At 36.4% G+C, this 60,948-nt stretch overlaps 3 protein-coding genes across 5 annotated transcripts in view; 1 reads left to right on the forward strand and 2 right to left on the reverse strand.

The window, feature by feature from the left end:
* Nucleotides 1–10,407, reverse strand: part of LOC115431214 (four and a half LIM domains protein 2-like) — a 17,258-nt gene extending 6,851 nt beyond the window's left edge. The window contains exons 1-3 of one of the 3 annotated variants that reach the window (XM_030151454.1): nucleotides 10,253–10,404; nucleotides 4,361–4,539; nucleotides 1,381–1,555 (exon numbers count right to left, since the gene is read on the reverse strand). In XM_030151454.1, the coding sequence (XP_030007314.1) occupies nucleotides 1,381–1,555; nucleotides 4,361–4,516 (331 nt within the window). In that variant the 5' untranslated portion in view covers nucleotides 4,517–4,539; nucleotides 10,253–10,404. Of the gene's footprint in view, nucleotides 1–1,380; nucleotides 1,556–4,360; nucleotides 4,542–10,252 lie in introns of all 3 variants that reach the window. The other 2 variants (XM_030151446.1, XM_030151462.1) reach the window with 2 other exon arrangements.
* A 23,931-nt stretch (nucleotides 10,408–34,338) lies between these two features.
* LOC115435600 (PI-PLC X domain-containing protein 1) lies at nucleotides 34,339–43,047 on the forward strand. Its single transcript, XM_030158131.1, has 7 exons — nucleotides 34,339–34,604; nucleotides 35,474–35,610; nucleotides 38,390–38,515; nucleotides 38,601–38,756; nucleotides 39,490–39,602; nucleotides 41,170–41,240; nucleotides 42,333–43,047. The coding sequence occupies exons 1-7, from the start codon at nucleotides 34,499–34,501 to the stop codon at nucleotides 42,563–42,565; spliced, it is 942 nt and encodes a 313-aa protein (XP_030013991.1). The 5' UTR covers nucleotides 34,339–34,498; the 3' UTR covers nucleotides 42,566–43,047.
* A 96-nt stretch (nucleotides 43,048–43,143) lies between these two features.
* On the reverse strand, nucleotides 43,144–59,353 carry LOC115435594 (NACHT, LRR and PYD domains-containing protein 3-like). Its single transcript, XM_030158117.1, has 18 exons — nucleotides 59,337–59,353; nucleotides 59,156–59,203; nucleotides 59,012–59,080; nucleotides 58,822–58,926; nucleotides 58,635–58,736; nucleotides 56,732–56,798; nucleotides 56,432–56,636; nucleotides 53,667–55,461; nucleotides 52,116–52,289; nucleotides 51,855–52,025; nucleotides 51,604–51,774; nucleotides 50,344–50,514; nucleotides 48,888–49,061; nucleotides 47,509–47,682; nucleotides 45,969–46,136; nucleotides 44,623–44,796; nucleotides 44,489–44,535; nucleotides 43,144–43,822 (listed from the first exon to the last, which is right to left on the reverse strand). Exons 3-18 carry the CDS (start codon nucleotides 59,071–59,073, stop codon nucleotides 43,296–43,298), a joined length of 4,287 nt encoding a protein of 1,428 aa, XP_030013977.1. The 5' UTR covers nucleotides 59,074–59,080; nucleotides 59,156–59,203; nucleotides 59,337–59,353; the 3' UTR covers nucleotides 43,144–43,295.
* Nucleotides 59,354–60,948: the final 1,595 nt, after the last annotated feature.

The raw sequence follows: 60,948 nt of genomic DNA on the forward strand, positions 1-60,948 counted from the left end.
TTCTGCCTGTTATTAAATGTTTTGTGTATTTGTTGATCTACTGTGATCTGTAAGTTGTAATTTGCATGTGTAAATGATAACCTGAGACATAATATTGTTAAAATTACACTTAGTTTTCTCAAGAAATTTCAGTTTGTTCATGTTATTCACATTGTTTTAAAGGATAATTGGTGGTTGTAAACATTTTCATTGCATAACTTTACTTTTTTTCGCTCTAAAACATAGAGGAAAGTTTGGAGTTGACCTTATTTCTATATTATTATGTTATTTTACTGGTCTGGCCCACTTCAGATCAAATTTGGCTGAATGTGGCCCCTGAACTAAAATGAGTTTGACAGCCCTGCTGTAGAGAATAAAAGAGGAAGTAATGAAGAACTTGGGGTGGAACATATTGAATGTAAAGGCTGCTATAGGTTATAAACACTGTTTTCTATCTTAGACAATGACTGACTTTGCTCTGAGTTCAACACAGACTCCAACACAAATTTCACCACCTACACAAACATGTACAGATCATACACATTCAACCTTTAAAACTACATTTATATTTCCATTTCTCATTTATGTCTATTTATCTTTTAAACTAATGTTTAGCCATATTTAACACTTCTTTAGACCACTTAGGGATTTAAGGTTTAGCTTACTTCTACTTAACTCTAGGGCAGTGATTCCCAGACTTTCTCTAGAGACACGTATTATCTACATTTATACTGGAATATTCAGTCTTTCACATGTTGTTATATCTCTTACATGGTCTTTGACATCATTTGTTTTTATGTTGTTGCATCTTTTAATTTTGTTTAGGGTCTTTTGTTAAGTTCATGAGCATTTGTGTAATACTGTGTTGTTGTGCAATATTGTTTTCAAACCTATGATAAACAGATTTTCTGATGCATTTTTAGAGTTTTGGTACACGTTCTTCTGTGTAAACACTTGTGCTTGTGTGAAGTCTGTGTTGAAGTCTGTCGATGAAAAGTATTTATTTTTACTAATTCTGGCATATTTACATGGGTGTATTTTTTATAAAGCAATGTTCATGAATACGCATGGTCCCTATTAAATAAACCAATAAAATAGAAAAATAAATAAAGAGTATTGTGCAGGGAACGTGTCATTAGTTGATGTACTGGTGAACTGACAGAACCAGAAGAAACCAAGAGTAAACGTGATGATTTCTTTCTGTAAAAATCAGCGTGTATTTCACATAACACAGACTTCAACACAAACTTCAATTATGTGCAAATCCTGTCTAATCTTTAATTATCTGTGGGTAAACTGAAGTGCAATTTATGGTTTTTCAGTGTGTTGAATTAGCAAGTGACATGTGTATATATGTATGTATGTATGTATGTATTTCCCTGCACTGTTATGCTTCCCCACCTGGCATGATGGTCTTGAGGCATGCATGGCATTTGGCAGAGTACTCATTGCAGTAGCATTCAGTGCACATTAGCATTTCATCCTTGGTGGCAAAGGGCCGATCCACCAGAGACCTCTGACACTTGATACAGAGGAAGCATTCGCTGTGCCAGTGGCGATCCTTGTAAGACAGATCCTGCAGATCCAGTGAAAGAACAGTAAACATAAGCACAATTCCAATCAAAACATAATCACAAACTAACATGAAAAGGCAGAAACTGAATCAGAAATGGAAACATGGATCAGGATTACTGTGGAGAACCTTTGTCAGTCTCTACCAAATGGAGATACATAAAAAAACCAGTTGAAACTTAATAATGTTTATATTCAATGTGCCCAGAAGTATCATGTATGGATTGTGTTCAGTCTGTTTTTTTTGTTGCTTTATTTTTGCATGTTTACTCTTGACTAAAGATGAAAAAGAACCATCCAGACTGTTACCAGCAACAAGTCAAGGTGCCAGGGTCTACTACGGTTGTTGTGATGTCTTTCATCTATTGTTAAAGCTGGAGATTTAGATTGAGATGTCTTGAAACAAAAAATAATACAATGAAGATCCTACAAGGTTACAAAAAGATAAGACTAGGAAAAAATTACACCTAAAACATGTCATCACTCAGCGTCTTCAATCCCTCAACATCTTTAATTGTTTAAGTGTGCAAAGAAAAGTGTTCATTATGAAAAAAATAATTTTGGAACATCAACTAATGTTCTGTTGGACTTTTTTCAATGTAAGATAGGCCAATGAAAATATATTACCAACTGTTTTAATTTTAATTTAACCCTCAAAGACTCATAACTGTTTTTGACACAACTTCCAAAAGATTCTTTGTCTTTCCTGTGTGATTTATCACCATTTATAATAATATTATCCTCTGGATTTTGCATTTTTCGGTAGAAATCAGGTATTTTCCTCTTCTTAATTTAAGAATCATGTAGATGTTCATTTAAGCTCAGAGTAAAGTCAAAGGTTATTATATCAAAACAGAGAAATCTGAAAAAAAGTAAATTTTTCAGTAAATTGTATCATTAACTTAACATACAACAAGTGTCTCCATCCATTGTCATTGATCAAACTCAGTGGGTTTTACTGATGAATCAATGTTGTAGAAGATGACGGTGTTTCCACTGTAACTCGATGTGCCTTTTACACTAAATTTAGAGATGCATTTTTGCTGCTGTACAACTTTTTGGATCATATTTTCTTATATCCGCCTTAAATTACTCGTACACAAATGAACATAAACTTATTTTACATTAATTCAAAAAGAGCAAATTATCAGTTAAATATTAAATGCAAAAATACATATACATATGGGAAGAGAAGGAGAATTTTAGTCCGTTGTTCAGAAAATTGGCTTTGAAGTGACTTTTTCAGCAGATATATCAATAACTTAATGTAAAAACAACTGTCTCCATCCACTGTCATTGATCCAACGCCATGGGTTTTACTGGTGAATCAATGTTGTAGAAGATGACAGTGTTTCCACGGTAACTATGGAGCCTCTGAACGTCCAAATGGATCATATCTGATGACCGTGAAAAGATGATAAACTGGATTTTACACCAATTATTTACACGTATTGATAAAATGACTAGCGACCAAAACCATCTACTGCTATAAGATATTTAACAACTGTTGAAACACTAATTCCACCATTTATTATAATTTTATCCTCTGCATTTAGCATTTTTCAGTGTAAATCAGGTTTTTTCCAATATTTAATTCACTGATCATGTAGATATTCATGAAATCTCAGCATAAATTCCAAGGTTATTATATCAAAAACCTAGAAAACTGAAGAAAAAGCTACTTTTTTTTTTTTTTTTGACAAACTCTATCATTAACTGAACATAAAAACATGTGTCCATCCACTGTCATTGATCCAACTCCATAGGTTTTACTGGTGAAGTAATGTTGTTGAAGATGATGGTGTTTCCATGGTAACTACAGAGCCTCTGAGCGTCCAAATGGGTCATATCTGATGACCATAAAAAGACGAAAAACTGTATTTTACAACACTTATTTACATCGCAGGTGTCAAACATGCAGCCCGGGGGCCAAATCTGGCCCGCCAAAGGATCCAGTCTGGCTCGTAGGATGAATTTGTGAAAAACAAAACTTACACTGAAGAAATTAACAATCGAAGATGTTAAAATCATTTTAATTCAGATTCCACATACAGACCAATTAGATATCATGTGGGTCAGACCAGTAAAATATGATCATATTGAACCTATAAATAATGAAAACAGCAAATTTTATCTTTGTTTTAGTGTAAAAAAGTAAAATTACATAAAATGTTTATATTAAAAAGCTATTATTTTACAAAAAATGTGAAAAACTTGAAATGTCCTAAGATAAATAAAAGCAATTCTACCAATATTCTGCCTGTTTTTAAATGTTTCATGCATTTGTAATTGTAATGTAAGTTGTAATGCACATGTGTAAATGATAAACTGATAATCTGAGGCATAATATTGTTAAAATTGCACTTATTTTTTTAAAGATCATTCCAGTTGTTCATGTTTTTCAGATTTTTGTAGATGTTAACATTATCATAATTTAATTTTGTTTTTTTTCACTGTTATTATTTTACTGGTCCGGCCCATTTGAGATCATATTGGGCTGAATGTGGCCCCTGAACTAAAATGAGTTTGACACCCCTGATTTACATGTATTGATAATATTAGTGGTTCAAAAATGATTCAACATTTGAGATCAGTAGATGCTTTTGGTTGGCGGTGGACGTTTGGGTCTGTATGGGTCAACTTTTTTCTGATTTAGGGATGTAATTAATAATTGATTTAGTAACAATTCCTCTAAATTGCTGTACATTGTTATTCTTTCAGTTGAACAGAACTGAATTGAAAACCAATATGTCTTGTCTGCTGAATGGGGACATATGGAATTGGAAAATGTCCCCAGTCAAAATGATACCTTGCTGGTGCAGCCAATGATCTTCTGGCAGACTTCACAGTTGTTGGAGAACAGTTCTTCATAGCATTTGATGCAGTGCTGCTTGTCCTCTCTTAGGATGTACTTCTGCCCATACAGGGACTCTTTGCAGTGTGTGCAGTCGTAGCGTTCGCCCATTTTCACTCCAATCTCCTCACTGAGCCTTTTGTGGAAGAAAAACTGGTGGTGGTTAACATTCCTTCTGAGTCTTCAAACATGGAACTCAATTTAGATCTTCTTAAACAAGTACTATGACACCATTTCAGGATCACATGGTTTGATGAATTAGCAGTGCTTCCATACCCATGTCAAAGGTACAACCATAACTATAACTCTTCCTGGAATCTTAAATTGAATGCCACATACAACAAATTAGGCAAAGGAATGCTGCAAACAGCCCACAAATGGGCACACACTGTAAACTTAAATGCCTTCTCCTTCATTAATGGGCATGATGTGACTTTTAAATCTGGTTTGCTTCCCCTAAAAGAGTTCAAATCTATGTCTATGGGTCTCTAAATGGGGTCACATTCCTTTAAAATCCCCAACAAAATTAAGAGTATGACCCATTTGGGAAAGCAAATTAGTTTAGACTGAAAGAACAAGATCAAGGAGAGGATGTGGAAAGTGGTTAAACTTAAACGAAAAAAAGAGGAAAATAAAAGCAGTGCAGGATGTTAAAAATGGTAACAGAAAAGAGAGACGAATAACAAGACGTTTTCTAATTTCATCCTCATTTGCAAACTTATTTTAGAGTTTTAACCCTTTAACCTCTGAAACATTATTTCAGGGCTGCTGTGAGTTTATGTCTGTTTCAGTGTCATAAAAGCTGTTATGAGTATGTGTTTGTGTTCTTTTTCTTCAGTGGTTTTGTTTTACTGTGTGTTTAAGGGTCAAAACAGGGTGGAATAACAGAAAAAAACAAACAGACGAATTGAAGTTTTACAGGTTTTTGCTAAATAAGGCACTCAGAATGTACATCAATAAGAGATTTAGGATGTTGAACATGAACTGTGAACTGGAACACACTGAACAACAAGGATGTGAATTTTGGCCTGGTAGTTTTTGTTTTTTCTAAATTAGTCCAGCTGCTTTTTGGCACCAGGTTGAACTCCAAAAAGCAGTTACATGGTCAAAACTCGGTAAAAATACAGTTAAAAAAAAAAAAAAAAAAAAAAAACTGCAAGCAACAGTAAACACAAAAAACAACAAGGAAATTTGTGTAAAAAAAAAAAAAAAAAAAAAAAAAAAAGCCCAAACTGTCTATTTTTATAGCAAGTCGGTCTTACTCACTGCTCTGCGTTTGCCCCCCATTATACAAGTGGTGGGGGGTGCACTGAGCATGCTGAGATGTCTATAAAAAGCAAAAGGTCTATTCTATCATCACGTTTTGAAATTTTTCCTACTGAGCAAACAGTTGATTTTTTTTTTTTTTTTAAATTCTGTTTACTGAGTTTTTTCACATAGTAACAAAAATGTGTTCATGTACCTTCATTGTGCTCAATGCAACAAAAATGAGAACACGCAGTAAAACAAAAAGCACACAAACAACAGTAAACACTGAACATCAAAAACCAAACTGAGGACATCATATATTGCCAATCCTAAGTTGTTTACACATTTGCGTTATTAAAATAATTAATGAAACGTTGCCATGTTAAGTGGAATGCATTTAATGTCCCTTTTAATGAAAATTTAATTTTTTCCAATTCTAAGTGTTTCATTACTTCTCTCATTAAGGCTGAATGGGTGGGGGGAGTTTTTTGTTTCCAATTTAATAGGATTAATCTTCGCACTGGCAACACCACAAAACATATCATATTGTTTTGGTTGTTGGAAAGTTCTACAGCAGCTGGCTTCACACCAAACAAAGCAAAAACTGAATCTGGTTTAAGTTGTTTTTTTAAGATTTCGGATGAAGTCTGAAATATCTTGGTCCAGTATATTTTGACTCAAGGACAGTTCCAAAACATATGTGACAAACAGTTGAATTTTTATGAATATTTAAAATAAATTGTACATTTAGAACGCTCACCACAGACACGTCAGGAGTTAAAGGGTTAAAGCTATTGGACAGGAAACAACATCACCAAGCAATGTTTTTTTTTTTATTTATCAAGCATTTAACTCAAAAAATTTATCTCAGGCATGCACACTTACTTAGTGCCTTAATCAGCCCAATCTGAGTTCTCTAAATATTAGATCTGGAATGCCTAAACATCAACCAAATAAAATTTTCGTCAAACAAAGTCATGCTCTTCATATTTTAGCTCACATTTGATAGTATGAGTCCACATTACAAATCAAGAGCATGATCCACCAATAAAAAAGGAGCCTGCAGCTGTCAGGTAGATAATGAACAGCCATGATTTAATAGTGTCCAAAAGTAGTCACGCTTTGGTAATAATAGTCGGAAAACTTAATAAAGATCATTTGTGAATAGTTGAATAAGGTCTATTAGCTAAAACATAAAGGCTGCTTTTGACTGAAAAGACCAAAACAGACAGAGTTACAGAATTATTACCTTTATCTATCCAAATTAATAGGTAGAAGTCAGTTTTTAGGGTTGGCGTTAGGGTTAGGAACAATCCTTGGTAACCAGTGCAATTCAAGTATACATCTTTACTTTTACATGAACCCTCCGTCTAAACAGTTCCACCTTTTTTCCCCCTTACCCAACATTTCCCTCCTTTGCTTTAAACATGTCTTTGGCTATTCATTTCAGCCACCGCTGTTCTTTTAATACGTCTCCATTCAAACCATATGATGTTTATGGAAGACGACCCAATAGCAAAGAAATATTTTTGGACTACATCCACCTAGAGTTTTCATGTATGCACTTTACTTGAGTATTTATACATTTACCACCTACATGTCCAGACAATTACATACAGTTTTACGCCTCATCTTTCCAAATCAGGGTTTATTCAGTTTTAGTTTATTTGACAGGTATTGAACATCATTTCTCTTTTGCATTATTGCACAACTTCCCAACTCCAATCTATACGGATGGGACTGTAACAAATAAAATCAGTTGTAAGAACATGAAACAAACGTAAAGTTAGATTGGAGGTGTCAAAATGTGGAAATTTCTGCATGTGTGTGTTCATGTACAGTCGCAGAAAAAATTATTAGACCATCAAAAGTCATCAAAAACAATGGTTACGCAATCAAGTACTAACTCCTGTGTGTATCGTGACTAAAACAGACAGAAGAGAAAACATGGAATGTCTAAAAGCACTGTTTTGTCAGTACAATGCCATAGATATTGATGGAAGAACTGAAGAGATTTTGGTCATTATCAAGAAAACATGGAAAATGGATAGATATCAGCTCTGAAATTAAACTCTTTCGAGCTATTTTTGTTGTTATCATTATATTTGTCCAAACAAATTTACCTTTAGTTTTACCAAGCATTAAAATGAACAAGAAATTGAAAAAAAAACAAGGGTGGTCTAATAATTTTTTCCACGACTGCATCCGTAATAAGAGTCTGTACATTGGTTTCTTTCTTTGTTGGAGTGAAAATGCTTCCAAATTCATCAATGTGTCTTTTCTGCTTCTCTACACCATCAAAAGTGTAGCTTCATAAGATGGGCCAGGTATTATGGGATGGCTGTGGTACAGACTATGGCAGCCGGTCATAGTGTCATTTGCCAAAACACTGTGACAAGAGGATTTACTTCTAACTGAGACTCTTTGACATGTAGCTTCCGCTTAGTAATGGCGATTATTGCGGTTAACACAGGGCTTATCCTCACATAGGTCAAGCTTCTCAAATGTAGCATGAAAGTAAATAACACGACATGGAGAACTGAAGTGTAAACTAGATAGAAAGGAACACAAAACAACTTGTGCGTCTTAAATAAGGCTGTAAATCAGAATTGCTTCAGTCAAATCCGATTTAGCTGCTCAGTACGAAGCTGACAATCCATTCTTTTTTTTACTTATTTTTTTGTGAATGTGACTTGGACCACATTAAATCTCACAGTCATGGGAACACATTTTTAACCCATAAAGACCCAGTGTTACTTATGTGTCAGTTCCAAAATATTTTATTCTCTATATTTAACTTTTCTTAGGTGATTTATCACAATTTATTGTGGCATAATCCTGTGTATTTTGTGTTTTTTCAGTGAACATCAGGTATTTTCCTGTATTTAATTTACTGATCATGTAAATGTTTATTAAAGCTCAGGTTAAAATTGATGGTTCTCATAACAGAAACAGAGAAAACTGAAGAAAAAATGATTTTTTTCAGCAAAATATATCATTAATTGGACATGAAAACAAGTGTGTCCATCCACCGTCATTGATCCAACTCCATGGGTTTTACTGGTGAATCAATGTTGTAGAAGATGACGGTGTTTCTATGTTCACTACGGAGCCTCTGAATGTCCTAATGGGTCATATCTGATGACCATGAAAAGATGACAAACTGCATTTTACACCTTTGTTTTTTTTAACATGTATTGATAGGATTAGTGTTTCAGAAGTTATTAAACATTTTAGATCACTAGATGGTTTTGGTCGTCAGTTGGCTGTTTGGGTCTTTATGGGTTAAGCGTTCCAAAATAAGTTAATAAATAATAGAGCTGCATATAATTCTGACAATTTTACCAAAGTTGTATCCCCGACCAATTACCTAGCATTAACAATTAAATAAGGTAAGATATTGTCAGATCTGATATGGATGCTGATGACTCCCCTCATCACTAATCAATGGACTAGAAGCACTCAGAGAGCGCAGACCTCTGCCAAGGCAGATAAGCCCCCCCACCACCACCACCACTAAAATTTAATAATTTTTTCCTTGTGCCAGTATCAACATTTCCTGAAATTTTCATCCAAATCCGTCCATAACTTTTGAGTTACCTTGCACACAGACAGACAGACAGACAAACCAACACCAGCAAAAACATAACCTCCTTGGCAGAGGTAATAAAGTCATTCAAAGTTCAGTTTGTCTCACAAGAATGAAAAGTGGTCCCGTTGCTTATTTTATATGGTTTGTTGGCTGTGAAATTGGCTAATAGTCTGCTACATCGCAATAGTTTTTGGCTATGTTGACTACGTAGGCAATGATGGAGACGTACTTCTATTCCCTGTGGTGTTTTTACAAAATTACACTAACACAAACTCTACTTCAAATTTCATATTAGCAGCTGAACATCGAAAAAATCTTACACATTGTACCTTTAATTTGCATTATATCCTGCAAATTGTTATTTGAAGATAGAATGGTTGAACAGTGTTGATCTTACATTGATTTGATGTGAGGTTCAGGTACCTAATACTTTCATACCTGTATTTTTTCCACTTTTACTTGAGCAAATAGTTTTTCTACAAGTATTTGCACTTTTACTGGAGTAAATCTTGCCACATCTGGTGTAAAATCAGTTTTCACACTCTCTAATCTCTCAAATGCTGCTGTGAAATAAAAGCAAAGAACGTCCAAACAGTAATAATATTGAACCGAATAAGAATTCAAGCAGCACAGATGAAATATTTACTAGACATTTTAATCCGGACAAAAGCATGAGTCAGTAAGGATAAGTGGCTTTTTATCCACTTTACCCTCATGTTCAGGCAGCTTGTATAATCCTATAAACTGCCACAGAAAGTGGATTATTTTAGCTAATGATGTGGAATTTAGAGATACAATGGTTTTTAAGATGCAAACCTTTGACAAGCTGATATAAGAGGCCGAAAAGTAAACATTGATTTTGCACATGTTGACAGATATAACAGGTTTAGAGAATAAAAGCATTAATGACCCCTGAAATGAGAAAAACAGCAGCACTGACAGGAAACACAATCAGGATTGGATTAAAAAAGCAAGAAGAAAGATGAGGCAGTGTTAAAAGTTGAGGTATCTGTACCTGTCTGACAAGGAGGCTCTTCTCAGACCGAGTCCAGAGGAGTCTGTGGACAGCGGTGGTCCATCTGCTTTATAAAATTAGGACAAAGTGTGACCCACGCCGGGACAGGAAGGTGGAGGCAGTGGTGTGACCAGAGTGGGCAGGTCAGGTTATATTCAGACTGCTATATATTCAGAACAAAATCCTGAGCAACATCATCTTGGGAGATGTTCAATATTTATGGTGAGAAATTTCCATCTTTTCATGTACAAAAAACTATCAAACTGAACCCAAGTCACTCCGATTAGATTAGACAGATTAAATTAGATCGTAATAGAACTGGACATATTTTCTAAGTACTTTGGTTTGTTTATTCGTATGAGAATAATATTTGATTTAAAAGCCAAAGCCCTGTGCTGAAGCCCTTGTTATAGTAACTCCTTTTCATCTCCTTTCAATAAAACTAAAAGGTATGACTTCATTCCGAAAATTATTAAACCCAAAACATGTGAGCAGCCTGAGCTATGTAGTCCAGATGTGTGGAGTCAGACTGGTAAAGCCTCTGGAAACTTAGAATAGAATAGACTTTATTTGCTATTTCCACAGGTACATCACAATATAGGTACACTGGAATTCTTGTGCGATTCCCTGAGTCACAGAATCCAAAAAAAAAAAGAAGACATGAACAAAAACATAAACAAAACATAAACACAGCTAAAACATATAAAAACACTTATTGCACAGACAAACACAGATGCACACTTGAAAAATAGAGCACTGTATCAGAAAAAAATAAATAAATAAAAGTACTGGAAGGTAAGAACAAGCTAAAACATTCAGTTAAAATACTGGGAGGTAGAGCAGGTGTGAAATAGTCAAAAGTGCACTATAAATATATTCAATCTGCAGTTTAGATGATCATGTTTTGACTGACTTAGGGCTATGTCGAGATCCAAGGAACTTAAATGTCAATATTCTGGACTGTAGATAGTATTTATAACTTTTTTTTGACTTGTTGGTCACATTTCTATATTTCCGGTTGTGTATCTGTTGCTTGTGCTGACTGAATGCTCTTTTTACTCTAGTGTGTTTTGTTTTGCTCCACTTTCGCTGCTGTGAATTTGGAATTTTCCCTTGTGGGACTAATAAAGGAATATATATCTTCCTTCTTATCTTATCTTATCTTATCTTATCTTATCTTATCTTATCTTATCTTATCTTATCTTATCTTATCTTATCTTATCTTATCTTCAAAATCTGGAACTTTCACACGCTTTTTAATGTTTTCTACATCTTACAGCCTATATAAGAACCTATATTACCTATGAAGATGGCTGTCATGTCTTGAAGTCTCCAGAGCTTTCTGGTTGTTTTATCAGTTTGATGTTCAGGATTATTATTATTATTATTTTTTTAAATTAAAGGGGTCAGTAATCATGGCTCAAAAATAAAGGTTCGGGTTCGGGTTAGTATGCATACTGCGATTCTACGTCTTACGTAAATATGAATGTAGCCTATAGTGTTTAATTACTTATTACTATTGTTACTATTGTTATTTTTGGACTCTCTCTCTTTCTCTCTTTCTCTCTCTCTCTCTCTCTCTCTCTCTCTCTATCTATCTATCTATCTATCTATCTATCTATCTATCTATCTATCTATCTATCTATCTATCTATCTATCTATCTATCTATCTATCTATCTATCTATCTATCTATCTATCTATCTATCTATCTATCTATCTATCTATCTATCTATCTATCTATCTATCTCTAGCTTTATTATCACTGTAGGGATAATAAATGTAGTGATAATTTTAAAATAAATGTAATAAATACAGGCATCTTACTGATCCTAAACAGACACTGCACATAGCACACACACATTATTGGTAAAACGGTAAATGGACTACTCTTATATAGTGCTTTTCCACACCTTCATGGTGCACAAAGTGCTTTACAAAGCCTCACATTCCCTTTCATGCACACACTCATTCACCACTGGGCAGTTGCTGCCGTGCAAAGCGCTGCCAGGCCCTACTGGGAGCAGTTTAGGTTTCAGGGTCTTGCCCGAGGACACTGCAACATGTGGACAGTCAGAGCCAGGATTCAAACCACCAACCCTTCAGTCATTGGACGACCTGCTCTACCAACAGAAATTCAAAACACGTTTGCACAAGTGCATCATCATGTACACAACAGAGACACAATGGTTACACTGAGTAATCAAATTACTTACTTTGCAGTTTTCCATCACACATCTGAAATAACAACTAAACTAAAAAATTATAATAAATTTAACTCTAGGCATAGAAAATAAATAAAGTAAGTGTGATATCCAAAAGAGTAGACTGCAGTGGCAAAACATTCCAGAGTATTGTTTATATTGTATAAACATGCAAAGAATATGCGCAAATGTTACACATATTTACAGATGCAGAATTGAGATGATAGGCTATATATTTAAATCTTCAAAATTGCAAATGTGCAGGTTAAATTATTGAGAAGCATTAAAACAGATGAATAGTCAATCAATTCTAGCGCCCTCTTGTGGTAAACTGCAGCATATTTAGTGAATGGTTGTCTAATTATGTTGTGGAAAGCAATGATAGACAGAAGGACTGATGGACAAACAAGCACAAAACAGACTCTGATACCAACTTAGCATGAAGGCACCCATGTTTTCCATATTAACCCTTTAAGTTGTAAAGAAGTAGTTAAAGTGTGAAAATTCAGACAAGTGAGTGTTCAATAAGACGGTTGCTATCAGTATTTTACAAATATATGTGATATTTTGGGATAAATTTTGGTGTACTGGTGTATCTGACCCACTCTATATATTGTTGGAATTTTAATCTTCAGCAGTGCATGATATTGTAGAAAATCCTGATGTCCTGTGAGAAGCATTTTTCTCTAAAACATTTTGTGATGATGCATTTTCCAGTGAATTCAGTAAGGGATGTAATGAGTTTACTTCACTTAAGAAGGACATTTTTCAGCTCATCCCACAAAGGAACACTTCATCCTTCAGTTTGTCACAGACATTCAAAAGAAAACATCATATTTGGAGATGTGGTGCATGGTTTTCACTGGACAGAGATGAAAAACTGTACTCTGAAAAGGAACTAAAGCTCTTTAGTCGAATAGAAATGTAAAGCTGCAAAACATTGATTTACATTATGGATGAGGCTAAAAAGTAACAGATGTTCAGAGATGCCTTATGTACTTCATTTGTAAAGTTAGGTTGAATAACAGCCCACAAAAGCAACATTATTCTTCACCTGCACCACATCTCAAGGAAAATATTGTGGTTTTAACTCAACTTAAGGACCTGAAAAACCTAATTTACTGAAGGAAAACTATACCCATGCCAGAACAGTTGTTCATATTTGGTCTCTGCCAAATGTCCAATGAGATGTACATGGGTTGATTTGTTTAATGAGATAGATTAGAACTGGGGGATCCACAGAACAACAGTAGTTATAGTATCCCAGCCAAAACAGTGGTTGAATGTAACTAAGTTGTCAAGGCTTTCCATTTGAATTTCTGCAGCAACAAAGACCCAATCCCAATTCACCCCTTGGTCCTCCCCTTTACCCCTCCCCCTTGGCCCTTGCACTTGGCACTACCTATTGAAATGGATGTGCAGGGGTTTAGGGGTTTTTAAACATTCGCCTATGAAATGAAACAATCCTTCGAGACCTGGTATGTCATCAGCAGTCATCGATGCTGCTATAGACAGATCAAGGTTATTATCGTTAACAAAAACCAACGAAATGACGAAAACTAGAATTGTAAAAACATTTTTGTTAGCTGAAATAAATAAAAACTATAATTAAAAGAAAAAAAATGATAACTAACTAAAACATATAAAAAATTTGGATAAAATCCCCTTCGTTTCGTCTTTGTCAATGTCGGATTGATATGAAATCGATTTATTTCCCTCAAGCAATTTTAGCTGCTGGCACCATGTGATATTTAACGGTCCGTCACTTCTCATCACTTGTCATTTAGAGTCAGCTTTTCGTTCCCACTCTACCTGGAAACATGGAGACTAAAGTTGGGAGAAAGCAGCAGAGTCCTGTCTGGGATTTGCTTGAATTTGATGGCGAAGAAGATAAAAGATATAAAAAAAACTAAAACTAAGCATTAAAAAATTAATGAAAATTTATAAAAACTAGCAAACCTGCTCTAAAAACTAATTAAAACTAACTGAATTGGAGAAAAAAAGAAGTCAAAACTAAATAAAACTAAACTATTATGAAAAATCCAAAACCATTATAACCTTGAGACAGATGTGACAACTTTGTTTCTGAAAGAATTCACCATTCCGTCACCAGTTATAACCGTCTCTGTTATATGGGTTTTGGGCATCTTTTTGCGGTTATCAACCACAAATGCAGTCTATAATACATAAAAACAGCCTTTAATGGTCGATCAAAGGATTAAGTTGTTTACAAAGAAAACATTTGTGTGTTTCTTTCGTCACACTGCTGCACTTTTTGCTGTGGTTACCTCCATCTTGCCGAACAGAATTAAGGGAGATTTCTCATATCCCTTGGTTTATACTGTGGGCCAAACAGCCCTCTCCCTTACCCCTTCCCCTCCGACCCATTAAGAATCAGGACACCCCTACCCCTTCACATGAATGTGCAAAATAGAGGGGTAGGGGTCAGGGGGATGGTCAAGGGACGGAACGGGATTGGGCCTAAATCGCTACAGATAAAGTACTAGTGGCTCAGATCTGTACTGGAGTGCATTCATTTATTAATTCATTCATTTCATTTATTTTGGTCATGGATGTGCATTTCATCAGCAGGCATTCAGTCATCATAAGGTGAACAAACATATACACACCCATGCTCGAAAAGGAGCAGGATGACAAAAATCTTATATGTCCTGCCCCTTTCTAAATAATGTTAGGCTTAATGGTTAGCCATACACAACTAGCTACAAAGTCATAGAAAAACCAGACAAAATACATCTAAAGATAATACAAAATAAACACAAAACCAAGTGCAAAACTACATAGCTAGGAAGTACAAAACAAACAAAACATAGGTAACTAGAAGCACTCGGAGAGCGCAGACCTCCACCAAGGCTGATCAGTGGCCCCCCCCGTGGGCCCCCCCACCCCCGATCACCACCAAAATGTAATAATTTCTTCCTTATCCCATTTCCAACAAACCCTGAAAATTTCATCCAAATCTGTCCATAACTTTTTGAGTTATGTTGCACACTAACGATCAGTGCCCCCCCCCCGTGGGCCCCCCCACCCCCGATCACCACCAAAATTTAATCATTTCTTCCTCATCCCATTTCCAACAAACCCTGAAAATTTCATCCAAATCTGTCCATAACTTTTTGAGTTATGTTGCACACTAACGATCAGTGGCCCCCCCCGTGGACCCCCCCACCCCCGATCACCACCAAAATTTAATCATTTCTTCCTTATCCCATTTCCAACAAACCCTGAAAATGTCATCCAAATCTGTCCATAACTTTTTGAGTTATGTTGCACAGTAACGGACAGACAAACAAACAAACAGACAGACAGACAGACAAACAAACAAACCCTGGCAAAAACATAACCTCCTTGGCGGAGGTAAATATATATCTGACGAAATGATACAAAACAATTATGATACCAGACCAAGATAAGTAAATAAATATGTCACAAGACGCAAAACAAAAAACTTATAACTGTTCATATCATCTCATTGTTCTGTCTTTATACACTTTTTTCAGTCCTTCATCTCATTTTAAAGAGAATTCCAGAGTTTAACACCAACCATTCATATACATATCTGCTTCAAAGTTGTCCGTGCACACTGGTGCTTGAAATGACCTTTCCTTCTGGGCTCTTCATTCTCTGAAGTGAAGACAAACATATGACTGTACCTATGCATAAAAGTACTACTGGTGTTTTACTTGCAAAAACGTTAGGTATCATCATCTTTCTGAAGCTTTTTCTGGTTATAATTAGTCCTTGGTTCTACTGAAAAACAGAGAATTAAATACCCAAGACAGAAAACACCGTCTGCTCAAGGATGAAAACGGCTTTTGTTGCCTGTGACTCAATCTAATTTACTCAAAGACGTCATTACTTATGACAGAAGTAGTCTTTTCCTTTGTTGACTCCAAGTATAAAGCTGCAGAAAATGAAAATACTCACATAAAGTATAAGTACCTCATATGTGCACCAACATACAGTACTTGAGTACTTAGTTACGGTCCACCACTGTTTCCACTGTAACTGTAGATACTGTTTTCCCCTGAATTCACTGGATGTTTATCTCACTTTACAAATCAACCCAATTTATTTCCCATTGCATATTTGGACGAGGCCAAATATGAGCAGTTGTTCTAACATGCGTAATAGTTTTCTCCTGTAAATTAGGTTTTTCAGATTCTTTCGTTGAGTGAAAAGCACAGTATTTGCCTCTGAGACGTGATATAGTTTCAGTATAGAGTTGCTTTTGTTACTTGTTACCAAACCTAACTTAGTCAGTGAAGTTAATTAAGCATCTCAGTGCGTCTGTATATGAAACTCAGACTGGGAACAGTGGTGACGACAGCTGAACTAACCAGCGCCAAGTTCCCCTGATGTACGAGTACCGCCACCACAAAATATTACTTAATAATATACTTTTTACTTTCCGACATTGTCTGACTGTTTTTGTGTTACTTTAAATATTAGAGGAATATGATAATTTGGTCCAGTGTCCAGAAAAGTTAGGCCCTTTAGGAGCAATGATAAGACAAGGTAAGAAAAAATAAAATAAAATAAAATAAAATCATTTCCTGTTATTCACTGAACAACACAGAAAATCATTCCTACCTGTGGCTTTAAGACTATTTAATTCCACCTCACAACTACATAATTATAATTACATACAACAATATATAAAATTTGCACATTTATTTATCAGCATTTCTTTCACTTATCATATTAATAATATTTGTCTAGTAGATATTTTACAAATAGCTGTATAATATGTATATTTGTTATATGCTATATATATTTAGAAGTCTATGTGTGTGTGTATATATTTGGAGCTTTAGTTTGTTAGTTTAGTTTTATTTTGAGCACATAAAATCATCAAATAACAAAGAATAAAATACAACATGGACAAACAATATATACATATATATTAATGTTGTTAAACAATAAAAAAAATTTGAATCAGATTAATCACAGGGTTGCTGTGGATTAATTTCGATTAATCACGATTAAATATTGTTCATTTTTAAACTATATTAATCGCGTTTCATTTTGCATGTGCAAACAGACTCAAAAAAGAAGGGAATATATATGCACTTAATGTGTTTATTAAACACTTTCAACAGTTTCAACTAAACAGCTTGAAACAACTGTTCCATCTTGAGGTTTTTTGTCCTCATATTTCCATCCAGAGGGCCAATGTGCTGTTTATGGTCTTCCATCTTTATGGGTTGGTTCTGCTGCCTGTCACTACTGGATCAACTGCCCATTTGTTCATGCACGATGCTAATTCTATTTGGTCAAACTGCCCAAAATGTGTTGGCAGAGGCGTTCAGAGTCATTCTACGCTTCAGATGGGTTAATTGCGTTAAAATATATTGCTCCATGCATATGTTGCTCCATTAGATCGATGCCAAATTGGGAAATTACAGCGAGGCAGCATCAGCATGACAATAAAAAAATAGAACACAAGAGCAAAGATACACATAATGAAATCAAAGTATAATAACAGTATTAAAAAAAACCTGGATAATTAGACTGTTAAGTGCAAAATAAACAGTAATGTTCAGTAGAAGTGAAGGTACAAAATGACATGTAAAGAGAATTAATGCTGAAAAGTACATTGAAAATTTGATGCATCACATGCTGCCTTCAACATGACAACTTTTCCATCAACATCCATGCAAATGTAAACAAGAACACATTATGCACACACATTCCAAAGGCTCAGCTGAGGAAGAAGAGGGTCCTGGACTGGTCTGATCCAGCCCCCATTTGACCCTGATAAAGAATGTGTTGGACACAAGTGACTATAATTTCTCATACCATTTCTTTTTCTATATTAATTTTGTATATCAGTTGCACTGTTTTTTACTTGGGATTATATTGTACATTGATAAACACTGAACTACTGAAGTATAAAACAGTATAAAAATTCCCAGACATATTTCAGATGTTACGTAAAATGGCGTGCAAATCTGGATACAAATGGTTCTTAATTGTGTAATTTGGCTGGCGGTGCGTGAACTGTTGTCCAACAGTTATGTTTGTTATGTCATTTAATCTTTCATTGTCCAGACCTCTCCCCAAGTTTAAGTCCGTTTGAGATATCAGCCGGATATATCAGTACAATAAAACAATGAAATGACAACAAGCTTTCTAATCAGTTTTAGATGAGAAGGGCATGGAACAGTAAAAAACAAATTAAACTTCCTGAAGCGTTTGATCAAAGTGAAAAGCTCAGAGGAACCAAGGTTTTGGTGTGAATGGCTCCACTGTCCTGGTTCTATGGCCTTCACATGACCTGGAATGCTCAACTTGGTGATCACATGTTAGTTTCTAAACCTGCATTGACAGGACGACTTCTTTAGAAAGTGTTTTTCAGACTGCAGGACAAGCCTTGAAAGGCAATTTGGAACAGATTCTTAGAAACGGAAGATTCAACTATGTGAGTTTACAGTTTCTAGGAATATTTCATTTCCTACAGCACATTTCATTGCCTTGTGATGAAGCAGCTAAAATGAGAAGCCACTGTAAAGAGGCTAAAAACTGCAGTTCTTCAAATATCCACTGGGGGCTGCTTCTGCAAATAAGTCATTCCTAATAGACCCCCGTGTGAATATGTTCTGCTTTACAGAAGAAATAAACTGGTCTAAACATGGTTTTAATATCTGTTGTTTATTTCAATGCTTATAGTGAACAGTAAGGATCATTTCTAAATAACTAACCTGTTAAGTGTTAGTTGGACTTTCAGAGGTAAAACATATTTTTTCATGTCAGACACATTTTGTTAAGTTATGATTGAGAACATGACACCAACAAAAATGTAAGACAGTTCTGTCATCAATATTGCTGGTATTTCATTATTATATCAGGACTGTTAGCATAATAGCTACTGTTAGCTTATGATTAGCTTGCTAACAGTAGCTAATGTTGCTATTAACAACAAGTTATTGAAAGGACATGTATTTAAGGAGAAACTCAATCTCTCTTTATTTTATTTCATTTTTTGGTAATAAAGGTAATCATTACATCAAAAATACTAAAATATAAGGAAGCAGCTATATTTTCAAACAGCTATTGAACAAACCCGAGACAAGTGGTAACAATGCATTTTATATTTCAGAGGGAATCATTTTCACTGATTGAAGTGATCTATATATAATTTTTCTGTGTGACATTAGGTGAAAAGGTGAAATGGAACAATAAAGGCTATTGATTCAATAAAATAACTCCAAAATGTAATCTTAAAACAAAAAGGCTTTATTTACTTTTGATGTGAAAAAGTGTCATTAATATCAGTGAATGTAATAAAATGTTCCTTTCCAGAAAACAACTAGTTCTGATAAAGTGTGAATATGTCTTGTGGATAAAATAAACAGAACATCCTTTTCCATCCAATCTAATCTGACAAACTAAGCCACAAATTGTGTTACATGGATATACTGAGTTATTCATGAAGAAAATCTAATGAAAATTTAGCGTGACATAAAACATGTGCTGCTAGTTATTAAGTTACATAATGAAAAACAGCCCATAATAGCTGAGAATATTATATGAAACATATCATTCTACATGCTCAAGGGACAGTTTATTACCTGGGTTGAACATAAATGAATGCTGTTTGATACACGAAAGAGGTAGTTAATTATTAGTTTGATGTGTAATGTCAAATACAACACTTTGAAAAGGATAAATGTATCATTTCTACTCTAAAATACTCAAAAATGACTGAAAAATATCACTGGATTCTTGCGATAGTGACTGTATTTATTCCAAGGATGGGTCACCGTGGCCACTAGAGGGAGTAGTGAGTGACTCTGCCTTCCCATGATGCAAAACTAACGCCAAGGCCAAGCTGTTTTCACCACCGTACACACCTCCAAAATGAAAGAATGAAATGTGATCAAATTAAAGTCAGCTTTATTGTTACGTTTACCATATACAGAGGACTGAAACTGCATAACTGTAAGGCTCACGGTGAATTAATGCTCAAATCATCTTTAATTATGAGGCTTATGAAGGTATAAAGTTATTATCTGATGTGTTTAATGCGATGTGTGTCAAGGGTTCAGATTAAACTGACACTTCTGACATTGTTTGGACTCAAAATGTTTCTTTTTTTTTTTTTTTTTGTTACAGCTACTGACAAGACAAACCAAATCCTACTGGTGCTGTTTTCTGTCTAAAAACAGAGCTAAGCAAATGGAGTTTTAATGTAAACTATCAGCTGATGCAGCATATGAAGGTTACAAAACAACAGTGCTTGGTTTTTCTTTGAAATCCACAAATTAATTATACTATTGTGTATGAACCATGGGCTTCACAGTTTATTAGAGAAGTGCAGTCTTTCCAATGCTTTTAGTGTTAAAATGTTGATGGTTGCTGATGTTGATGTGACTGCACTTTGGTACAAATAGTATCCAACTCCACCTCATATCAGTACTAGACGTAACTCCTTTAACATCACCTCTAATAGCGTATGAATTATATATTCAGTTCTCTGATTCCCACTCAGTTCTATTGTTAGTGCATTGTATGTTTGTATCAAAAGTTATGAATTTCACTCAAAAAGCAAAGACTGAAGTTCAAAAGTCAGGATTTAGCTGATGTCAACAAATGACTGGGTCTGAACACAAAATAGACTTGAACACAAACTCGTGTGAGATTCACATAAGCATGTGTGGATCTAATGAACCTTATTTTACTTTTTTTTTTTCTAGATTTGGAAAAGGAAATGAGATTTATCCACAAATCAAGGCTTGATAATTGGGTCATGTACAGCCACATGTCTTTGCAGTTTCCACATTAAACAGAAACACACTCTGTGGGACTTTTCCTTGACTAAATATTATTAATACCCAATGAGTTAACACAGGAAATCAAATATAATTTTTTCATACAATAGGTTAATTTCATTTCTTTTTGAAATGTCCCTTTTTGTTTCTCTTTTTTTTTTCACTGCAATGTGATGTTTATTTAAGCTTGGTTTCCAAATTAGTTATTTGATGATCACAAGAAAGTAGTTTGTGAGATTGTGTAAAGCTGTTAATTTAACAATAAAATTTTCTTAAAGCAGCAACTTAATTATCCGAGCTGATTCTATTAGATTCTGGGGAAAGTGAAAAAGGATGACAAAGGAAAATAACAGATGAAGTTTGCGAGTTTAGGTACTGATTCATTACATTTGCCTTTTAGAAGAATTTCTGTTTATCTCATTATTTATTTTTTTTCTGGGCATGAAATGAAATCACAGCCTCTATAGTGATAAAAAGAAAGGATTTTTAGAGTATTTCAGTGTTTCCCAAATAGAAATCACACCAGAAATGAATGAAATAATAACGTAAAACATAAATTTTGTAGTTAGGTGCTCGTTCACAACATGTAAAAAGTTATTTTTTAGCTTAACTCATAAAGACCCAAACCTCCACCAATGACCAAAATCATCTACAGATGTACAATTTTTAATATGTGTAGATCCACTAATCTTATCAATAAATGTAAATAATTGGTGTAAAATAGTTATTCATCTTTTCATGGTGATCAGATATGATCCATTTGGACGTTGAGAAGCTGTGTAGTTACTGCGGAAACACCATCATCTTCTACAACGCTGATTCACAGGTAAAACCCATGGAGTTTGGTAAAAGAGACTGGATGGAGACACTTGGTTTATGATCACTTCATGATATACTTTCTCATGATAAGTTACTTTTTCTTGTTTAAGTCCAGGCTGAAAATGGTTCTGTTCATCTGTGCATAGAACAACTAAAAGGGTTCTATCTGCACTCTTCTCTTTTACTTTGTTTTAATTGATTATTATTTATGTTTTATTGAAGATGTTTTAATTGTAATTGTGTGTTTTTAACCTGTGTCTTTTCCATTTTTGTAAAGCACTGTGAACTGCCCTGTATATGAACTGTGCTATTCAAATAAATCTGCCTTGCCTTCCTCAGTTTTCTCTGTTTCTGATTTTATAACCCTCAACTTTAGTCTGAGTTTTTATAAACATCTACATGATCAGTGAATTAAAAATAGGAAAATACAAGATTTCCACTGAAGAAATACAAAATGAAGAAGATAATATTACAATAAATGGTGATAAAACACTTAAGAAAGGTTAAATACTGCCACAAAAGAAGCACTGGCTCTTTATGGGTTAATATGAAATTGCAGAAGCTACTGATTGTTATGTTCTGACGCACTTCTATTTTTTCCCCTTTGTCTTTTGTGTTTTTTTTGTTATAATTCTTACTTGACACTTTGGGCAAAATATTATGTATTTAGTATGTTTCTTTAATAGATGGCCAATTGGTTTTCCCGCCGGCTGAGATTATAAATTGGACCAGTGCTGGGCTCTCGTTCTCTCTCGCCTCCTGTTCTCTCCACCTCCTCCAGCGATGCCGGCGTCCGGAGCGCGCACGTTGAGGCGCGCATCCGCTCCATTGGTCCACGCAGGTTGCTCCACGCAGGTTGCTCCACGCCAGCGGGGTTTTTTGTTAGCTATTTGTTAGCTTATCCTTTTGTTTGACCAGGTGGATCCGGACGTCCTGTTTTCGTTTTTTCTTTCGTTAGGGCTTATTTTTGAAGTTTGCTTTGTTTGATAGGGTAGCGGTGCGCTGGCAGCTTCTACGGCCCTGTACAGGGTTGGACTGTCCAGCGCACCGTCCTTATGTTTAGTTTGCCGGTCCACTCTGGTCGTTTCTTTTGTTACTTTGGGCACGGGGTTTAAAAGGGGTTATTAGATTCTGCTTCATTGGAACCTTGTTTGGTACAAACGAAGAGGATAGCAGAAGAACAAAAAAAAATCTAACTGCAAATAAACAAAAGTTTTTCTAATTATACTCCTTGACTCCCGGTGTCCTTTGTAAATATGTTTCACCCTTCGGGTTGTAACAGATTTATGGGGGCTCAGTCTAATTAGAACCCTAGGTTTGAGTTATTTTGTAACTCTTTTGATAAGTTATCTTTTGTGTCTTTGATAACTTTGGGTTGTGTCACTTAGTTTTTTTCGTGACTTAATTTGTGTATTTGGTACGTTTTGGGCTGCATGTGTTTCGAGTTGGGGCTTCTGTTTTGGCGTGACTGTGAGCACTTAAGAGGTCCAGCTGTGGTGTGGGTATTGCTTATTTGTGTGTTAGCCTATTGTTTTCGGGCTGCATAGATTCTAGGGTAATCATGTCTTTCAACCTAGATGAGTTTGTAGAAGCACCCACTTTGGAGGCATTTAATGCCTGTTCAAAGGGAAACCTTATAGCTGTTGCTGAGCATTTCAAGGTATCTGTCTCAAAACAAGCAAAAAAGGCAGTTATTAAGGCAGAGCTGTTAGACGCTTTAATTCAACGTGGAGTGTTCCCTACTGGCGTAATGCCTAAAAGTCCTCCACGTTCCCCCTCATCGCTTAATGCAGAGGAGACAATTCGTTTAAAGGAACTCGAATTAGAATTAAAACGGCTTTCTTTGAGGGAAAAGGAGTTGGAATATTCGAGTATTCTGGAACAGAAAAGGTTGGACCAGCAGACTCAAATTCGCCTTCATGAGGTGGACCGTGGTATTGTTCCACGACAGGCTGAATTTGATGTGAGCAGGAATATTCGTTTAGTTCCCCCTTTCAACGAAAAAGATGTGGACAAATATTTTGTCTTGTTTGAAAGGGTCGCCACTTCACTTAAATGGCCAAGGGACGTGTGGGCATTGTTGTTACAGTGTACGCTGGTGGGCAAGGCTCAGGAAGCTTATGCTTCATTGTCAGCAGACGATAGTCTGGATTTTGATAAGGTTAAAGCCGCTATTTTACGGACCTATGAATTGGTGCCAGAGGCTTATCGCCAAAAGTTTCGGAGATTGAGGAAAGATTATAATCAGACGTATGTTGAATTCGTTCGAGAAAAGGGCATTTTGTTTGATAGGTGGTGCTCGTCACAGGGCGTTGGAGATTTTAATAAGCTTCGGCAGCTTATATTATTGGAGGAGTTTAAAAACTGTCTCCCGGAAAAAGTTGTCACGTATTTGAATGAGAAGAAAGTTTATGACGTGAGTAAAGCGGCCGTGCTTGTTGATGAGTATGTTTTAACGCATAAATCGGGTTCTGAGCGTTTCAACAGATTTGATCGGTCTAACAATAATGGCAGAGATTCTGTGAAAAATCTGTCTACACCTGCTGAACCTACCACAATCTCAACAAGTGAAGTTAAAACTGACACAGTTGAATCCAAATCTTATGACAATGTGACATGCCACTACTGTAAGAAAAAGGGGCACATTGTTTCCGGTTGTCCAGTGCTTAAGAAAAAGAACAGCAAGCCTGTCGCTCTGATTAAATCATTGAGCCAGGGTTGCGAGTCTCATTTTAGTGAAAAACCCTGCGAGTATGCTGACTTCAGACCGTTTGTTATGGACGGGTTTGTGTCAATGTCTGGTATGGATGAGAAAGTTCCGGTTAAGATTTTACGGGATACAGCAGCTTCTCAATCCTTCATTCTCCAGGGGGTTTTACCATTAAGTGAGTGCACTGCAGTTGGTTCGGATGTACCTGTACGGGGTTTTAATATGAGTGTTATCGGGGTTCCCCTGCACAGGATTGTGGTTCAGTCCGGCCTGTGGTCCGGTGACGCTGTTGTGGGTGTGCGTCCTGGGTTTCCCATACCGGGAATTTCTATGATAATGGGGAATGATTTGGCAGGAGGCAGAGTGTTAGTTACACCTGAGGTGACACCTGTCCCTGTTGTGAGTGATGGCCCTGATAAACTTGTACAGGAATTCCCTGACGTTTTTACATCCTGCGCTGTAACGCGCGCCGCTGCTAAGCGTGAAAAACGGCAGGACAATGATGATATTGATTTAAGTGACACGTTTTTGTCTGGTGCTTACATTACTGGTGGTGTTTTGGGTAATGATGTAAAAGTTTCGTCTAAGGACGTGCCCAACGCTGAACATCTCACAATGTCACGACAGGACTTAATTAATGAACAAAAGAATGATGTTACTTTGTCCTCATTATTTGAAAAACTGGTGAGTGTTGAAGCTATAAAGTCTATGTCTACTGGTTATTTTTTGAGTGATGGTGTTCTACTGCGTAAATGGCTGCCTAAACATGTGTCTACTGAGGACGAGTGGTGTAATGTAACGCAGATTGTCATTCCAGGGCCATACCGATCACAGGTATTGTCTCTGGCACATGACAGTCCTTTTTCCGGTCATTTGGGGGTTCGGAAGACATATGACCGCATTCTGCGCCATTTCTTCTGGCCGGGTTTAAAGAGAGATGTGTCACGTCACATACAATCATGTCATGTGTGCCAAATGGTGGGAAAACCCAATCAGACCATACCGCCGGCTCCATTGTATCCCATCCCCGTTGTTGGTGAGCCGTTTGAGCGGGTTTTGGTAGATTGTGTGGGTCCTCTTCCTCGTACGAAGTCTGGTAATAAATTCCTCCTGTCAATTATGTGTGCGTCAACCCGTTTTCCAGAGGTGTTTCCCCTGCGCAAAATTACTACTCCAGCCATAGTAAAAGCGCTGACGAAGTTTTTTTCGTTGTTTGGTATGCCAAAAGTGATCCAAACGGACCAGGGTAGTAATTTTATGTCTCGTTGTTTTACCGAAGTGTTAAAGCAGCTAAACATCAAACATGTGTTTTCCAGCGCGTATCATCCCGAGAGCCAGGGTGCACTCGAACGCTTTCACCAGACACTTAAGTCTATGTTGCGTACCTACTGCTTTGAGTGTGCTAAGGATTGGGATGATGGTGTTCCTATGTTGATGTTTGCTGTTAGAGAAGTGACCCAAGAGTCATTAGGCTTTAGTCCATGTGACCTCGTTTTTGCGCACACTGTGCGCGGGCCTTTGAAACTCATTAAAGACCACTGGTTAAATGGAGAGACGACACAAAATGTTCTGGATTTTGTTAGTTCGTTTCGTTCCAGATTGCGTCGCGCGTGTGAGCTTGCTAAAGAAAATCTTGAGAATGCACAAGCAAACATGAAAGGGTGGTTTGACAGACAGGCTAAAAGCAGGGAGTTTGAGCCTGGTGACAAAGTTTTGGTCCTGTTACCGATCCCTGGGTCCTGCTTGCAGGCGCGTTATAGTGGCCCTTATGTGGTGAAAAACAAAGTGGGTGATAGGGACTATGTGATTTTCACCCCAGGCCGACGCCGTGCAACGCGTCTTTGTCACATTAATATGCTTAAACCTTACTTTGAGCGGGAGGGGTCATCTCCTGTCCTGTGCACCGGTAATGTGGGGGAATCCTGTTCAGTTAACGCCGAGGGGCCTGAGTCTGAAGTGTTTGTCCAGGAGCTGTCCAATAGTTGTGGTGCTGAACGCTCTCCGTCAGGTAACAGCTTTGACATTGAGATGCGGGCGCTGTCCACTTCAGCACCACCTGACGATGACAGCGTGTCGGTGGCTTTGACTCAGGGAAAGTTTTCCAACTCGGTGGCGCTGCAGAACTTGCCTGTGTTGCTTGCTCATCTTTCTGAGTCTGAGCAGGCAGACATTGTTAAGATGATCCAGTCTTATAAGTCGCTGTTTGCTGATGTCCCGTCTCAGACGCATGTGCTCAATCACGATATTGACGTAGGTGACTCGAGACCAATTAAACAACATCCATATCGTGTTAATCCTGACAAAAGACGTCGTTTAAAACTTCAGGTAGACTACATGTTACAGCATGACATAGCTGAGAGAAGTTGCAGTGCGTGGAGTTCACCATGCCTGTTGACGATAAAAGCCAATGGTGAGGACCGATTTTGCACAGATTTCAGGAGAGTCAATGGGGTAACTAAGCCTGATTGTTATCCACTGCCAAGGATGGAGGACTGTGTGGATCATGTGGGCGCAGCTAAATATGTCACTAAGTTAGACTTACTTAAAGGATATTGGCAGGTCCCTCTGACAGAGCGCGCCAAAGAAATATCCGCGTTTGTTACACCTGATGACTTCCTTCAATATAAGGTCATGGCTTTTGGCATGTGCAATGCGCCAGCCACTTTTCAGAGGCTTATGCATGTGGTGTTAAGTGGTTTGTCTTTTTGTGAAGCCTATCTTGACGATTTGGTTATTTGTTCCTCGTCTTGGGTAGAGCATTTAGAACATTTGGACATAGTCTTCAAGCGTCTGAGAGAGGCTGGGTTGACAGTGAACCTTTCAAAATGTGAATTTGGCCAAGCCACTGTAACATATCTTGGTAAAAGGGTGGGGGGAGGTCAGGTGCGCCCAGTGGAAGCTAAAGTCGAGGCCATCCTTGCTGTCCCTGCTCCCACCAATCGTACTGAGCTTCGCCGGTATTTAGCAATGGTGGGTTACTACAGGGGCTTTTGTAAAAACTTTTCGTCTGTGGCGGCCCCGTTGACTGACCTCTTGAGCCCTAAAATTGATTTTTGTTGGACTGATGCCTGTCAGTCTGCATTTGACCACACTAAGTCTCTGCTGGTGAATGCTCCTGTACTCGCGGCCCCTTGCTTTACTAGACCGTTTAAATTGGCTGTTGATGCATGTGACGCGGGCGTGGGCGCCGTTCTCCTGCAAGAAGATGCGGACGGGGTAGAGCATCCAGTGTCTTACTTTTCCAGAAAGCTTGACAAACATCAAAAGTGGTATTCTACCATTGAAAAAGAAACGTTAGCTTTGGTTATGTCCCTGGAGCATTTTGAAGTGTATGTTGGCGGCTCCAGTATGCCTGTCCTCGTTTATACAGACCATAACCCTTTAGTTTTTTTAGACCGCATGCGAAATAAAAATCGCAGGCTGATGCATTGGTCTCTTCGACTCCAGCCGTTTAACATCAGTGTTAAACACATCCGTGGTAAGGACAACGTTATTGCTGACGCACTGTCACGCCTGTAAAAGTAAGTAGCAAACGAACAAAGGGGTTGCACTGAAAAGTTTGAGGGGTGGGATCTTTCCCCTTCTTTTTTTTTGGTAGGTTGTATCATCACACTTTTTCAGTGACTCTGGGTGGGGGTGTTATGTTCTGACGCACTTCTATTTTTTCCCCTTTGTCTTTTGTGTTTTTTTTGTTATAATTCTTACTTGACACTTTGGGCAAAATATTATGTATTTAGTATGTTTCTTTAATAGATGGCCAATTGGTTTTCCCGCCGGCTGAGATTATAAATTGGACCAGTGCTGGGCTCTCGTTCTCTCTCGCCTCCTGTTCTCTCCACCTCCTCCAGCGATGCCGGCGTCCGGAGCGCGCACGTTGAGGCGCGCATCCGCTCCATTGGTCCACGCAGGTTGCTCCACGCAGGTTGCTCCACGCCAGCGGGGTTTTTTGTTAGCTATTTGTTAGCTTATCCTTTTGTTTGACCAGGTGGATCCGGACGTCCTGTTTTCGTTTTTTCTTTCGTTAGGGCTTATTTTTGAAGTTTGCTTTGTTTGATAGGGTAGCGGTGCGCTGGCAGCTTCTACGGCCCTGTACAGGGTTGGACTGTCCAGCGCACCGTCCTTATGTTTAGTTTGCCGGTCCACTCTGGTCGTTTCTTTTGTTACTTTGGGCACGGGGTTTAAAAGGGGTTATTAGATTCTGCTTCATTGGAACCTTGTTTGGTACAAACGAAGAGGATAGCAGAAGAACAAAAAAAAATCTAACTGCAAATAAACAAAAGTTTTTCTAATTATACTCCTTGACTCCCGGTGTCCTTTGTAAATATGTTTCACCCTTCGGGTTGTAACACTGATAAAAACACTTCCAGAGTATTTCGGTATTTCTCAGGAAAAAGTTACTGCTGTGACCACAACCTCCATAAAGGGGTCCATGTCATTCCGTTCTAAGTTTTGACTTTATGTAAACTGTAGAAAATACTTTTCAACCAGTTCAGAGGGAAACACTAATCTAATTATGATCAGCTACCTCAGCTAACCCATAACCCGGGTTTTACCCTGACAGCGGAAGCAAGTTACAGCCCTGTATATGTGGGATACATTCTGAAGACATGAATTAAGTTTGTCCGTTGGAGGGTCAGTTTTTCTTCCTCCGTTGTTATTTCTCATTAAATTGTTACTAAGGTCAACCAAACATCCTCTTAAACGCATGGATCCTATACAGAAACACCAGTCAACCACGTGCACTGAATCATACTCAGTTTAATGGGACACAACACTGAAGGCTAGTTTTAAAGATAGAGGGTGACCTGGATAAGTTGGAGGGTCACTTAAGTCCACAGGGAAATTTCTACTTTCCTTCCTATTAGCTGTGGAATACAATTTTTGTTCGTGTCACTGGGAAAATTTCCCAAATACCTTTCAGCTTATAGCAATTTAAATGGTCTGGCAAAAGACAAGATTTCTACCCCCTTCTCACGAACATAGTTTCATGTTGTAGAAAACCTACTCTGAGGCCAGTGAAGGGGTCAGATACCCCATCTACAATAATAACAGGATAAAGATTAACTTTCTTTATTATTACCCTGTGGAAAGTCGATGTCTGCGTATTATTATTATTATTATTATTATTATTATTATTATTATTATTATTATTAGTAGTAGTAGTAGTAGTAGTAGTAGTAGTAGTAGTAGTAGTAGTATTAATAGTATTATTGATATTTTTCTGTCTGTTTGGGCCTGATATCTACATGTAAAACCACATTTTAGGTCATATAAAATCTCCAAATTGAGTATTTATAAAACTTAAGTTGATGGTGTCACAAATTTTGCTCCTGTCTGTTATTATTTTGTGTAATGAAGCTGCACCTGAAACATTTAATCCAGATGCATAAATCCATGTATGACCTGCAGTAGATCGAGGTCAGCATGGATACCTTTCCGGATCGACATTATGGACAAATCCACATCATGTAAAGAATACACGTCCACAACTGCATCCACCACTTAAGATATTTAGTAAGATGAAAACCATGTGGATAGAATTTTTTTAATAACAAGAGGAAGAAAATGTCCATTTCGAACATTGGTGTCAAACTCGTTTTAGTTCAGAGGTCACATACAGCCTAACTTGACCTCGAACATTAAAATAATATATATTAATAATAACCTATAAAAAATGGCAAAACCAGTTTTTTCTCTTTGTTTTAGTGCATGAAAATGTTCATGTTATTACCTATGCTTTCAAAACATTGTGAATAACCTGAATAACCACAAACAACCTAAAATGCCTCAAGAAAAATAAGTGCAATTTTAACCATATTATGTCTCAGTTTATCATTTACACATGTGCAGTACAACTTACAGGTCACAGTGGATCTACAAACACAAAACATTTACTAACAGGCATCTGGAACTGAAAAATACAGCATTTGACTTTATGATCAAAACAACTTGTGAAGACTCAGTGATACTTTTGACTGTTAATGTGCTATTTTTTTCACTTTGGAAATTCATCCATAGGTCGGATTGGACCTTTTGGATCACGGGCCGTATGTTTAACACCCCTGGTTTAGAATTATGTCCATGATGATGTGGCCGGGATAATAATGTGAATTACATTGCATTGAGTTGGATATATTAGGCAGAAAATGAACAGTTTGTCCAACAATTATTTAATAGTTAATTACCACTGGTGCTACAACCTGGCACACTACATCTCTCCTATTTAAGGTTAATATATATTGTGCAATGTCCCTGTCTAGATAAATAAAATTTTTTAAAAAAATTAAAAAAAACAAAACAAGGTGATGTGTTGAAAGCAGAAAAATGTCTTAAATGCTTGATACACTGGATTAAAAATAATTTGAATTTCAGCAAATAGTACATGCTAAGTTTTTTTCTGAACTTGTGACAACATTTAAGTAGGAAGCGTCCCTATGTTATACTGACAACAGGGTTGATGACTGACCTTATAATGTTCATTTTGTTCTTAAAGGAAACTGTTGAATATTAAGATTTCATACTATATTTTTGAATAAAGGTTTTTATTTTGAGAATGAAGTGATGGTGGTTCCAAGGGGCCACTGGATAACGGTGTTTAGGGCGCTGACAGACTAGAATCCCTAAAAAATCTAACACACGTGAGGCATTTTTACACTACAATTTATTTTGTGTGACACCGGAGTAGTCAAGCAAATGATTTACATGAGCAGGATTAGTGAAATGCATCTGCACAACCAGAACACAATCATGACATCTAATATGAGTCATCAGTGAGATGTCTGGAGGACGGTGGTGCATGGAGGTGACAAAATAGAATTACACAATACCACATGACAACACTATAAAATGCACATGATCTCAAAAGTGGATTATTTTGTTGGAAAATTTCATTTATTATCGTTTTTTATTACAAAATAGTGTTCATACTGCACCGGCATTCAAAAATATTTACGAACTTTGCAGAAGCATTGTCAGCAAAGGTTTCAACCAGATTGACTTGCATATGGCACCACACCAAAAAAGAAATTCACCAGCCGCCGCTAGATTTAATCCACTTAAAACTGCAGACGTCAAAGTCACAGGAGAAAAAAATGCCAGAATTAAAGATGTATACTCTTCTTCTGCAGGTCTGTGCTCTCCATCCACAGCTTATATGTAAATATACAGGGTGGGTGAAAAGCAACCAGGCATTAGAAATTGCTTGTAGAAATTTTAGCATCACCGAAGCCATGACGAAAGCATTTTTGAAACAGACAACACTAAAGGGGATTTTTAATTTTCTTATTGACTTATTTCTTCTTCACAGATCCAGGAGGTTCTCAATGGTATCCTGGACGACGCCCTTCAGAAGGTTGTTCATTCCATCTCTGGCCATTTGAGGAAACTGGTTGACGTCACCGATGCTTACACTGACATATGAATATTTACTTTCATTTTCCCATGTAATAAAGAACATGTATCATTTGTTTCAATAAATTTGTAAAAACCGTCTCTGAAGCATTTTGGAAGCAAATATAACAATTTAAACCAAACTAACCAATGCAATGACATTTAACCCAATATAAAACTATATTATGACATTTATCATTATTGTTTTGTTATCAAAGACCCCTGTTAGAAAAGAAACACCTAAATTCAACATGTCCCAATACTTTTGTCCATATAATATACGCGTTGAAAAGGTTCTTTTCGCTCTTCTGTCTTTTGTCCATTGGTCCATCTTGTCTATCAACCATGATTTTTCAGTTTTCATGGCAGTTTTTGTCTTCATTCTGTCTGCACTCACCAGTGTGATCCTGTTTGTATGTAGTTTTGTATCTTTCAGTGGTTCCGCTTAAGAATGAAAAGATTTCATCCCAATGTTTTTATTTGATGAGGATAAATCAAGTTTTTTTTTTTTTTTTTTTTTAAATCACTTTGTCATACAAAACTTGTTGGACCACAAGCCATGTGTCTTTTTGCAGGTATGAAACTATTGCCATCTGTGACACCAGTGAGACTGATTTTTTATTTGTTTTGCTTGTGATTTCATAGAAGTCATATTTTGACACTTGATTTTTGTTGCCTTTTAGTTGTGCATGATAAATCGTTACAATACACAACTTTCCTTTTTTGGGCGTTTGGCATAAACCCACCAACACTCCAAATAATCTAATAACATAACTGTTCGTGTGTGGAGAGGAAATCACGCAGAGGCTGAACTCCTGTTTCCTATTTGTCCCAAACATCTTTAGATCGGAATTTGTAAAATATTATAATAAAGAAATCAAGTTCCACACGTGGCTCTGAACTTACAGAATGAAACAATAGACTGAAAACAAATCCAAAAAATAAACTGCATGGGAAATTTTAGGAAGGTGATGATATTCAGGACTTATAGGGAGTTGTGGTACACATCTGAAAGGTCATGTGAGATACAGAATGTGTCATCATCACCCCTCAGTTGATTGGCCATGCCTATTCTGTGTGTAACTTGGGTCACAAGTGTCAATAATTTAAATTTTACAGGGCTCACAAGCCATGGAAGCCTGAGAGAAGACAGTGGAGCAGCAGATCTGTAAGTCACACAAATAAAGGGTTCCTCTTGGATATACTGTACTTTGGCCAAGCTGTGGATGTAAAACGTAATCACTCTAGTTAACTTACAAGTGCAAGTTCTTATTTTGTTGAAAAAGAGGTTAATGAGATATAGAAGATCAAAATTAGCTAATGACATCAGATGTTTATCAAGGAAGGACAAAAAAAATGTGTCTACATGTCTGATTCTATGTGAAGGCTTATGTTTGTGTATATTTCAGTAGACTCACAGGCCTTTTTGCTGGTGAATGATCACATTTAGAAAAGCAGGACTCTGAGTGGACAGATGATTTGCGGTAATTCCACAGGCTCCAGGATGCCACACTGGTACAACTTGTTTTTGAGTTCACTGGCAGCGTAATGTCGGCATGTTTACAACGTTGCAGTAATTTGCTGAATTACTTGTTCTCGGTTGCTGTCGTCCTCAGTCTGAAACAAATTTATGTAAATAATCTCATTAGCACCACTTGTCCTTTGTGAACAAATGCAATTTAATGTTGCATGAACTGGCAAATTCCTATTTTTCTGCCTAATTTTTCAGATTTGATTTAAGTTTTGCTATTTAAAAATTCTCAATAAATTGGCCAATACAAAAATGTTAAAACAGTATTTTTCAGAAACATACTTTTTACATAACTTTTTGCAACCACTATATCCTTTTGAGGCCCAGAAATGTATTTTTGACATCTGTACCTCTGTAGGGGACAAAAGTTTCACAGCTTTACTCAAAAAACAAAACAGAACACTCTCCACTGAAAAGGACATTACATAATTTTTTTTTTTTTTAATGAATCTGAAAAAACTTTTCCGCTTTATTGTTTCCAATCAAGTCAGTTATTTAATGAAAATAAAACTAAAACTTTGACTTTCCTCGGTCTCAGGAGGATATAGAATAGCTTTTATTTTGAAAATCTTGCTTCTATCCCGTTTTGTTTTGAAAGTTTCCACAGGAACTATAAGTGTAGCATTTATGCTAACTTCCGTTTCACAACCCGGAACAGCGCGTAAATAAATCACAAAACTAACAGGAATAGGAAACAAAAATAAGGAAGAGGAGCGGACCAAACTCGGGAAATGAAAAGATTAAAACGAAAGCAAAGTTGTGAGAATGCGACACATTTAAGAGTGAAGGAATATGGAGGATAAAGGACGGGTACAGGTCGAAGGAGACCCGGCGGAATGGATGTCCCGTCTGCCGGAGGAGCTGCTGGATGTCCCGCTGTGGAACCTGGCCATACCTGGTACAGCACAAATGAACTGTATTTTGGGCTAATTGTGCTAGTTATGTAAATTCTGTGAACATTACATCCAAAAACCGTACATGTACTGTGGTATAACTGCTGTACTGAGCAGAGCTGAGGTCTCCATCCTTCTGTCAGTACATATAATGGTAACACTTTATAATAAGTACACACTATGAAGCATTAGTTAAGCATTAATAAATACTGAACTCATCATTTATAAAGCATATTTCTGACATGAATAGTCATTAATATATGGTTTATAAGCACAGTTATAATGGTTTTACTAATCATTCATAATCATTCATCATTCAGTCATGCATTTTGTTTGATAATCCCATGTGCTGTGTCTTTCTTTTGTTAGAATAACTGTGACTTTTGTGAGTCTTTAGGCATTGCCAACCTTTAAATCTCATTTGTAAATGCTTTAGATGTCATAGATAGTCCACACTTTAGATGAGCTCACACCATTTACTTAATTAATGAGTAGTAAGTGCTTTATAACTACCTGAAATAATGAATTCTTGTATTAATAGCTGTTTATAGTACATCTATTGGAAAATAAATGTGTGAGTTAGAATAATATACACACTAACATATTCACTCACCATTAGTACATGTCTGAATACCAAATGGTTAAATGTTGAATCCATAATTTATAAAGTATGAAAATGCAATCATTAACCACATTGTAGATGAGGTTATTAATGATTTGAGTATATTATAACTGTGCTTATAAACCATATATTAATGAGTATTCATGTCAGAAATATGCTTTATAAATGATGAATTCAGTATTTGTTAATGCTTAACTAATGCTTCATAGTATGTACTTATTATCAAGTGTTACCCATATAATGTGTCTCCAGGGAGCCATGACAGCATGTCCTTCTGCCTGGACGTGTCCTCTCCTGTCCTCAAGTCAGAACCCTGTCTCCTCAGACTGATGGACAGGCTGCTTCCCTGCTTCACTCGTCCATGTATCTACCGTTGGGCCACCACACAGGTACAGGGACACACACCTGTCCAAATGCTGCTGTATTAATCTAACTGGATCACACTGAAAAAACCCCAAACAAAAACATCCACTCACAGCACTTCACTGCATCACCTTTAGTTTTGATTAAAGGACACACAACACGTTCATACCAGGCCACAATAAATGTCACATGTCATTCCCATCCAGACTTGCATTAAAGTTTCCTCCCAGACCTTGTATTGATGATGGAAGAGTCGGACCAATGTGTAAAGTTTTCTCCATCACATCCCACAGATTCTCAGTAGGGTTCAGGTCTGGACTCTGGTGTCCAATCTATGTGTGAAAGTGATGTATCATCCTCCCTGAACAATTCTTTCTCAATTTAATGAATCCTGGTATTGTCCGATCTTTATGCTCCAGAGCAAACTAATAGCTGTTTAAGGAATCAATTGTAGTTAAAAAACTTGTGGCTTAAACATATAAATCACCAAACTGATCTGAAATATCCCCCTGAGACTCAGGGAAGTAGTGGTTTTTGCTTTTTTGCATTAATTGTGGTGATTGTAAACAGCATAATGCATTTTTTTTTCCCCAGATAGATTTAAAAAAAAAAAAAAAAAATGGAATGTTTTTTGCAGTGGACAGCGTTTTTGTGAAACTTATATTGCTGGGTTTCAAGATGATACTGGCTCAGTTAAATCCAGGTGTGCTTTATATATGTTTTTGTTTGTTTGTTTGTTTTGTTTTGTTTCCTTGTAGTTGAGTATTGACATTTCATACTTCTCCATTGCAGTTCAGAGAAAAGTATTGTACTTTTTATTCAGGTGCATTATTTAACACATAGCTACTTATTAATTCTCACATTAAAAATATTATATGATTTATGATAAATTACTGTACTGTACAACTTTGAGAAGTATGCCAAGTATTGTTATTGTACAAACTGCAAAGTAGTAAAAACATAGGTTAAAACTCTATGCTTTCTCCAACAACTACAACATTTTATCCAAAACAAAATCTCAACTGTGTCTAAATCACCCAGAGGTGTGTGAGTGAATAGTTGTGTGTCTGTGTGTGTCAGCCCTGTGATGAAGTGGTGACGTGTCTGGGTGGAATGAATGTAAATTGCAGTTAATTGTTACTACATATATGACATTGCGAAGTGAGTAATTAATAGTTGTGACATAGAGTTATTTCTGTTTTAAACTGTCATTCACTCAGTTAATAGTGGCCTTCATTCACTGTACTCTTTATGTTGCTGCAGTGCTTCTAGAATCTAATTATAATGCATGAGTTTGTGGCTCTTGAAAGGTTACAACTGTTGGTTAAAAAAATTCATACAGTACGGGAAATGAAAACAGTCGCACAGGTTTATCCAGTATATCAAGCAAGAATGTAGAACATTGTATCTAAAATTAGCTACACATTGTCAAACCACAACATTAAAATGCCTCCAGAGTATATGCTTTTTTAAATTGTTATAAACAGAATAATATAAAACTGTTTTATACCATGACATGAGGAGTTGATCCCTTTTGTAAAGAAATCTGAAATGAGAAGCCTGGAAGCAGGATTTGTCCTTGTGGTGTTTCTGATCCTTTCAGCAGAAAGTTTTATTAAATACTACAGACACTTATTCCAAGTTCTATTGGTTCTAAAGAAAGGGGCATTTAAGGTCTGTTTAGGTCCAACATTCCTCATTCACAAACAGGGCTTTCACACAGTGATGAGACTTAAAGCGAGACAAGACACGGTCGTATTTCCCAAGGAAACAGCTGTGGAACATATATCACAAGACATATGTTACACAAGTATGATTTTACTATCATTCATTCATTCATTTTCTGAACTGCTTAATCCCTTTGAGGGTCACGGAGCCTGTCTCAGCTCCCACCAGGACAAAGGCAGGTACATTCTGCATATGAGTGCTTTAACTTCTAATATTCTAAAATACATGTTGCTGATTAAATAGGACTGGAACTACTGATTAACACATGTCCTCAGATGGTCTTGTTCAGAACCTAAAAAAAGAAACCAAAATATATTTAAATTTAAGAAGCAGAATCAGAAAAACTCAGAAAAAAATCTTCAAATTGGTATATTGATTATTATAATAGTTGAGCTGTTTTACCTTAATATTTGAAAACCGAGCATTTTAATTTGTTAATCACAGCAGCTCTACTCATAGTACTCATGTACTTCACCTCAGTAACATGTTGAATGCAGGACTCTCATTTGTAAAGTAGTATTTCCACTCACATCTACTGTAAAATAGTACATTGTTGCTCATAAAGCTGGAATAATTTAATTTTCTGACACATTCCTCTATTTATTCATATGACCAGGTGTAATCATTACATACTGAGTCCCAGTTACACTTTATCTATCAGGAATAAATCACATTGTTACAATCATTTCATGAGAAGAGGTTCAAATATTTTAATCCAACTTTATGGGCAACGGTGTACAATAAAAATCCATGAACTTTCCCCTGTCTTTTACGTAGTTTTCATCTTGTTGCATCTTTTCAGGTAATTGAAAAGATCTTGATATATCTTTTGCAACTAATTTAAAACAACTACCAACTGTCTGGTTTTGTCAAGTTTCACTCAGGATCAGAAATCTGTCTTTACACTAAATAATGATTTTTATGATTAATACTGTTTTTTTTTGTCTCTCTGTATAACAGCATTAACATTATTATATCATTAACATTATGACATTATGTCCAGTTTGATGTGAATTAGACACTGAAAGTCTTTTAATAGCTGTTAATTTTTGACTATATCTGTATTTTTCTTTATAGCAGTCTGTGCTCAGTGATCAGTGTGATCTCGGAATCCGGTTTCTGGACCTGAGACTCGCCCGGAAACCAGCAGGAGGAAGCAAACTGTTCTTTGCTCACGGCATCTACACTGTGATGACTGTAAAGGTACACACACACTCATACACATCAGTCAAATTAAAACACAGACAGAGCTGAGGTAAAGTCTTCCGCTGGGGTTTCACGTCTGCAGGAGGCTCTGGATGAACTGGCGGTGTGGTTGGACGCTCATCCCAGAGAGGTGGTCATCGTTTTCTGCTCGCATTTTGAGTCCCTTACAGACAGCGACCACACTCACCTTGTGGAGTACATCATCGGTCTGTTTGGACAGAAACTCTGCTCTTCACAGGTAAAAAACACAGACACCAAACAAAAATTTCAAAGGAAACTTTTCTTTTATTTATGCCATAAATGCAGTATTATTCACAAGTCTCAGGTCACCTTCAGTTTTGCTCTTTTCAGGGTTTTAATGAGTTTTAATATTTATTTCTCAGTCTTTGCATTAACCCATCAAGACCCAATGCTGCTTTTGTGGCAGCTCCCAAATAAATTTTTCTGTCTGTTTAAACTTTCTTAAGTAATTTATCACCATTTATTATATATTATCCTCTGTATTTGGCATTTTTTCAGCGAAAGTCATATATTTTCCTATATTTAATTTACTGATCATGTAGATGTTTATAAAAGCTCAGATTAAAGTTGAGGGTTATTATTTACAAAACAGAAAAAACTGATGAAAAAGTGACTTTTTTCATGTAGGTTAACAAATGACAGTGGTTGGAGATGCTTGTTTTTATGTTCAATTAATTATATATTTTGCTGTAAAAATCAAGATTTTCTTCAGTTTTCTCTGTTTTGTTATGGTAACCTTTAAATTTACTTTGACCTTTTTATAAACATCTACATGATCAATGAATTAAATGGAGAAAAACAGATTATTTACTTGGAAAAATGCAGAGGATAATATGATAATTGGTGACAAAACACCTAGAGGGATTTGGAGAAAATCCATTTGAAAGTTGACACAAAAGTAGTTTGGGGTCTTTAAGGGTTAAAATGCCTATTTGTGTGTATTTGTGCAGGACAGGCCAACCCTACGGTCCTGTTGGGTCAAAGGTCAGCAGGTGATCCTTTCCTATGATGACCAGCAGATGGTGCTGCAGCACCCTGAACTCTGGCCTGGAATACCGTACTGGTAAACGCACCGCATCTAAACATCTAAAGGGTTTTTATATTGAATTTAATATACTCTGCATTACTTTCCTATTATTTTGATTCAGAATTAACCTGCATTTTTTCCACATTAGTACCGGCATCAAACAGTGCAGTGAGCCTGTTTACATTCAAGTGATCGTGCAAATAGTATAATATGATTAAGAGAAATTCGATTAACATACCTGGATTTGTCCCCAATATTCCGATATCTTTGTGCATGAATACCTGCTAATCTGATTTTTTCCGTCTTTTACATCTGTGCAAAAAAAGAAATCCTAGAAAATGAAAGTGTCATTAGTCAAGCAAGAGCTGAGGACAATGAGCCTGTTTACATGAGCATACAAATCTGATAACTGGGAGTAATCCGATAATTGTAATAACCAGACCTGACACATTTCCATGCATTTCAGAAATATGATTATCGAAAAACCTTGGTTTAAACGTTTAATCCATTATCAGATTTTATCAGATTTTATCGAAGTACCAACATACGTAGTGATGGTAGAATCAAACTTCCTATTATTGTCTTCCACTCACGTTAACTACATCACTTCTGTTTTCTATGATTTTAAATGAACCTGTTTACATTCACACTCATACTCTGATCATTATGCAGTTCCTGGAGTTATCAAATTATTCAAGTGATCATGTAAACAGTATAATCTGATATGTTAGCAGTAATCTGACTATGAGAAATTAGATTACACACCTGGATTTCTCCCCAGTACTGCAGTGTACTGCTGCATGTGTGCAGGTCAATCTGATGTGAAAAATATAAGAAACAAGAAAAGCACTCAGAGAATGCAGACCTCCGCCAAGACAGATCTGCCCCCCCCCCCCTTGTTTGTTTGTTTGTTTGTTTGTTAGCAAGATAACTCAAAAAGTTATGGAGGGACTTTCAGGAAATTTTCAGGAAATGTTGAAACTGGCGCAAGGAATAAATGATTAAATTTTGGTGGTGATCGAGGGGGCACTGATCTGCCTTGGCGGAGGTCTGTGCTCCATGAGTGCTTTTCTAGAAAAGACAGCACAGACCTCTGCCAAGGCAGACCAGTGCCCCCCCCATCACCACCAAAATTTAATCATTTCTTCCTTGGGCCAGTATCAACATTTCCTGAAAATCCATCCATAACTTTTTGAGTTATCTTGCTAACAAACAAACAAACAAACACGCACGCACACAAAGCTAAGTGATCACAGTACCTCCTGGCCGAGGTAATCATGGAAAAAGGGAAGTGGTGTCATTAAACATGAGTGGAAGACACTTCCTGTTATTGTCTTCAGCTCATGTTTGTCTTCATCACTTCTGTTTTCTGCAATTTTGATTGTTTTTACACGTGCAGATGTAACAGAGGTAAATAAATCAGATTAACCTGTATACATGCAGGACGACATCGGAGTACTGGGGAGAAATCCCCACATTCCAGTACATCTAAATGCATCAGATCTGATTGTTACAGTTATCTGATGTTATTTTTACGGTCATGTAAAGGGTTTTAGTGTGAATTAAGCTGTAAATCACATCCAAACCCATTGGTCTTCATCAGGTATGCAGACAGTCCAGACCCTACGAAGGTCATCAAGTACCTGGAGGATCAGAAAAGCAAAGGACGACCAAGTAAGTGTCATTTAATCCAGTTTAATCCTCTCAATGGCAAGCCACCACCCAAACTGACAAAAGTCAAATTTCTCTAATGTATTTAATGAAAAGATGGTGTGTTTTGAACCTGAGATAAAACAGAATATCACAGTATGAAAACACAGAAGACAACTTTAATAACTAGAAGCACTCGGAGAGCGCAGACCTCCGCCAAGGCTGATCAGTGGCCCCCCCTGTGGGCCCCCCCCACGCCAAGGAGGTTATGTTTTTGCCAGGGTTTGTTTGTTTGTTTGTTTGTCTGTCTGTTTGTCTGTCCGTTAGTGTGCAACATAACTCAAAAAGTTATGGACAGATTTTGATGAAATTTTCAGGGTTTGTTGGAAATGGGCCCCCCCATGGGCCCCCCCACCCCCGATCACCACCAAAATTTAATCATTTCTTCCTTATCCCATTTCCAACAAACCCTGAAAATTTCATCAAAATCTGTCCATAACTTTTTGAGTTATGTTGCACACTAATGGACAGACAGACAGACAAACAAACAAACAAACCCTGGCAAAAACATAACCTCCTTGGCGGAGGTAATAAACCAAACTGACCAGCAGGTGGTGATACTAAATATGGAAATATTCCCTTTAACACTAAATTAGGTACATTTTAACAAAAAATCAAAAATGTGCACTCAGTTAAGAATTAAAAGTGCATTCAGTCACTTTTTCAAGAATTAAACACACTTAGGTTTTTGTCCTGAATACATGTAAAACCATATCTGTTGTAGTCATTGTCATACCTGAGTATCAACATGCTTTGAATAGAAACTTTTGGGTCTTTAATGCTGTGAAATGTCTAGTGTTAATCATCATTACAGCACTTTCTCACCACCTACTGGTTGGGAGTGTGAACAGATAGGGTTCTGTTTGATAAAAAATAAAGCACAGGATTGGTTTAATGACGTTATTTTTTTCCCAGACAAAGGCACTGACGACCCACTTTTGGGTTGCGATCCACCAGTTGAGAATCACTGATTTAACTGACTAGTTTCAGTGCTTTTGTTTTTGTGTAAATCTCAGTGAAAACTTCCGTTGCTTCCTTTTTGTTTTTACTTTGTAGCTGGTTTTTACGTGAGCGGTCTGAACCTGACAGAGGACGCCGCTTACGTCGTCCTCCACCCCCTGCAGGACATGAGGAAGATGACGCTGAAGGCCCTGTCACTGCTGCTTGGCTGGGCCGCCGAACAGCGACCGGGGCCCCAGGCGAGCGCCATCAACGTCCTCTGCTGCGACTTTGTGGACGTCAGTCGCTTCTGCTCACTGGTGATCAGCCTCAACTACAAACTGCTGTGACAACACTTTACTGAAGAAAGACGGAATGGTGGAAGTTACCAGGTTTACTGAGTCATCCTGGTGCAACAGTGCCCCCTGGTGTTTATGGAACGCAGACGTCTGACTAAATAAATACAACAAGCACCTTCCCATCAGTAGTTGGGGATTTATATTTATTTTATTTAGTAGTAGTATTTTTAACTCTATGTGCCTTTACACAAATTCAGAGTTGCATTTTTGCTGCTGTATAACTTTTTGGATCATATTTTCTTAGATCTGCCTTAAATTACAAGTACACAAATAAATATAAACTTATTTTACATTAATTCAAAAAGATCAAATTATCAGATAAATATTAAATGCAAAAATACATATACACATGGGAAGAGAAGGAGAATTTTAGCCTGTAGTTCAGAAAACTGTCTTTGAAGTGACTTTTTCAGCAAATATATCAATACCTGAATGTAAAACAACTGTGTCCATCCACTGTCATTGATCCAACTCCATGGGTTTTACTGGTGAATCAATGTTGTAGAAGATGACGGTGTTTCCACTTTCACTACGGAGCCTCTGAATGTCCAAATGGGTCATATCTGATGACCATGAAGATGACGAACCGTATTTTATACCAATTATTTACATGTATTGATAGGATTAGTGGATCAAGAGATATTAAACAGTTTAGATCAGTAGATGCTTTTGGTTCAGATGATCCTTTGACCCAAAAACAGAAGATGAACTCATCCTGTTTTCAGCAAAGAGACACTGATGAATCCAAAGACAGAAACCCAAACCCAGGCAGAAGTGGTTGTGTGAATGTGCATTGGAAGGTGTACAGGTGGGTCCGTGTGTCGGAGACTGCGTAGTAGGACAGTGTCCCTGCAGACCAGTCCAGATAGACCCCCACCCTCCTACAGGGACACGACGGAGCTGGAAAGAGGGCTGTTCTGATGTTATTGTGCCAGGCGTAGTAACCTGTACCCGTAAACTCCACACTCCATGACTTATCATTCCAGCCCAGTCTGCTGCCATCTCGCGCCCCTCTCCGTCTGAGTCCTCTGTACGTCACGCCGATGTCCACCCCCGTTTCCCAGTCCACCTCCCAGTAACAGCGACCAGCCAGACCAGTCGTACACAGCACCTGATAGCACCAGTCGAACCTGTCCGGGTGTTCGGGGTACGGTTGCTTCTCCACCGTCAGAGTTACGTTTCTGTTGTTGTCAGACAGGAGGACGTTTTTGTGTGCGGTGTTTGGGTCCAGTATGAGTTCACACGTATCTAAAGAACACAAAATAAGACACTGAAGCAGGGTTGCAGCTGGATGACCAACTGCATTTTACATCAATTATTTACATGTATTGATAGGATTAGTGCACAGGTGTCAAACATGCAGCCCAAAACCGGCCCACCAAAGGGTCCAGTCTGGTCCTTGGGATGAATTTGTAAAATGCAAAATTTACACACTGCAAAAATCAAAATCTTACCCAGAGTATTTTTCTCATTTCTAGTCAAAACATCTCATCAAACTTAAAATATTTTTTGCTTTATTCAAGCAAAATAATCAATGGAGCAAGTGAAAATTATCTTGGTAAGATTTCTTGAAATTAGATTTTCCAGATCTATTGTCTAAAAATAACCTCTTATGTCTCACTGAAAAGTTACTCTTTAGGTGATTGTCTTATTTTAAGTGTGATGAGATATTTTGACTAGAAATGAGAAAAATACACTTGGTTGTTCAATTAAATTCGGTTGCACTGCTAGATTTTGCTAAATATTACGCATTGAACCTTTAATTTCCAGTCTGGATTGACCTATTTTTAACGTAACTTTAATCCAAACCTTGGATTAAATAATCTTTGCTAATGCTGCCCAGTGTAAATAGAAATATCACTTGAAGTACTTGATATTTGACCTTTTTTTTTCCTTAAAATATGAAATACTTACACTTAGTCAGGCCTGGTGTCAGCCACTGTACATGATTATGGTCCACACTGGAACAGAAACAAAGTCAGACCAGGATGAATACAGTGAAATCAGTTGCTTATGTTCCACTCACTAATATTTTATGTTCTCTATACCTGATGTTCTCCAGTGTGCAGTGTGGATTCTGAAGTCCAGCGCGGAGTATCTTCTCTCCTGAGTGTCCTGGGTGGTTGTAGCTCAGATCCAGCTCCTTCAGGTTGGAAAGGTTTGAGTTCAGAGCAGAAGCCAAAGCCTCACAGCCTTCGTATGTGATTAAACAGCCTGACAACCTATGCACATCAATGCAAATGTGTAGGAAACGTTTTAAAAAATGGATGTTCCACTTGGAAGACATACACAGATCATTAACATTATGACCAGTGATGGGTAAAGTGGTATTAATGTTGATAATCTTTTTCTAAATGGGACCTTTAGGTGGGTGGATATATTAGGCAGCAAGTGAAAATGTAAACCTTGAAGTTAATAGAAGTAAGCAAATGAAATAATTAATTGTGATGAACAAGTCACTGGGTTGGAGCATCTCCAGATTGACGAAACTAACCTACAGATAAATGTAACAAATAAGAAAGAATATGATAAACTGAATCAACAAAATGAACTTAATACTCAACATAATGAACAAAATGGACAGACATTAACAAATACTGACCAAACTTCCAACAAAATGACAAAATGGACAAAAATCAACCAAAAAAATCTAACAAACTGATCAAAATATACAACAAAATTAACTAAAAGTAATTTTAAAAAGAATGATTATCAAAAATAAACCAAAAAAAAAAAAAAAAAACAGGCCAAACTAACCAAAACTGGTTAAAAATGAATGCAAAAGAATACAATAGTCAACAGAATGGACAAAAATTAACAAGTACTGCCCAAAGTAACCAACAAAATGACTTAAAAAGAATGCATGAGAATACAATAGTTAACAAAATGGACAAAAATAAACAAAAACAGACCAAAATTTACAGGAAAATCAACAAAATATCACAAACAAAATAAATGGTTGTCAACAGAATGAACAAAAGTGAAACAAAAACAGACCATAATGGACAAAAATAACAGGTGGGTTCTCCATGGGTTGAATTAATTTGTCCAACACTTCCCACAGATGCTCAATTGTCACCAGAATGAAAAAGAGCAAATACTGACCAAACTACCAAACAATAAGATATAAAAAATACACAAGAATACAAAGTGGACAAAAATTAAACAAAAACTGACCAAAAAATCCAACAAATTCAACAAAAAAGAACATGATTTTTAACAAAAATGACCAAAAACAGGCCAAACTAACCAACAAAATGATTAAAAATTAATGCAAAAGAATAAGATAGTTAACGAAATTAACAAAATGGACAAAAATTATGGACTTAGTGTCTAATATATCCAACCGGTCAGTGACATGATCGCACTAATGACATGACTGACATATTCAGACCTGATAGTTTGGAGGTGACAGCGTGGACCATCTGATCCAACTGAGAGCAGCTTCAGTCCTGAGTCCTGAAGGTCATTGTTGCTGAGGTCCAGTTTTCTCAGCCCAGATGAGATGAGAACCGATGAAAGCTCCTGGCAGCTCTTCTCTGTGAGTCCAGTTTGATTTAAGCTAATAAAAAAACAACAACTTCAGATTTCAGATACTTTGGATTCATACAAATAAATAATAAAGATGCAACTGACGAAACATTTATGAAAACTACATCTGAAAAAAAAACAACAACTGCATTTAACCCTTAAAGACCCACAACTATTTTTGTTGTAGCTTCCAAATGATTTTTATTTGTCTTTCCCAAGTAATTTATCACCATTTATTCTAACATTATCCTTTGCATTTTACATTTTTCAGTTAAAATCAACTTTTTCCCATAATTATCTGTTTTAGAGATACATGATGATGACGACATCCCTCTGACATTTCTCAAAATAAAACAGAGACCAAATTTAAAAGAAATTTAAAGAAATTGAAAACCCCATTAAAAGAAGTTAAGACCAAATTAAAAGTTTAAAACCCAATAAGAAGAACTTTGAAACCCAATTAAAAGAAGTAAAAAACCATCTGAAAGGAAGTTTAAAACTGACCAAAAAGAAATATAAAACTGACTGAAAATAAGTATACAACACAATATAAGGAAGTTAAAACCCATTAAAAAATAAGTACAAACCCAAAAAGTCATTTAAAACCCAAAAAGACTGAGTTAAAAAACAATTTAAAAAGTAAAAAAAATTACTCAAAAGAAGTTAAAACCCAATAAAAATATATGATATTTTTTAAATTCACTGATCAGTTCATTTTTATTCTAAATCTGTATTAAATTAATTTCAGTTGCACCACTAGATGTCACTAAATATTAAACATTGAACCTTTGATGTCCAGTGGGGATTTACCAATTTTTAACCTAACCTTAACTCATTAAAAAACCTGAACAACCAATAGCAACCAAAACCATCTACTAATGTAAAATTTTTAACAACTGTTGAAACACTAATTCCACCATTTATTTTAATTTTATCCTCTGCATTTAGCATTTTTCAGTGTAAATCAGGTATTTTCCAATATTTAATTCACTGATCATGTAGATGTTCATAAAATCTCAGAGTAAATTCAAAAGTTATTATATCAAAAACCTAGAAAACTGAAGAACAAGTGACTTTTTTTTTTTTTTTTTTTGGCAAAATCTATCATTAACTGAACATAAAAGCATGTCTCCATCCACAGTCATTGATCCAACTCCATGGGTTTTAGTGGTGAATCAATGTTGTAGAAGATGACGGTGTTTCCATGGTTACTATGGAGCCTCTGACCATCCGAATGGGTCATATCTGATGACCATGAAAAGATGACAAACTGCATTTTACACCAATTATTTACATGTATTGATAGGATGAGTGGATCATCAGGTATTAAACAGTTTAGATCAGTAGATGGTTTTGGTAGATGGTGGATATTTGGGTCTTTATGGGTTCAGATTCTGGTTTACCTGAGGGTTTTCAGTGTGTAGTGTGGACTCCTCATTCCACCGGTTAGCAGCTTCAGTCCTGAATCCTGCAGGTTATTGTTACTTAGATCCAGTTCTTTGAGGTTTGAAGTTTGGGCACCAATGACCAAGGCCAGAGATTCACAGCTTCTTTCCGATAGGTTGCACCCACTCAGCCTGAAGGATTTCAATCAATTCATTTAGAAACTTATGGAAAAACATCTATAAACATCTATAGCATGAGCTTTCCTTCATTTTCTAACAGGTTCAGATTCAGCTTACTATATTTATACCCTTAGGCAGATTTGTTTTGCAGTTACATGATGATGAAATCCTACTGACATTTCTTAAAATGTAACAACTAAGACCAAATTTAAATGAAATGTAAAGAAGTTAAAATTCAATAAAAAAGGAGTTTAAATCCCAATAACAATAAGTTAAAACTACATTAAAAAGAAGTTTAAAACCCAATAAAGTGGAGTTAAGCCTCAATAAAAATAAGCAAAAAACCCAATACAAAGTTGTGAAAACCCAATTAAAAGTGTAAAACCCAATAAAAGGAAGTTTAAAACCCAACAAAAAGAAGTTAAATGTCTATTAAAAAGAATTTTAAAAACTAGCTAAGAAGTTAAAAAAAAAAACCCACTGAAAAGATGTTTAGAAACCGACTAAAAAGAAATTTAAAAACTGACCAAAAAGAAGTTTACAACACTAAAAAGAACTTAAAACTTATTCAAAAATAAGTACAAACCCAACAGGAAGAAATTAACACTGAATAAAATGAAGTTTAAAAACTGACTGAAAGTAAATTTAAAACTGATTAAAAAGAAGTTTACAACGCAATATAAAGAAATTAAAACCTATTGAAAATAAGTACAAACTCAATGAAAACAAGTTAAAAAGTCAATAAAAATAAGTTAACACTCAATAAAACTAAATTTAAAACCCAATAAAACTAAGTTAAAAACCCATTTTAAAAAGTTAAAAACCGATTCAGAAGAAGTTAAAACTTATTAAAAAGAAGTTTAAAAACTGACTAAAACTAAATTCATAACTGACTAAAAATAAGTTTACAGCCCAATAAAAGGAAGTTGAAACCCAATAAAAATAAGTACAAACCCAATAAGACCCAGGTTAAAAATCCATTTTAAAAAAAGTTCAAACCTGACTAATAAAAAATTAGAACCCAAGAAATAAAAAAAATTAAACCAACAAAAAAGAAGTATAAAACCCAATAAAAAGATGACGTTAAACCCGAATAAAAAGAAGCCTAAAACCCAATCAGTACCTACATAAATATAAGATGCATTCATAAATAAATAAATAAATACATTTTGTGTAGTATGTTGGTACAGCTTGTTTAATACCGGTTTAATCCTGACCTGAGTGTCTCCAGAGCACAGTGTGAACTTTTCAGTCCAACAGAAATCAGCGCCACTCCTGAATCGTGGAGGTTGTTGTTACTGAGATCCAACTGTCGCAGACTGGAGGACCGGGAGGCGAGAAGTGATGACAGACCCTCACAGCATTTCTCACTGAGGTTATTTTGAATCAACCTGACAAAGGCACAGGAATATTTACCATTATGCTTTTAAGGTGTAATGATGTACACACTTCATGTTCAATCCAACTTTATTAATAGAGCACCTTAAAACACTCACAGGCACCCAAAGACACCTGTTTTGTGTATTTGTAGATCCACTGTGATCTGTAATTTATAATACATATGTATAAATGATAAACTGAGGCATAATATTGTTGAAATTGCAATTATTTTTCTTAAGACATATCAGGTTGTTCATGTTATTCACATTTTAAAGGAAACTTTCTAGATGTAAACACTTTCATAATGTAGTTGTACTGTTTTCACTGTTGTTATTTTACTGGTTCAGCCCACTTCAGATCATATTGGGCTGAACGTGGCCCCTGAACTACCCCTGCTCGAGAACATAGAGAAAAGTTTGGATTTTTTATTATTTATTGGGGGCACAGTCAGGGGACTGAACGTGTCGGAAGAAAAAAATACTGTATAATAGACTTATTTTGTCATTTGTAGCTGATGCATAACTGTTTGGGAGTCCTAAAACCAACTTTAATGTTTCTAAATGATGTATACAAAAAAAGAGACAATTGATTTTCATTGTTTTAAAAGACTAAATTTGACATCCACATTTACATTTTTGTCTCATACTTTACTTGCCCCAGAGAGTACTAGTTATAGCTCAACCTTAATGATTATAGGTTTTAAACATTATTTATACTTATTCACTGTGAGCATGATATTGGGATAATATTAAATCATTTGTGCTCGACAGATAATTTTGATAACCAGCCTCAAGGACTTAAGAATTTACCCTACGTAACCAAAATCACTTTACTATACATAACCAGACTTCCCTTCATATTGATATCCCCCAATCCTAGACCATTTAATTTTTTTTTCACCAAAATTGCGGGAGTTGCAGTCAACAAAATACCTGACACTATGATAATTTTAATTTTGGAAACTTCAAGTGAAAATAGCAACTTTTGAAACGCGGAACAATTTGCAAATTTTTCATGTAGTTTTTTTTACTCTTATGTAACCGAGATGTTTTTCATAAAGATTTAAGGGAAAATGGCTGAAACTGACAAATGTCTTTGCATGGCCTCAAAGTACTAGAAATACCCTTTCCATCCATGTATTACACTTACATGTCAGGTAAATGTAGGCTGACTCTTGACTATTCCCATGGGTTAATATTATTTTACTGATCTGATCCATTTGAGCTCATATTGGGCTGAACGTGGCCCCTGAACTAAAATGACTTTGACAGTCTTGTCTTAAAGTAATCCAACCTCAGAGTCTTAAGTGGACAGTTTAGGCTGAGTCCGTCTGAGAGCATCTTCACTCCTGAATCTTGTAGGTCGTTGTTACTCAGGTCCAACACGCCCAAAGTGAATGACTTTGTGCTGAAAAGTCTGGAGAATTCTTTGCAGCATTTTTCTGTGAGTCGTGTTCGGCTCAGTCTAAGAAAACATAGAATTCCAGTCACTCAGCTGTAGAAGTAAAACAGGTAACATACATAGTGACATAAAGAGTGTAATTTTAGCTTCTTAACATCTACTTTTTTCATGGAACCTTAACCAGAAGCTAGAGATCCATGAATTTAGGGCAAGGCTTATAACAGAAGAAGCTTACTGACAAAATGTTCATAGTAGATTCATTTGACAGGGAACATCCTCTAGTTTCTGTGTTTAACATGTGGCTAAATCATAAATAAACATAAATGTTTTGGATGTCAAACATCTACAACTACACATAATAGCTGCAACATGGAACAAATGTCTTCCTGCTTAGACTTTGATGTGCTATAAAAAATATGACATAGTTGCAGATTGCATTTCTAAAGTTTATAATTTATGTTTATGTGAACTACACTATATGGACAAAAGTATTGGGACATGTTGAATTCAGGTGTTTCTTTTCTAACAGGGGTCTGGGATAAAAAAAAGAATAATGACAAATGTCATAATATAGTTTTATATTGGGATAAATATCACTGCATGGGATAGTTTTTGTTCAAAAAATGTTTATAAACTATATGGACAAAAATATTGCAACACATGATGTCTACAGCTGTAAGATGTCCTGTTCGTGCTGATTTGAGATATAAACATCAATATTTCCGTAAAGTTTAATGGAAGATTTTTCTTTCTAAGTGAGATGTGAAGTAAATAGATGGCTAGTTGTGGTAGAAAATTCTTATTTACAGTCAGAGCATGAATTTTTTTTTTTTTTTTAGAAATTTAGAGGTACAACAGTTTAAATCATAGTCATGGATAAAAAGAAATAAAATCAATGTTGAGAGAAATTAAATAAAAAAACGTCTCTGAGGCATTTTGGGATTACAATTTAAACCAAACTAACCAATGCAATGATATTTATCCCAATATAAAACTGTATTGTGAAATTTGTCAAGATTGTTTTGTATCCCAGACCCTTGTAAGAAAAGAAACACCTGAATTCAACATGTCCCAATTTTTTTTGTCCATATAGTCCACCATAAAATCTAGTTAAAAGTTTGTCTACCCATTAGTTTTCTAATGTGTTCTAACCGTAGAATTTCCAGGCTCCAGTGCTGATGTTCCTGTTCAGTGAACAGCATGACTCCTGAATCCTGCAGGTCATTGTTACTCAGGTCTAGTTCAGTCAGACTACTGTTCTGGGAGAAGCAGACTGAGGCCAGAACGTCACGGCTTTTCTCAGATAGATTACAACAGCTCAACCTGAAAAGAATTCAACCAAATCAGTCACAGAATCCACAAAGTAAAAACAGAAATTTAAAAAAGGCATCATTTATTCTGACCTGAGTGCTTCTAGGGTACACTGTGGACTTTTGAGTCCAACACAAAGCTGCTCCATCCCAGAGTCCTGCAGGTTGTTGTAGCTTAAGTCCAAGTCTTTTAGACTAGACTTAGCACTTAGGACTGATGCTAAGTCCTGACAGCAGTTCTCTGTAAGATTGTTTTCATTTAGCCTGTTAAAAAAACAGAGGAATATTACATGTTTGTCCTCTGTACAGTAACGCAGCAGATAGTTTTACCAAAACCTCATAATATGATCTGACCTCAGTCGTTCTAGTTTACACTGTGGATTTTTCAGGCCCTCTAACAGTAGCTTCACTCCGGAGTCCTGCACGTTGTTGTTACCTAAGTCCAACTCTTTGAGGCTGGAAGACGGAGCGTTCAGAACTGAGGCCAGAGCTTCACAGCTTCTCTCTGACAACTTACAGCCTCCGAGCCTGATGAAAAATGAAAAAGCTTTTAACAGTATTTGTACAACACTACCCTAAACATCAGTATTATGTAAAAGATAAATATTATAGTCCAAAATGTGAATACTAGACATTTTGGCTTTGGTTAAGTTAGTCACTGTAGAACTAAATTACATCCATGGTGTTTTAATGCTTAGACATACACTGCAAACAATGCCCTGCTAGAAATAAGCCTCATATTCCTAAATCTGGTCAAATTGGCTTATATTGAGCAAACAATTCTGCCAATGCGGTATGAACAAAATTTTTTGGCTAGAATTCTTAAAACAAGCAAAAAAAAGTCTTATCAGCTAAAAAAACATAATGTGCCTTAAAACTAGACAAAAATGCTAGAATTTTAGCAAACAGTGCTTTGTCCAAGAAATAAAATCACCTTGATATTAGCTTGAAAATCTTATTAAGAAAAAGTTATACAGTATATATATATATATATATATATATATATATATATATATATTTTTTTTTTTATAATATTTTTCTCATGTAAAAATTTCTTTGAAAGCTTTTTTGCCTATTTAGATGAAAAATAAGGCAAATATTCTTGAAATAAGGCTTTTTTTACTTCCTTAGAAATATTTTTTTGCAGTGTAGCTTTGTAATGTCTTCCTGTCATTTGCACATGACAGTTTGTTCATAGTAGCATTACTTCATATTTGATTATATGGTCTGCACGGCATTCAGAAAGTATTCACAGTACTACATTTTGAACACTTTTGTACTTGTTTGTTGTTTTTTTTTAATAAATTTGCAAAATTTTCAAACTAATTTTTGTTCACTTTGTCATTATTAGGCATGAGGAGTTGTGTGTAGAATTTTGAGGTAAAAAATGTATTTAATCCATTTTGGAATGTCCATTATTGGAAAGCTGTAACACCAGAAAATGGAAAAAAAAAAAGAAAGAGAATAGGTGAATACTTTCAAGATGCACTGTAAGTGTTAACAAAAATCACATAGCTAAAATTACTCAATGGCTTTTAATATGATAAGGTTTTTGATGTTGGTTAGCATTAGTGTGACAATTTTCACCCCCCTCTCTTCCCCATCTTCATTTGTCCAAATATGAGCAATTCTGCTTTTAGAAAAAAACAGTTGATCAAAATGCTAAACTCGAGGCTTCAAAACAGCAATTATATTGACTCTGTCCACTTATAATTGTCTATGATTAGCTTAAACGCTAGTTAGCCTCAGGTAAAACATTGTAAATGCTCAGAAGCATTTCAAAAAGAATGTATAAGTGGCAAACCTGTTTTGCCAAAAATAGTCACATCATCAACATACCATGAAATAATCTAATCAAGACATCTAAACATAAACATTCAATGTGTTGTTTTTTTGTGGACTCACACAGACTTGTTGGAGGCTTTGACCACTGGCAGCAGCCTCAGAAGACCGTCCTCTGAAGCAGAGTATTTCTTCAGGTTGAACACATCCAGGTCTTTCTCTGAGGACAGAAGGATGAAAACCAGTGCTGACCACTGAGCCGGAGACAGTTCATCTGAGCAAAGTCGTCCTGAACTCAGATACTGCTGGATCTCGTCCACCAGAGAGGAGTCATTCAGCTCATTCAAACAGTGGAAAAGATTGATGCTTCTTTCTGTAGAATGACTCTTCCTGATCATGGTTTTGATGGACTGGATGGTTTCCTGATTGCTTTGAGAGCTGGTTCCTGTCTCTGTTATCAGGCCTCGTAGGAGAATCTGATTGGTCGGTACTGAGAGACCCAAAAGGAAGCGAAGAAACAAATCCAGGTGACCGTTTGGACTCTGTAAGGCTTTATCCAGAGCGCTTTGGAAGAGATGTGAGAATTTCGATTTGTCTTTTAATAGTTTAGAGATCCAGGTTGGTGACTGGGATAGGAGGTTGACTCCAGAGTCTGCAAACGTCACAAAGACATAGAGAGCAGCCAGGAACTCTTGAATACTTAGATGAACAAAGCAGAACATCTTCTTCGCATGTAGCCCATGCTCCTCTTTAAAGATCTGTGTGAAAACTCCTGAGTAAACCGATGCTGTTTGGATGTCAATACCACAACCGACCAGGTCAGACTCGTAGAAGATGAGGTTTCCTTTCTGTAGTTGCTCAAAAGCCAGTTTCCCTAAAGACAGAATCATTTCCCTACTTCCTGGATTCCAGTGTGGTTCTATCGCAGCTCCCATATGATACTTGACGTACCACAGTTTGGCTTGGGTGACCAGGAAGTGGATGTACATCTCGGTCAAGGTCTTGGGCAGCTCTCCTACTTGTCTGGTTTTTAGAACATCCTCCAGAACGGTCGCAGTGATCCAGCAGAAGACCGGGATGTGGCACATGATGTGGAGGCTTCTTGACGTCTTGACGTGGGAGATGATGGCAATGGCCTGGTTCTCATCTCTGAACCTCTTCCTGAAGTACACCTCCTTCTGTGGATCAGTGAACCCTCTGACCTCTGTTACCACGTCAACACATTCAGTAGGGATCTGATTGGCTGCTGCAGGTCGTGTGGTTATCCAGAGGCGGGCAGAAGGAAGCAGTTTCCCCTGAATTAGGTTTGTCAGTAGCACATCTATGGAAGCCGACTCCATGACGTCTGTCAGGATCTGATTGTTGTGGAAGTTCAAAGGTAGTCGACACTCATCTAGACCGTCAAAGATGAACACAACCTGGAATTCATCAAACCGACAGATTCCTGCTTCTTTGGTGTCATTGAAGAAGTGATGAACGAGTTTCACCAAGCTGAACTTCTTCCCTTTGAGCAAATTCAGCTCTCGGAAAGTGAACGGAAATGTGAACTGGACATCCTGGTTGGCTTTACCTTCAGCCCAGTCCAGGGTGAACTTCTGTGTTAACACTGTTTTCCCGATGCCGGCCACTCCCTTTGTCATCACCGTTCTGGCTGGGTGAGCACATCCCAGTAAACGGTCAAAGATGTCCTTGCATCCGATTGTCGTTTCTGGTGTTGCTGGTTTCCTTACTGCTCTTTCAATCTGCCTGACCTCGTGTTCATCGTTGATGGATCCAGTCCCTGCCTCTGTGATGTACAGATCTGTGTAGATGTCATTCAGCAGTGATGGTTTTTCTGCTTCAGAAACCTCCTCAAGCAAACACTGGAACCTCTGTTTTAAAGTCTGTTTGAGCTTGCATTCACACGCGGCAGGAGATTCTACAAGAACAAAAGACAGAAATGAATGAAAGTTGTATATTGCACTGCTTACATTGGCACTGACAGGATGTGTGTGTGACGTATTGCTGGGTGATGAAAAAGGAGGTTGATGTGTGAAGAAATGAATGAATGGATGTTGATATGTGAGTGATGCATATTTTGTTTTTATTATATATTTTTATAGTTATGATCAGTATTTATTACTATTACTATTTATGAGTCCGCATCCTGATAGTGCACCTAAATTTCATTGTACATTCTGTATTATGACAATAAAATATCTTATCTTAAGTTGCAATAAGTAGGAAACATAACGTGCACACACTTGAAAACCCTCGGCCTTCAGTCCATGCCAAAGTTTTTGCATATACCGATGGATGGATGGACAATGTGCTGGAAATTTTAAATCTGATGCGGCACAAAACCTAATAATGCACCAAAGTCCATGTTTTGGCTAATCTTTAGCATATCCAAGATTGATTAAAAAAAAAAAAAACACCAAAAAAACCAAAAACAAAACAGCCCCCAGCATTTGTTATATGAAAAATAACATTCTTAGTGTATTTTTAATAAATAACAGTGACTTCAAGTACTCAAACTAGCATTTAAAGGGTTAAACTCCTTAAAATGATTGAATGTTTGATCATTTTAAGCAGGGCTGAAGTTGGTTAAGAGATTAAAGCAGAAAAAAGCAGGAAATAAATTTAATCTGTAAAGTTCTTAGAGCAGGATTTTTGTTGGAAGTGGACATTTTGGCTCTGAATAACTTGAACATAGTACATTTTTTCAGTGTTCTGATGACCTAATAGAAAAGTTGAAATTAGAATTGTAAACTTTATCAAGAGGGAGACTTAGTTACAAAATGATGACAGGCAAAGAGGGAAAATTTACCCAAATGGACAAACGTGTTACAAAATTGCAGGAGCCATTTCCTGTATTTATTTTTCCAAAAGAAGGAAACTCATCGTACTCCTCTGCAGAGTGTCCGCCAGCTCCTCCTGCTTCAGCCTCTTCATAAAGTACAGTGCGATTTTGAGAAAAGCCTCTTTGATGCCTCTAATATCCTCTTCATCCTGACCATCCATCAACCCATCCCCTGAAATCTCAGGACTCACAAGTCTCTGCATCCTCTTCAGCTCCTTATTCACGAAAATGGAAATGTTCTCTTCAAGGACCTTGAAAAGAATCATTTATATATATTAATGTATTCCTTGTGTTATCCAGCCCAACACTGTGGCTGCTGAAACTGTAACTGTATATTTGTACACACCTTGAATATCAGATCCATATTGGTCTCATGTTCCAGTGCAGGCTGATCAGTGTAACCCTCTTGTATTCTGTGGAGGAAAACGTGTCATTCATTTGGGATATGTGTCATTATTACTATCACCACTGGGCGAAGCAGTGGTGCAGTGTTTAGCACCAGTTTGATAACAACACACATTTTCCCTGATATGTCTACAGTCTCTAAAGGGTATTTCCAGTGGCTGTTCATGCAAAAAAACCTTCATATTCATATACTGTGAGGATTATTTAACCCTTAAAGACCCACAACTATTTTTTTTGGCAAATCCCAAACAGATTTTTCTCTACATCTAATCATTCCGAAGTGATTTATCACCATTTATAATATATTATCCTCTGAATTTTTCAGTGAAAATCATGTAATTTCCTATAATATTTTATTTTTTGATCATGTACATCTAAATAAAAGAGTAAATTCAAAGGTTATTATATCAAAAACAGAGAAAAGTGAGGAAAAAGTCACTTTATCTAACAAAATATGTCATTAACCGCACATAAAACAAGTGTCTCCATCCACTGTCATTGATCCAACTCCATGGGTTTTACTGGTGAATCAAGGTTGTAGAAAATGACGGTGTTTCCATGGTAACTACAAAGCCTCTGAATGTCCAAATGGGTCATATTTGATAACAATGAAAAGACGACAAACTCCATTTTACACCAGTTATTTACATGGATTGGTAGGATTAGTGGATCAACAGGTATTAAACATTTTAGATCAGGAGATGATTTTGATTACCAGTGGCTGTCTTTGAGGGATAAGAAAAAACAAGAAAATACTGGAAATATGTGCACAGTATTGAAACATAGAAAAATTCCACACGTAATCATCTTCAGGTAATGTCAGTATTTAATTTGACCTCTGTTTGGATTTCCTACATCAACTCTAGTTTTCCTAAATAATCTTGACCAAAAGCAGTCATTGGCAGGTGTTTACGTCATTCAGGGTTAATACGACACACTAAACCAAACCAGTAGGTGTTTTTGATCATCAGAGGATGATTAGAAGTCTGGGGATTAACTATTTCACCTTCAAATCAGCTAAAAAATATTTCATCCAATGACTCCGTGGCCCAAGGGGTAAGGTGTCTAACTTTGGATCAGAAGATTGAGGATTCAAATCCCTTCATGATCAAGAGAGATACATTGTCCTTTTCAGCATAGTGGTTAGTCACAGAGGCTTTCTGTGTTGAGTTTGCACATTTAAAGACATGTATTTAACAGGTTATTAACATTTGCACATTCTTACCAATACAACTAAATGTGAAGTCTGCATACTTTTTTTTTTATCCAGTGTGCAGTGCTTCTTATTGTTACCTTATTTATTAATTTTTATGATTATTTAATACTACTAGTATCTCTTATGTGCAATTACCTGTTTGTACTACTGTTTTTATAGTTATTGTTGTTATTATTATTTTATTATTTCCTTTTTCATCTTCTAATTCTTTTTATATTTGTGCATATGGTGTTTTGCTGCAACTGAAGCCTTAAATTCCCAGAGGGTTATGCCCAAGGGATCAATAAAGTTTAATCTAATCTAATCTAAAATAATCTAATCTAATCAAAACTGGGTGCAACATCTGCAGGTTATACAAGAGCTGGATGATGTTGTCCAGCTTTGTTAGGTCTTAATATAAGTTTCATTACTCGTCTTGATAAAAGTTAAAAGTTTTGATCTGTTTATCCATTTATCTGTTTTTTTTTTTTCCATGCCTGTACTTTTTATTCCTTCCCTGCTGTAATGCTTTTAATGTTTGATGTCAAGCACTTTGAATTGTCTTGTACATGAAATGTGCTATGTAAATAAACCTGCCTTGCCTTGCCTTAATACGTTTCCACTGAACTGTAGTAACATAATGACTTACTGTGGTTTGGAATGTGACTTAAAAACAATCGGTGGATCTTTTGACATGTTGCTCATCATGGACACACTTGGAGCTGCAGAATCAGGTCTTTCCCGTTCAACCCTATGAAGATAACCAAACCCATAGTTTTAACCTTACAGTGTCTTTCTAAAAGCTGTAAAAGTGCACAACGGTGGTGTTGACCGACTCTGTATTGAAGGCCTGTGGTTTGTGAAAAGCCAGAGGAGGTTCCATAGAGACTTGGCTGAGTCCAGGGGAGGCTGGTCTCTGCAGCTGCTGTCCTTCCACTGGGCTTTAACACAAAACAGTATGAACATTTAACATCAGAATATGTGAAATAATATATGGACAATTATAAACAGTTTGGATCCTCTTACCTCTGACATTTGGTCTGGTCGTCAGGGTCTTTAAATGAAGGGATCCCCTCAGGTAAATCCATCACAACCCTTAAAATAAAACAAAATCACATGAAATTCGGCTTTATACACATAACAAATTAAAGAAAGTATGAAGGGGCTCACCTGCTGAATTCACAGTCCCATCAAATCACAGAGATCTTCTTCATTCATCTGTAACAGAGTGAGTCTGTTTAATGAATCACATCAGAGTACATTATGGAATAAAATTAAAACATCTGAAAAAAAAAAAAGTGAAGAGCAGGTTTTAAAGAAGCATCGTAGGAGTGTTAAGGCTGCTACATACTCCGTTAGAACAGAAAATGTTCTCCTCCTGTTGTTCTTGCAGCCCCAGGAGTGAGAAGTGGTGTGCAAGAACTATTGCACAATTACTCAGGTTTTCAAAGTGGGTGTGGCTAATGCAGAAACATGGAAGATCTCCACCCCCCCATGAGTTTACCATTTGACTCTCTCCTGAAGTATGAACAAATTTTATTTCTGTTCTTATCACCTCGAGAAAATGAACAAATTTCTGTGTTCTCATGGAGTTTACAGCAGGCTTCAACCGTCCTGGCAGAACTTTAACTTCATGCCGTGTGCGAGAACTATTGTGCGACTGATCAGGTGTTCGAAGTGGTTGTGGTTAATGGGGAAAAGGAGAGGACCTCCCCCCATGAGTTCAGAGTATGGAGCAGGCTTTACGGCAGAGGATGGTATTAGTATTATTACCTGAATTCTCTTAAGGAAAATAAGTGCAATTTAATAATATTCTGCAGTTACTAAATAATTTGTGTATTTGTAGATCCACTGTGATCTGTAAGTTATAATGCACATGTGAACATGATAAACTGAGGCATAATATTGTTAAAATTGCACTTATTAGTATTTTTTTTTTAAGAATTACAAGTTCTTCATGTCCATCCAAGTCTATTATTATTATTATTATTATTATTATTATTATTAGTAGTAGTAGTAGTAGTAGTAGTAGTAGAAGTAGTAGTAGTATTCACGTTTTTTTAAAGGACAGTTTGAAGATGTAAACATTTTCCCAAATGTCATTTTACTTTTTTCACTTTTAAACATAGACAAAATTTTGGAGTTGACATTACTAATAACTTAGTATTTTATTATTTTACTTTTCCGGCCCCATTGAGATGACATTGGACTGAATGTGACCCCTGAACTAAAAGGAGTTTGACACCCCTGATGTGTGAGTATTGTTTTGCAGTACCCGTTTTCTACCACATGGGGTCACTGTAATTCTGGAGGAGTCCACTGTTCCTGTCATAACAGAGGTCAGAGGTCACATGGTCCCAGAAGTGTGGGCACGTGCGATGCTGCTTTGTCTGTAATATGCTGATACTTCTTCAAGTAAGTTGTTAAGTTCGTTATTTAGTTGTTAAATTAGCGTAATTATTTTAAGGCGCGTAACAAGTTCAGGTCAAAGTCAGAAAAATAATATTCAGAGAGTAAACTTGACAAAAGGTAGAAAATGGCGTTCAATGCAGGTGACCGTCTGCCTCAGAGGAGCATCATGGCGTCTGTTTTTTTTTTTTTAACCTCTCCATTCCAGTCGCCATTTTGTCACATGTTTCTTCAATAAAAGTTGTTGGAAAGTATCTAAGTTTATTTTACAATTTTCCTGGGCACTAAAGCCGAATTAGTGAAAAAAAAAAAAAAATCAGCTAGCTAGCGACTGAAGCTAATGGGACTTATGCTGCTTTCACGTGCTACGGGAATTATGGTAAATACTAGTCACATGAGAAAACTGCACGTGAACACCCCTCACGTCGTATTTTCCACTGGAGAACTTGGGGGGGGGGGAATTATCCATTAGCAGCCGAGATGAAAATAACCATAAATAATTTTATAAATAGTCTTAGAATTTTTTTTTTTTTTTTTTTTTTTTTTAGCACGGT

The sequence above is a fragment of the Sphaeramia orbicularis genome, chromosome 2, assembly GCF_902148855.1.
Source record: "Sphaeramia orbicularis chromosome 2, fSphaOr1.1, whole genome shotgun sequence".
Lineage (NCBI taxonomy): Eukaryota > Metazoa > Chordata > Actinopteri > Kurtiformes > Apogonidae > Sphaeramia > Sphaeramia orbicularis.

Bases quoted from the DNA above. Each gene is read 5' to 3' on its own strand.
- LOC115435600 (XM_030158131.1), top strand. From the start codon at position 34,499: ATGGAGGATAAAGGACGGGTACAGGTCGAAGGAGACCCGGCGGAATGG. The intron at 35,611-38,389 runs GTACAGGGACAC...TTTTCTTTATAG, and splicing joins ACCGTTGGGCCACCACACAG to CAGTCTGTGCTCAGTGATCA. The intron at 41,241-42,332 runs GTAAGTGTCATT...TTTACTTTGTAG, and splicing joins GAAAAGCAAAGGACGACCAA to CTGGTTTTTACGTGAGCGGT.
- LOC115435594 (XM_030158117.1), bottom strand. From the start codon at position 59,073: ATGGATTTACCTGAGGGGATCCCTTCATTTAAAGACCCTGACGACCAG. The intron at 46,137-47,508 runs GTAAACCAGAAT...TTTTTTTATTAG, and splicing joins TACACACTGAAAACCCTCAG to CTTAAATCAAACTGGACTCA. The intron at 43,823-44,488 runs GTAAGTATTTCA...TGTGTTCTTTAG, and splicing joins GACACCAGGCCTGACTAAGT to ATACGTGTGAACTCATACTG.